This window comes from Hordeum vulgare, chromosome 6H (genome assembly GCF_904849725.1).
Source record: "Hordeum vulgare subsp. vulgare chromosome 6H, MorexV3_pseudomolecules_assembly, whole genome shotgun sequence".
In the NCBI taxonomy this organism is placed as follows: domain Eukaryota; kingdom Viridiplantae; phylum Streptophyta; class Magnoliopsida; order Poales; family Poaceae; genus Hordeum; species Hordeum vulgare.
Window position 1 is genome coordinate 188,379,468 of NC_058523.1, and position 71,278 is coordinate 188,450,745.

The 71,278-nt window shown below is 47.7% G+C and overlaps 2 protein-coding genes and 1 long non-coding RNA gene across 8 annotated transcripts; 1 reads left to right on the forward strand and 2 right to left on the reverse strand.

Annotated features, from left to right (window-relative positions):
- Nucleotides 1-4,755: 4,755 nt before the first annotated feature.
- Nucleotides 4,756-32,301, reverse strand: LOC123404260. Of its 5 annotated transcripts, XM_045098183.1 has the most exons (17): nucleotides 31,663-31,794; nucleotides 31,474-31,554; nucleotides 8,723-8,839; nucleotides 8,553-8,639; nucleotides 8,373-8,466; nucleotides 8,228-8,284; nucleotides 8,068-8,159; nucleotides 7,908-7,994; nucleotides 7,120-7,221; nucleotides 6,958-7,047; nucleotides 6,797-6,877; nucleotides 6,047-6,127; nucleotides 5,881-5,976; nucleotides 5,748-5,804; nucleotides 5,635-5,679; nucleotides 5,418-5,483; nucleotides 4,756-5,024 (listed from the first exon to the last, which is right to left on the reverse strand). In XM_045098183.1, exons 7-17 carry the CDS (start codon nucleotides 8,128-8,130, stop codon nucleotides 4,992-4,994), a joined length of 801 nt encoding a protein of 266 aa, XP_044954118.1. In that variant the 5' UTR covers nucleotides 8,131-8,159; nucleotides 8,228-8,284; nucleotides 8,373-8,466; nucleotides 8,553-8,639; nucleotides 8,723-8,839; nucleotides 31,474-31,554; nucleotides 31,663-31,794; the 3' UTR covers nucleotides 4,756-4,991. The 5 variants fall into 5 exon arrangements, 4 of the variants coding, with proteins under 4 accessions (XP_044954118.1, XP_044954116.1, XP_044954117.1 ...); XM_045098181.1 differs by having other exon boundaries at nucleotides 5,635-5,804; nucleotides 8,068-8,136; XM_045098182.1 differs by having other exon boundaries at nucleotides 5,635-5,804; nucleotides 6,958-7,020.
- LOC123404262 lies at nucleotides 17,867-21,823 on the forward strand. The gene is made up of 3 exons (XR_006611706.1): nucleotides 17,867-18,798; nucleotides 21,217-21,534; nucleotides 21,617-21,823. It is a non-coding gene; the product is annotated as an uncharacterized LOC123404262 (long non-coding RNA).
- Nucleotides 32,246-37,466, reverse strand: LOC123404259 (protein HASTY 1-like). Of its 2 annotated transcripts, XM_045098178.1 has the most exons (8): nucleotides 37,001-37,463; nucleotides 35,325-35,435; nucleotides 35,093-35,240; nucleotides 34,788-34,885; nucleotides 34,060-34,312; nucleotides 33,741-33,937; nucleotides 32,428-32,861; nucleotides 32,246-32,338 (listed from the first exon to the last, which is right to left on the reverse strand). In XM_045098178.1, exons 3-7 carry the CDS (start codon nucleotides 35,144-35,146, stop codon nucleotides 32,429-32,431), a joined length of 1,035 nt encoding a protein of 344 aa, XP_044954113.1. In that variant the 5' UTR covers nucleotides 35,147-35,240; nucleotides 35,325-35,435; nucleotides 37,001-37,463; the 3' UTR covers nucleotides 32,246-32,338; nucleotide 32,428. The 2 variants fall into 2 exon arrangements, with proteins under 2 accessions (XP_044954113.1, XP_044954114.1); XM_045098179.1 differs by lacking the exons at nucleotides 32,246-32,338; nucleotides 32,428-32,861; nucleotides 33,741-33,937; nucleotides 34,060-34,312 and having other exon boundaries at nucleotides 34,798-34,885; nucleotides 35,042-35,240; nucleotides 37,001-37,466.
- Between the last annotated feature and the right edge of the window lie 33,812 nt (nucleotides 37,467-71,278).

Below are 71,278 nucleotides of genomic sequence, written 5' to 3' on the forward strand. Positions count from 1 at the left end.
TATCATAGGTGTTATTCTAGTACGAACTCTAGGGTTGTTTGTGACACTTATAGGAATAGCTCAAAAGATTGGTCATAAAGAATAACTTTGAGGTGGTTCTACTACCTACACCAATTTCATGTTATTGTTCTCCGCTAGATATGAACTTTGGAGTGATTCTTTGTTGCATGTTCAGGCATGATCATATGATTCTATTATGTTAGCATTGTTCAGAGATTGCACTAGTGAAAGTATGAACTATAGTCCTTATTACCAAGCATTTGTACAATGTTTTGCTCGTTGTTTTACACTTGATACCTTGCTGTTTTTATATTTTAATATTACAAAAATCTATATCTACTATCCATACTACACTTGTATCACCATCTCTTCGCTGAACTAGTGCACTTATATAATTTGCCATTGTATTGGGTGTGTTGTGGGCACAAGAGATTTTTTATATTTGGTTGCAGTGTTGTTTGAGAGAGACCGTCTTCATCCTACATCTCCCACGGATTGGTAAACTTAGGTCATCCACTTAAGGAAAATTGTTACTATCCTACAAAACTCTACACTTGGAGGTCCAACATAGTCTACGAGAATAAAGTTGTGTAGTAGACATCATGAGCCTCTCCACGTACATCCCTCTTTTGATGGATGTCGTTCGTTAACCTCGTTGACCAAGTCACGCCAACAGCACCAAGGCAGTGGATGACAAAGAGGCCTCGCAAGGGGATGAGCCAGAGCCGGAGAAGAAATCATATTGGATGCCCACGCGGAGGGGAGTACAAGTGTTGACTGGTTCAACTGTGGGGCGAGGCTGTCGTACTTCTATACCTACTATTAAAGGACGGAACGTTTCTACCCGTCCGTCGTGGTCATTTTGCAAAAAAAAACTATTTTTTCATTAATTAACCCGCAGTCCGTCTTTAAGTAAGTTCGGACCCTTTTTTGTATGTGACACAAAACCCCCTAACATTTATGCTAAATAACCAGTAGTCCATATTGTAGTCACAACAGATCATTTTTTACAACTTCACATAAAACCTTCTCACATATGTGTTAATAACCATGGAGTCTATTCAGAATAAATATGTATTTTCAAATAACAATATATTTTAAACCGTAAATCTAATTTAAACATGTTATATATGAAATTTGATTAGAAAAATGTGTAGAATTTGAATATGTTGTTATTTTACATGTTAATTAATTGTAATAACCCCGAAGTCTATTTAGAATAATATCTATTTTTAAATAACAATATTTTTTAAACCATAAATCCAATTTAAACATGTTATATATCAAATTTGATTAGAAAAATATGTAGAGTTTGAATATGTTGTTATTTTATATTTTGAAAATACTATATAGGATACAATGTAAATCAATATTTATCTTCATTTCATACCGACAATCTATATTGTAACATGTAAACTTAAACGTCAATATTTGGGAAATGTTACAATCTAAGTTCTCTCTTTGTACATATTTCATGATCTAAGACCTTACGTGCATGCCTTTTCTTGGTAGAATCCACGCGCGTTTTTATCAATGGACTACACTTTTTTTGTAAATACATAAACAATTTTTATAAAATGTACATGCACTTATAAAATTGATAAACATCAAAATACATGGAGGTTTATTTTAAAAACATTCGAACTATTAATCTGATAATAATGAATGTTGATAGTTTATTTTTTTAGGGTAACAGTTGAATTAATAAGTACAATTTTAATTTATCTTTCATCTATTGCATCTATGGCTATATATATATAGGTTTTCTAGAACATACCTAATTTATAAATGCGGCCTCCTCAGTGTGGAACGACACCACGTCGATGATGCTTGAATGTGGTCGTAGGTGCACACCATCAAGATGACGAGTTAGAATCAAAATTGAATCAAAATGATAGTGTCTCAGTAAAAAAATCTTTACTACCCATTACAAAGCACGGGCATATTTGTTAGTAGAGAATAACGAAAGGTGTGGGTGACTGAAGGGATGGCATGACCACTCGTGGGAGTATGTTGGGGCGACGAGGCCTGCGTTCGAACACATCCGGCCATGGGAGCAAGAGCAGGTGGTCGCACGCGCGCCGGCGACGAGAGTAAGATGCAAGAAGACCATAGATTGAAGAACTACAACAGTTGTTGGATTGACATCCAACGGTCAATGCTGCTAGAATAGTTTGTTGACTTTTTTGTAAAAGTAATCGTTTATTGACTAAGTTGACAAAACCTTGTGTACCCATCTACTTAGGAAGCCCAGATGTCGGTCTCCAAATTTGTGTCAGGCTGCATACAACCAATTTGCTATTTTTAAATAATTTATAGTCCATTTGCAAAATCTTAAGGAATTTATTGCACACCATTTTCTTTTTTTAGTATACAGACCATTTTCTTCGCAGGACCAGGGTTCAAATTTGAAAGAAATTTCTTAAATTTCGCAAATTTGGTCGGATCCAACATATTTTTAATCAAGAAATTTCAGGCCATATTAAAATTATGTCAAAATAAATTTCAACGAGTTTAAAATCCACATGAAGTCAAAAAATTCTTTAAAAACAAAATTTAAAACTATTTTCCCATTTGTTGTGTTTTTTATATTTTACAACCTATTTGATATTACGTTTAAGATTACATCCCATTTTCTCGCGAGGCCGAATGCATCCGCCCTCATCTTAAGATTTGCAGCCTAGTACGGCGGAGAAAAGCAAGTTGGCCTGGGTTGGGTATTCTTATTTTTTTCGAAATGCACGTCTTTGCTCGGCTGGGTATTCTTACTATATTGTGATCGATTATACATGGTGGTTGGAAGAAAATAACAAGTTCATACCAAAAGATCTAGAAAATAGAAAGTTCATACCAAAAGATCCTTAATAACAATACCAACTTGCACACGACCAGATAGAACTAGTACCAAACTAACTTATAATCTTCTTAGTCATGCCCTCGTATTCGTCTCGTAGAAGATCTTGCAAACGAACCGCTCCTCCTCCTCCTGCTCGAGATACCTGAAGTGGTAGTGATGCATCACCCAATTGGTCCTCTGTTGGTCGAAGTTTTGTTTGTGTGCATCACCAGAACCTTCTTGTAGTCCTTCTGTCGGTCGTTGACCATCACCAGAAGAGTATTTCAGTCATGTGCAACTTCGCATGCAAACCGCCCTTCGTTAGTATTTTGTAACGCATCCGTGTGCCGCTTTTGAACGCACTGTTGTTGCGCCGGAAGAGATGCTTGTTTTGGCCACTCTGCGTGGCACATGCGGTATAGGACAAATACAATCCCTGGATAGCATACCTCATAAATTTGTAAAAAGAAATGAATATATTTGTGCGAGTAGACTGTCGATCGGTGTCACTCGGCTAGAAGTTTCTTGAGATGTGTTTAGCATATATCGTGCTCGCTATTAGTGGTGGGTATGAAAAAATCGATGAGAGGGTGAGATCTAGCGCTACCATCACTCACTTTGGCCTCAAGGTGCTCCATGAGCTCCTGATCCGTGGGATCAAACTTGATGCCAGCTGGCAGCCCCTCCCAGTCCTTCTTGGACTTGCAGCGGTTAATTGCAGTTAAATCCTACTCAATACAAGGCATCCCCAAAGCGGATTGTTGAACCTGTCTGCGTCCGTTTAGATTGTGCGGTCCAAACATGTTTTGTCATTCAGGCATGTATCAATTCGTTGACCGATGTGGACGCGCTTTTTTCCGCAAGTTGAAAGCAAACTAGGGGCTTTTTGCGAGTCCACGCAGCAGCCACGTAGGACTCCGCCACCCTCTGCCCACTCAAATCCCCTCCCGATCCCATTCTCTTTCACTCTGCCCCTGCTCCCCCTTGCTTTGCATCCGCGTCCTCCTCCTTTGATGTCAATGATGTACCTCTTCGGCCAGCACATAGGCATTGTCGAGCGTCCGCAACCACCACCAATACGCCCGCTTGCATTGCACTACGACACCGTCCATCCAGGATCCGTCTGCAACCATGTACCTTCTATCCCCCGTTGACAACGTCCATGCCGACCACCACGCTTGATAGGTGTTCGATCAAATGTCATTGAGCTTATTTTCAAACTTCGTATCATTTTTTAAGTACAAATGATGGTGGGATACTCAAGTTGTGCGATGCGTAGTTTGTTGATTGATTCATTGGTTTACTCAATGTTGCTTGTACACGTTGTCATAATGTACCATGAGATAGAGGACAGATCAGTTACGTGTACCATGAGATAGAGGACAGATCAGTTACGTGTACCATGAGATAGAGGACAGATCATTGAGGCTTAAGGTTTATAAAGAACTTGTTGACCATCCAGCTAATCTCGTTAAATTTGAACCATCTCACATTGAATTTGAACTATTATCTACTAAATTTATTTGCATGCTATCTATGGAAGATTTATTCTTTTTTCTATCCAAACTTTAATGAATTATATCATGTTTGATAAATTGTGTCCGGTTAATTGAAATGTTGTCATGTTTGTTTAATTTCATCCAGTTATTGAAACAATGTTTGAAATGTATGCTGGTAGAGTTAGATGGCCTCTCTCGTATCCATATCCACAGATTGTTCTCCCTCTCACTGTACGCAAACGGATGTCTCAGAGTTGGGCATGCCCTTCTAGTCATTCTAGTGAGTGATTTTATGGGGATATGGGTCAGGATAGGGCGCGTTCCGTTCCATTAAAAAAAACAATCACTCCTGCTGGTTAGCTGCATTGCCAAAGATACAAATGAAAAAGGAACAAATATATGAAAACATAACAAACAAAATTATTCGCCAAAGAAAAGAAGATGTGACTCAACTTGAAGGATGGCATCAAATGCAGGCCAAAAGCAAGAAAGAACAGAGGATATGTGGCGCGGCATACATGCACTCAATTCAAGATAATCCTAGTAAAACTTAAGTTGACCTTGTCAGCTGTACATGCATGTTAAGTTCGAGAAAGACAGATGAGCCCTATCTTAAGCCTGCCACTTAGGGGGCAGTCATGTCACCCCTCTTTTTCTCAATATCTGCTCACTGTATCTGTTGTAAAGACCTGCAGAAGTGACTATATGAATTAATGGAAAAAGAGAATCTTACCGAAGCTACAAACATCAATAACAGTATTGCATCAACAAGACCTATGAAATGTAGACCACAGATTTACTTGCCATTTTTTCCTAACAAAAAGATCAGGTACATTTGCAAGTCTAATGCATAAAATCGTATTTAGACATACATATTACAAAATTAGCACATTAACAGTACCAACATTCCAAGGTTATCGTAGAAATGTCTCACGAAGCAATAGTTGTAATCCTTGAACCAAAATATCTTGTCTTTCTTTTTTCAACATGTACAGGCCACCATCATATATTTGCAGTGTAGTAACAAAAAAGCAGCACCTAGCAATATGAACTGTGCAATTCATGACGGCTAGGATGCTAACCTGTTCCAGAGGTCGTCTAACAATATCATAGAAGAGGTGCTCATAATAGCTTGTCTCCATCCAGAACTGGACAAACATACAATCAATAAACAATGATTAGACTAAAATACAAATGTTTTTCAGTTATGCAAACTTTCCATCTTCCACCACTCATCCTACGCGGTTTGAGACAACTTAAAATGCTCGAAATGTTGTACAACAGTATAAAATTCTGTACCTCTTCGCAACTTTCAATCCACCTGTCACATACTTCATCAACAACCTAATAGAAGCAATCAATAAGCTGTCTAGTTCATTGATGTTGAACTGCAAAAAGGGGAAATAGTCTACCTCACTAAAAGCGGCCTGCTGAGAGCTACCCTTGCGCATCAAGATTGAACGATAATCCTGAGATTAGTTGCAATTCATACTTAGCATTAGTGCCAACTTGAAATACAGGAGAATAAGTCATTAAAGATCATACAATAATTCCTCTGATCACATAGTATTTGGGGAGGTGACGCCCAGTAAAAACTTCGTTGTTGAATTTATCTACACGTTCTGAAAAGATCTTATTCTCCTGCAGCAAGCAAACAATTAGTGCATGATAGATAAACATGGAATAACAAAATTGTCATTGTAGGAAGTACCCAATCAACAGAATTATTGGCAGTGTTGAAAAAGCCTTTTTCTTCAAGCTCCTTCACCAAAGCCCCGAGTTGACGTTTCAGCTGAAATATTTAATATGCATTCAGAAAAATGCCAAAGCAAAACAAATATTTACTACTGCGTATTATATGGGGAGCTGGTGATGATGGTGCGTGAAGACCTCTCCTCTTGCACCAGACATGTGGACCATCACAACAAAAACTGGAAGGTGCAGACTATGAACGCATGATTGAAGGTATATGATCTTCCATCATTTGTAAGATATATAACCATATACTCCCTCCGTTTCTTGATATAAGGTGTATAGTTTTTGAGAAAAAATCCAAAATATAAGGTATGTTGCGTAGCACCACTCGTTTGGATATTTGTTTTAGGGATTTGATTACATTTCCATATATCAGGCAAGCTCCTCTATTTTCTGATGGCAATTATTCCGATGTAATCTCACCCAACACTTGTGAAATTTTCCCTCCACGTGCGTTCATTAATTTCCGTGCGAAAAACAATACACCCAATATTTAGGAATGGAGGGAGCATGACGAACCAGATAGCAATTTAAAGCAAAGAACAAGATTTTCAATTGAGGGGGGGGGGGGGGGGGGGGGTCCCTAGAGAAGATGAACACTCATGATTTAAATGGTTTAACTTCCAAAATGACGCTGGGAAGATAGTAAATAAAGTTGTTTTAACAACACATCACCATAAATTGCATGAAATATTATTTTGCATACCGGCTCATTCTTTATGAGGGTTCTTAAACATTCAGAATATGTGATAACTTGATGCTGGATGTTCACAAGCTCATCTCTCCGCTATAAAGAGGAGCAACTTGTTAATGCAATATTAAAAATAAAGTAAAAAAGTCATGAGCTGTAAAATGAACAATTAGCACCTCCAAAGATAACTTTATGAGTTCATGGTGCAAATCTGAAAGCTGCATTCTCACCATCTCGTCCTGAACAAGATCCTTTACAAAGTCATCCTGTGAATCATAAGTACAATTTTAAAAATGTGTAGAACTGCATTGTGCTACATTTAGGGCGCGGACAATTACCTTCGAAGATCTAAACTCATCCATACAGCCATCTAGCACACCAGAAGCCAAATGTCCGTCGAACTTTTTATGCAAGTGTATTTGCTCGATTGCGAAATAATACTGAAAAAGAAACAAGTTCCATTAAAAAATCAAGAAGACCACCTCGGTCAAATTTCTATTTTTCATGGGTTTATGGTTTGCATGAAGCAACCACCAACGACCTAGGTGCAGGATTTGAATCAGTTTGACAGAAAAGAGCAAACTAGTCCTTATAAAGAATGGTTCTGTTGACAGAAGAAGTTGATTAATATGAAACCATCTTTTAACCAGATTCTAGATGGATTTCATAGGGTGTTGACATGCAATAGACTGTTATCTGCTAGAAATTTTTTGAAGGGACATTCCACCAAGGAAATGGAAACAACAGCTCCTCATGGGGTGTAACAGTCCTTGGAGGTACACCAGCCAGCACATCAGCTCATCTAAAGATAGTTATCTCTTGAGGAGTTTAGGCCATTTCCAGATGATGGTTGTCTCGAGGAGTTTAGGCCATTTTCAGATAGATTGTTATTATTAAACTTGGTAGTTACAAATTTAGCCAAGTTAATAAGGACATGACTACTTGTATTAAAGTCTCTCCTGGTAAGGCTGTATTATCCTCGATTTAAGCAAGCAAGAAACCAAACAAATCTGCAATTCTACATTCCAGTCTCTCTTTATCCCCCACCCTTGTGGTGCTGCTAAAAGCAAAAGGTACAATCGCACCTCGGGGTCGGGGCTTCCATGAATATGCCCAAGTCACATACCTTTTTCTCCTTAAGCTTAGACTCGAAATACACGTCTGCATAAGGCTGCAAATGTGATTCAAAATCACTTGTATCTGGTACTACTTGCTGAAAGGCAAAAAAAAAAAACTTGTAATCACATTAAAATTGAAGAGGTCAGAACATTAATGCAAGGACATACCTGGCACTGTTCTCTTTCATTCGCGTAGGTATATTGATCGACTATCCTCAAAAGTAGGTCCATGTGGCTCTAAATAAAAAATATTATTCAAGCTGCACAATGATAAGCAGTTCAGCAAATAACAGAAAAGGGATGAAGCTTTAAAAGTTCCAATTGTCACCTCACGTATCAGCGGATGAAAAACAGGTTCCCAGAGAAATAATATATCACGTGGAAACTGAAAAACAGCGAAGATGGTTTGACTAATCTTCATGCAGAATATTTCGAAGTTCTCACTAATTTTGTAAGCACAAAAAAACACTCACACAGACTGATGACAATATAGCAAAGGCAGGACACTCATCTTCTATCTCTGGATTCTTTGAGGCGATGAACAATTGCAGAAGTAGAATCAGAGGCCTAAAAATAATAAATATATTTAAGTTATGGACATATGGGGTTATGGTGCTTCAACTTGTAAAAAATACAAATATCCAGAATAATACCTTAATGAAAGGCTTGAGTTTGATTAGTTCGCTAACAAATTTTCCTTGATTTCTGTTGACTGTGATACCATTTGTTGAACGTTTTCTCTTCAGGGTCAGCAAAAGAAAACATGTTACAAAAAATAGATGTGCGCATACACAAGCGAAATTTGTATATAAAAAATGCTTACTTGCCACAGAGAAAAGATGGTCGACATATAAGGGTGGGCACAGCTGTTCATGCCATACTTAGATCTGAATTCTATCTTCAATTTCTCAAATAGCCATTCTCTTTTCAGAGAAACACACTGCACGCATATATAATCAAAACAATTGTGTTACTATCTTAATATCCCAGAAGAACATAGAAAGTGATGTCAATATGCTATTAAAAAAACTCAAGAAACAACATGATTTTTTCTACTATCGAGTTTCATAGAATGCATGACAAATTCCCCAAAGGGAAGTTTGAACAAGACAATCCAAATTGACGGAACCAGACACGACTTCGCTAGCAGCTGATGTAGTAGCAGAAGACCCAATGCTGGTGATAGAGTTGACAGAACAGCAATGATTGTGACGAGTACTGGCAGCTCCAGTTGCTCAAGGTGGCTACTCCACAAGCAGTGGCAAGAGCGAACCAGAGGACAGTCAACACCGGTATCGCAGACCTGCACACTGAAAGAAGACAACAAGCACATAGCGCCGTCCCAGCAACCCAGCGAAGGAAGAAGAAAATTGCAGTGGTGACACACAAGCTACAAAGTGCGGTGGGAAAAGGATTGATCTCCTTCAATCGGATGAGAAGCCGAAGAGAGAAATCAATCCAGAAAATCAAAACCATGCTCCATACCCTGTTACTAATAGGTATTACTGGGCCAATGTGCCAATATAGATAGAACAACGACAACGAAGGCTCAGACCAATAGGCCAAAGCCTTTCACGCCCAAACAAGTTAGGGTAGACTAGAGTTGAAACCCATAAGGCCAACTACGACGTGCGGACACATTTGGTCCGGGATGGCCCATTTCTGTCTGTTTGGGTCGAAACGGACAGATGTGGCAGCCCAACGCACGAGAGCATACCCAAATGATGTCCGTCTAGTGTCCGTTTTGACCCAAACCGCGCGCATATTTGGGCCGGATTTGCGTCGACAGACACGGGCCTTGGCTCATCGTCCGCCTCCGGGCGGCATGTCGGCCCCCCAACCACTTCCCACCAGCCCCATTTAATCCACACGGATGCACGGGCCCGCACGCCAGCCTCCCAGCCGCCCTCGGTCACGTCCTCTTTTGTATGGCGAAGCCGTGGACCGGCCCGTCCACTTTCGAGCCGTATCCACACTTCCTGCCCCCACCCGCCACGACCAGCTAACCCTAGCACCGCCCCAAGCTCGACCCTCCTTGCTCCCCGCCGGCCGCCGACATGGGGATGTGGAAGTGGACCCCTGGCAAAAAGGGGAAGCACGACCACGAGGCTGGGTCGTCCTCCGCTTTGTCAGGGAACGCCGTCATGGTGCACTCCACCTTGCCGCCCACCTTCTCCATCTCCCCTCCGGTGACCCCGCCACGCTTCAGGCCATACGTGAAGGTGGAGATATGTCGGCGCTACTGGAAGACCGGCACCCCGCTTCCGTGGTCCGGTGCCCACCTCCCCAATGGGTGCATCTAAGCCTGGATTAAGTGCCTACTCCTGCCGTCTCGGCGTTCCAGGACGAGCACGACATGCGCCGGCAAAAATTCTTTGCCAGTCATGCTCGTAGCCCGCCCCATGAGCCGTGTGCGCACATATCGAGCCCGCCCCGTGCAGTCGTGCGCAGGCGCGCGGCCTAACGTCGGCGCCCTCCCCATCTCCGTCCTCGCCATCACCACCACCTCCCACCATGACCGCCGAAGAGGAGCGGCTGGTGCAGGTGGTGATGGAGGACTCCGAGAGGGAGTACAACCGCATGCAGGAGCAGTGGGAGGGCATGGATGAGATGATAGCGATGTCGGCCGACGGTGAAGTCTGTGTCCCCAAGCTCGACGTGGAGGAGGTGGTGGAGGATGAGCCTCCCCTCACAGTCTGGAACCACGCCTTGGTGGGGCAGTGGTGATCGTGAACAACCACTGTGCCATGCAGCCCCTCATCAACGCTGGCAACGCCACCGGCCTCGTGGTTGCCGTGGTCACCACCCCCACCACAACTACTGCAGGCATGATCACCACCACCTCCTGCCCTGCAATGGCAGCCACAAGCACCGCCCGCCCCAACTGGACAGGCACCGGAGGGGCCGCCAACCCACCTCTGGCAGCCACCGCCCTACGTCAACCTCACCATGGACGACGAGGACGGCGGCGCCGAAAGACGGTCGCGGCATCGTCGGCGACATCATATACGGCCATGGCGGTGGCGGGTTGATCTACTTTTACATTTTTTTAGTTTCAAGTTTAATTTAAATGTGCGGTCGTGGCTTTTGTGGACTTTTTAAGTTTATTGTAATATATATCGTTGTAAATTGTTTTTGCAATGCCTTCTTTTCATAAAATAATAAGTCCAAGCCAGACAAATGTTTGAGATGCGGCGACCAGTTGGGCACACCAACGGGCAGACAACCAAAACCAGACACGGTCGTCCGCTTTGCCGACGCAAACCAGACACAATGACAATCCGTTACGGCAGCGCGTTGGAGTTGGCCTAAGATCTAGAAACCTAGTCATGGTTGTGGCACATGGATAGCCAACTTCCACGCACCTCTGTCCATGTCTAGTTCTTTGTTGATATTTTGGTCCTTTACGTCTCTCTTTACGAACCCCTCCCATGTCAAGTTTGGTCTACTCCAACCTCTATTGACATTATTAGCACACTTTATCCTTCCGCTATGCGCCAGCTCTTCTAGAGGCATGCCTTGTATATGCCCAAACCATCGCAGACGATGTTGGACCAGCTTCCCTTCAGTTCGTTCGTGTTACCCCAACTTCTCTTCATTTCATGTTACCCAACTCTATCACGTATATCATCATTTCGGACCCGCAATCCTTTCTAGTGTGGCCACATATCCATCTCAGCATGCTTATCTCAGCTACACCAAATTGTTGGACATGTCACCTTTTAGTTGGCCAACATTTTGCACCATACAATATCGCAGGTCAAATCACCGTCCTATAGAACCTGCATTTTAACTTTTGTAGCACTCTCTTCTCACAGAGGACGCCAGAAGCTTGGTGCCACTTCACCATCCGGCTTTGATTCAATGCCTCACATCTTCATCGATATGACCATCCCATATCCTTCTGGAGAATTGACCCCAAATATTGAAAGGTGTCCTTCTAAGGTACCACCTGCACATATAGGCTAACCTCCTCGTGCCTAGTTGTTATGACCGGTTTACGTTATAGCCGGCGTAGGCCCAGTTAGCCAATCTGGCCCAGTTATCTTAAATAGTATTAGGGGCTTAGCCCAATTAATTATAGCCTAGGGAACTTATATTAGTCATATAATCAGCACCTTTTGAGATTAAGCAAGATCATTATTCTGATCGGCTCCAACTAGGAGCCAGCGCCCCAAAACCCTAGCTCCCGATCTCTCGACCCGCTCCAGCCACGGCGCCCTAGCGCCGCCGACCACCACCTCCGCCTCACCAGCCCTCCCCTCATCCCTACCGTCTACGGGATCGGCTTAGTAGGCTACGCAATCCTACCAATTTGGTATCAGATTATCCCGGCTCAATCATGTCGACTCCATCGCCCACCCCCAGCCTTCCGCCAGCGACCGCCTCTCTGCCGCCGGCCTTCCTGTCGCTGGCCTCCTCGGCCGTCGCGCTGGTCCTCTCCGAGCCGCCTGCCGCGACCGTCGTGGCCACACCGAACACGGCCAGCCTCGTCCTCTACCCCGCGGAGATGACTTCTGCGCTCCTGGAGCTCGGCCACACAGTCAAGGGTATCCGCGCGCTGCTCGCAGTGCCGTACGCGCAACCGCACACGGCGGCATTCTTCCCCACCATCGCGCCGCCCCCGCTGCCCTCGGCCGCGCCGCACCAGAGTTCCGCCTCGCCATCCAGCGGGCCACCGCCCTTGCCGGGCGCCCCATCCAGGCGGTGCGGTTTCCGCAATCTCCATCTCCGCTGCCGGCTTGGCTGAGCGAGCCGATCTACACGGCCGGGCCGAGTCAGCCCTCGTTCCCACCACCAGCTGCGGTGCAGCCGGCCGGGGCCCTCTCGGTCTCCTCGGGGACTGGGGACCCCTACCGCAGCGTGGACGGGCCATTGTTCCATGGCGGGACACTGCAGCCCGCCCTTCCAGCCCCGTCAGCAACAGTGCTTCGCTACGCAGAGCAACCTCTGGTCGTTGGCTATGGCCAACAACCGCCGCGTTTCTCCAAGATGGAGTTCGCCACCTACGACAGCACCGGCGACCCCCTAAACTGGCTCAACCAGTGCGACCAGTTCTTCCGGGGGCAACGGACGCTCGCGTCCAACCGCACCTGGATCGCCTCGTACCATCTCTGGGGTGCGACACAGATGCGGTATTACTCCCTCGAGCAGGACGAGGGCGGGATGCCGCCATGGGACCGCTTCCGCGACCTGTGCCTTCTACGGTTCGGGCCGCCCGTCCGCGGCAGTCGGCTGGCAGAACTCGACCGACTGCCGTTCCGCTCCTCGGTGCAGGATTTCGCCGAGCGCTTCCAGGCGCTGGCCTGCCACGCATCAGGCGTCTCGGCCCTCCAACGGGCCAACTCTTCATCGGCGGACTCCCCGACCACATCCACGTGGACGTCGAGATGCGCGGACCACAGAACCTCCAGACGGCTATGTACTACGCCAGCGCGTTCGAGCAACGCTTCATCTCCATGCAGCAGGTGTTTCCGGCTCAGGCTCCTCGCCTTCCACCTCGGACAGCCACCGCCGCGCCCAGCCGACCGACCCAGCCAGCGACAGGGTCCTCCACCCCGGCCGCGACTCGTCCGTTTCGCGGGCTCACCCCAGCCAAGCAGCTCGAGCGTCGCCGCCAGGGACTCTGCTTCAACTGTGACGAACCCTACGTGTCGGGCCACATGTGCCCGCGTCTTTTCTACCTGGAGACAGCAGACTACGTCGAGGAGGATACCGCATCTCCAGAGCTGGCTGAGGAGATGGAACCGCCTGATGCAACCGCCCTCGTGGTCTCCCTACATGCCCTCGCCGGCATCCGGGCAAAACAGACGATGATGATGCCAGTAACAGTTAATGGGGAGCGCCTCTTAGCTCTCATCAACATGGGCTCTACACACAACTTCATGCCCGAGTCTACCATGCGGCGAATGGCCCTTCAACCAACCGGCGGAGAGCAGCTATGGGTTATCGTGGCCAACAGTGACCGCCTTCGCTGCCACGGGATTGCACGGCAGGTTCCCATTACCATTGGCGACGAGCACTTCGCCATTACTTGCGTGGGCATTGACTTGGGCTGCTTCGACTTCATCATCGGTGTGGATTTTCTGCAGACTCTTGGTCCCATCTTGTGGGACTTCGACGCCCTGACCATGACGTGTTGACGCCAAGGCCGCAAGGTGCAGTGGCAGGGTGCGGGCGACGCAACGGCGGCAACAGCTCCACCACAGTTGTCGACAGCCACCGCTGATTCAAAGCCGCCCCTGTTGGCCAATCTCCTGCAACAGCACAACGATCTCTTTGACGAGCCCCAGGGACTCCCGCCCGCCCGCGTCTACGACCATCGCATTCACCTTCTTCCAGGTACAGCCCCTATCGCCGTCCGGCCCTATCGCTACCCACGGCTGCAAAAGGATGAGCTGGAACGACGGTGCGCACTCATGCTCGCCTTGGGCATCATCCGGATCTCCACGTCGCCGTTCTCGGCCCCGGTGCTCCTCGTTCGCAAGCCCGGCGGCTCCTCGCGCTTTTGCATCGACTACCGTCCTCTCAACGATGTAACGTCTAAGGACAAGTTTCCCATACCGGTCGTGGAGGAGCTATTGGACGAGCTTCACGGGGCCCGCTTCTTCACTAAGCTCAACTTGCGCTCGGGTTATCATCAGGTTCGGATGCACCCGGACGACATCGCGAAGACGGCGTTTCGCACTCATCATGGCCACTTTGAGTTTTTGGTGATGCCTTTCGGCCTCTCCAATGCACAGGCGACATTCCAGGCCTTGATGAACGATGTCCTCAGGCCCTACTTGCGACGGTTTGTGCTCGTTTTCTTTGATGATATTCTCATCTATAGCTCCTCTTGGGCGAGCACCTGCAGCACGTCGCCATCATCTTCAACGAGCTTCAGGCGCATCAACTCCACCTTAAGCCCCCGAAGTGCTCATTTGGCACGACATCGGTCGCATATCTCGGCCACGTCATCTCAGCTGAGGGAGTCGCCATGGATGCCAACAAAATCGCGGCGGTGGCATCTTGGCCAACACCGCACCCGCCACGGGCCCTCCACGGCATCTTGGGTCTGGTCGGCTACTACCGAAGGTTTATCCGGGAGTTTGGCCATCTAGCTGCGTCGCTCACACGACTGCTCCGCCGCGACGCCTTCTCCTGGGACGAAGGCAGCTACTGCCTTCCGGTCATTGAAGGAGGCGCTTACTACTGCTCCGGTCCTCCAGATGCCAGACTTCGAGCAACAGTTCATGGTGGACTACGATGCGCCCGGCATCGGTTTCGGCGTTGTTCTTCACCAGGGCACGGGACCACTCGCTTTCTTCAGCCGGCCATTCGCTGCTCGTTACCATAAGCCCGCGGCTTACGAGCGGGAGCTTATCGGGTTGGGCAGTGCGACACTGGCGGCCTTATCTCTAGGGGCGACATTTCTTGATTCACACTGACCATTACAACCTGAATTTTTTGTTGGATCAGCGCTTGTCCACGATTCTGCAGCACCAATGGATCAGCAAGTTGTTCGTCTATGACTTCATCGAGTACTAGCCAAGACGCCTCGACATTGTGGTCGACGCCTTGTCACACCGTGACGTTGATGACGACGCCTCCGACACCAAGGGCACAGCCCTTTGTATTTGCTCCAGGCCCTCGTTCGTCTTCATCGACGACATTGGCCGTGCCACTGCCACGGCCGCTGATGCTCAGCTTCTTACGAAGCGGCTTGAGGAGGGCGACTTGCAGGCGCCGTGGCGCCTCGATGATGGGTTACTTCTCCACGGTTGGCGCATCTTTGTTCCCGATCACGACGATCTCCGTCACCAGGCGATTCTGTTGGCGCACTCAGCCGACCACGAAGGGGTGCAGAAAACACTCCATCGCCTTCGCGCCGACTTCTATCTTCCGGGGGACCGCGCGTTGGTGCGCGATTGGGTGCGTTCTTGTGTCACCTGCCAGCGCAACAAGACTGAGACCTTGCAGCCAGCCTGTCTTCTTCAGCCTCTTGAGGTGCCCTCCCAGGTCTGGGCTGACATATCCATGGATTTTATTGAGGGCCTTCCCTAGGTGGGCGGCAAGTCTATCATTCTCATGGTGGTGCACCGGTTCTCCAAGTACGCACACTTCATCGCGCCGGGCCATCCCTACACAGCCACTTCCGTCGCACGCGCCTTCTTCGACGGGATCGTCCGCCTACACAGGTTTCCCTCTTCGATCGTCAGTGATCGTGACCCGGTGTTCACTGGCCATGTGTGGAGGGACCTTTTCAAATTGGCAGGCGTCAAGTTGCACTTAAGCACGGCGTTTCATCCCCAAACTGACGGCCAATCAGAGGTTGTCAACAAGGTAATTGCTATGTACCCGCGCTGCATCACCGGTGATCGACACCGAGCCTGGGTGGAGTAGCTTTCGTGGGCGGAGTACTGCTACAACACTTCTTACCACTCCGCCCTACGAGCCACCCCCTTTGAGGTGGTTTATGGCCGACCTCCTCCGGCCATCCTGCCTCTCCAATCAGGGGCCGCGCGGACCGAGGCAGCAGGCGCACTTCTTCGCGACCGCGATGTCATCCTTGCTGAGGTGCGGCAGCGTCTTCTTCAGGCCCAGCAGCTATCCAAGAAATACTACGACGCTCGTCATCGCGAGGCGGAGTTCGCCGTCGGGGATTGGGTGTGGTTGCGGCTTCTTCACCGTACTACGCAGTCACTTGACCCCCGCGCCAAGCGCAAGCTGGGACCTCGCTATGCGGGGCCCTTTTAGGTATTGGAACGCATTGGCGGCGTTGCCTGCCGCCTACAGCTTCCTCCTAGTGCACGTCTCCATGATGTCTTCCATGTCGACTTGTTGAAGCCTTTGCGTGGGGAGCCACCGACGGCTACACCGGCTCTTCCGCCCACCTCCGGCGGCCGTTTCCTTCCTGCTCCAGACAAGGTATTGAAGGCCCAGCAAAGCCGTGGTGTCTGGCGCTTGCTGGTCTAGTGGCACGGGCTTCCAGAGGAGGATGCTACATGGGAGAACCTGGAGGAGTTCCATCAGCATTATCCAGATTTCCAGCTCGAGGACGAGCTGTTTGCGCAGGCGGGGAGAGATGTTATGATCGGTTTACATTATAGCCGACGTAGGCCCAGTTAGCCAATCTGGCCCAGTTATCTTAAATAGTATTAGGGGCTTAGCCCAGTTTATTATAGCCTAAGGAACTTATATCTAGTCATGCAATCAGCACCTTTTGAGATTAGGCAAGATCATTATTCTAATCGGCTCCAACTAGGAGCCGACGCCTCAAAACCCTAGCTCCCGATCTCCCGACCCGCTCCAACCACGGCGCCCCAGCACCGCCGACCACCACCTCCGCCTCGCCAGCCCTCCCCCCATCCCTACCGTCTACGAGATCGGCCTGGTAGGCTACGCAATCCTACCACTAGTAGTACTGAAATTGCACCTCATGTGCTTAGTTTTAGTTCTACTATAAGCCTAAAACCTTCTGATTCCAAAGTTTGTCTCCACAACTACTTTCTATTAATCACCATCCGACTATCGTCGATTAGCACCACATCATCCGCAAAGAGCATAAACCATGGGATGTCTCCTTGTACTCCCTCCGTTATTATTTACTTCGCATATTAGCTTTGTCTCAAGTCAAACTTTCTAAATTTTGACGAAGTTTATACAAAAAAAATATCAACATCCACAATACCATTAGAATCATCATTCAATATATTTTCATACTATAGATATTTATATTATGAAAATTTAGAAAAAAAAATATAAACTCGGACAATCTTTATGAAGTTTGACTTAGGTCAAAGCTAATATCCAGAGTCATCAATCACCAAAGAAAAAGATAAGGGCTCAAGGCTGACCCTTGATGGAGTCCTATTTTAATTCAAAAGTCATCGGTGTCGCCATCACTTGTCACAACATCATTGTACAAGTCCTTGATGAGGGTAATGTTCTTTGTTAGGACTTTTTGTTTCTCCAAGGCCCACCACATGACATTCCACGATATCTTATTGTACCAAGTCAATGAACACCATATGCAGGTCCGTTTGTTCAATGTCGTACCAAGAAAATAGCTTCCATGGCCGACCTCCCAGGCATGAAACCAAACTGATTTTCAAGCATGCATGTCATTCTTCTTAATCCGTGCTCAATGACTCTCATGTAGCTTCATTGATGGTTCATCAACTTAATTTTACGGTAATTAGTACAATTTTGAACATCCCCCTTGACCCTTGTTCTTTAAGATTGATACTAATACTCCACATCCATTCTCCGGGCGTCTTGTTTGACCGAAAAATAAGGTTGAAAAGCTTAGTTAGCCATACCATAGGAATGTCTCCAAGGCATCTCCACACCTCAATGGAGATACAATCAAGACGGTCAAGGCCCATAGCATTGCCTCCTTTCATCCTTTTTAAAGCATCTTTAACCTCATACTCTTCGTCACAAAGAACCAAGCCCACGCCTAGGGGCGTGCAACCCGTGCGACCGCACAAGCCTCCAATTTGGGGGCTCCTGTTTTTCCCAAGCACACTTCAGCCATATGCCTAGACCGCTAGAAGTGTTGGACCTGCTCTACAGAGCTGGGTTTGTGCGGCTACATCTAGGCTTGTGCGGTCATTCACTCAATCACGCAAACTGCGCATGGACAACAATTTGAACCAGTGCCGCATCACCTCTTCATCAGTTTGCCAATCACCAGATGTTCATCTTCGTCCAGGCACTATGGGCTATCGCGATCGCCAATCGATCCCCCACCCTGCCAGAGTCGTCGTTCCATCGGTTCGTCGAAGCCCGGTTCCTGTTGACCTTGCAGATCACATAGACCACCGCCACAAGATCACAGGGGCACCGCCACAAGATACCGGTGCTACTTCTTGTTCGCTGATGTCGGTGGTCTTCCGGAAAGTCAAATCAATGGTAATGTCAACCCACATCATTAATTCTGTATCAAACCTTCGCAAATCTGCCAATTTCCTTTGCACATCCTGCCCATCTAATTCAGATGTGTTATTACCATATCAATTTTTCACAAGTCCATCGATTTTAGTCTCTTTCCATATTCTCCGATAGAAACTACAGTTCGTCGATTTCTTTTGCACATTGTGCCCATCTTATTTGAATGTTACCGGACGTACTAGTTGATTTAACTCTACACTAGTTAGCCCATAACACTAGTTGATTTTCTTCCACGCAATTGAAAGGAATGTAGTGGTTTCTTATAGAAGATGAAAGACTACTGCATACGTTAAGCCTTTAGCTAAGCGACATCTTTACAAAACATATTTCCTTTGACTTGCTCTATATGTACGGACATGCAAAGGCCGGGACTATCTTTCATCCAGCACTCCCAACCCTAGCCGCCTCCCCCTCCCCCTCCCTTCCTCGCCGCCGCCTGAGGCAACCGCCGGGCAAGCCCGGGGCGCCAAGGATGGTGGCGGCGGGGCCTAGGCTGCCCTGCCTCTGTGTGGGGAGCCCCGGATCTGGAGCGGCGGCTTCATTGGCGAGGCACGACAGGCTAGCAACCGTGCGGGCGGTGGATCTGGCGTCTCGGCCGCGCGGGCGGCGGGATCCGGTGGTCGTTGGCGTCCGGTGGCGGCTTTTACGGTGGCCGGTGCGCGCGATCTGGCGCCTCCCCTCCTCCCATGTTCGGCGTACGGGCCAGCCTGGTCGGGCCGCGCTTCGTTGGGTCACCGGTTTTGCACAGGAGGCGCTGCTAGTGGCGGGGATCTAGTTCGGGCGAAATCCCTGGTCGGCCATGGCCGGCCACGTCGACGGCGACGCCTGAGGGCGCCGTTCCCCTCCTTGGAGGCGTCGGTATGGACGGATCCCCTCACTTACCCTTCCCCTAGGTCTCCCGGGCAAAAGCCTTAACTTTGTTGAGCGGCGGCGACGCTCACGGCGCCGTTCCCTTCTTGAAGGTGCCACTTTGGGAACCTTGGGGCTGGGTGGCGCTTGTGGGTGGTGGGCGACGGCGGTGGTGCGGCCCTATCCTAGCATGGATCTCCATCCGTTGCTTGGAGATGGACTCGAGTAGGTGGAGGTCGTCGTTTGGCATCATGGTGACGTCGATGGCGGAGGCACCTGCCAAAGCTGGTACCTCCATCTGATCTGAAGATGGACTAGCGGAAGATGGCGGCGACGACACTTGTGAGTGCGTCGGACCGGTTTGTGCCCCGGACCCAGTATGTGGCTCGGTCAGGGTCTCCGGCTTTAGATGTTAGGCTTAGGTGAGAGGTCTGGGTATTTGGTCCAGCTTGCACCCCTTCATCATATGGATAGGAGTAGCGGCAGATTTGCCAAGATGGCGGATTCAAACATATTGTTGTACTGCTTTGTAAGGTCCTCGAGAATAATCAATAATATGGCCGCATGCATCTCCCTGATGCAGAGGCCGGGGTCATCCTGCTTTTCTAAAAAAAAAATATTGTTAAGCAACAAAGAGGACATGCATTTTTCTAGTGAGGTAGGCCTCATTGTAGAGTTTGGACAGGGCCCCTACTTTTGCCGGCTCAACCCTACACAGAACTCTTCCTCGCACAGAACTTGGTTTATCAAAATGTCACTCGGCTCGATGGCAGATTTCCCATTCTCTCCACTGAACAATTCGTCGAAGTACTCGCCATGCACAGGTGGTACACCAAAAGACAGAAATGAAAAGCCAAAAGGATGAATGAAATAAGGAAGGGCAACACTTTGTTTCAACCAACCGATGGAAGGCCTTCCCACCGCGCCCTCGTCTGCACCCACATACAAGCCTGTCCACTCTGCTTCTTCCCCCGCGTACACGCCCGCTTGCTTCCGTTGTACATCTCTCTTTTGTCCCCCCGCATGCATCACGCTCCACGCGCTGCTCCGCACTTTGTTGCTACTCTGCTGCCTTGATGTGCCAGTGCCTGCAGCCACATCATAGCTGCCACCGCTACTGCCCATCAACGATGTGCCCCCTGCGTACAAGCATGTCATCATCGCTGCCTTTTCCCAGCCCTGTCGCCAATCTCTCTTCTCCACCCCCAAATGAAGCCACAAGATGCACTGCCATGGATATGCATCATCGGGAGGGTAGAGCTCGTGTTGTGTCATCGAGCATGAGGAAAGATGGAATAACATGAGGAACATGGACGATGGAGAATGGGTCCAGGGGTGGCCAGATCCAGTGGGAATGAGGGTCCGGCAGGGCTGTTGCTAAAAATGAAGTTTAGGATATTGCAATTTTTCGATGCTGCAAATGTTTTCTTGACATGCTGCATGCACATGTGTGTTTGGCTACAAATACACAAGTGGCACCTTGTGATGACTCGTGTAGTGTCTGCTGCAATGGTGCGTTATGTACTGCAGGATAGGAGCGCGTCGTTGCCAGGCCAGCAGCCGCTGCTATAAAGGCTGGTCAGAGCTGCCGGACACCCCACCATTGCTGCAACCGGGGACACCGCCACTACTACAAGCCGGGACCCCCGCCGCTGCTGCAAATCAGGACGCGATGCTACAAGGCAGGACACCACCACTACTGCAAGCCAGGGGCCCCGCCGCTGCAAAGACTGGCTGGCGCCTCCGGTGCTGCAAGTCATGATGGGACGCTGCAAGGCGGATGCTACTGTTGCAAAGCCGGACCGCCGTGCTGAGCCACAGCGCTTCTTCGGCGGCTGACGACCGCAGGTCATCCTGTTTTACTTGCATGTGTATGATTGGAGCATGTTTGAATGTTGCAACGATTTTGAAATAGTTTTTGACGGTGCAGGCTGGGAGGGAAGGGGGAGATGTCACAATGCCCAACAGTGCTGTATACACACGGCGAAGACGCCAACATGGAGGTGACTTGAAATTATAGAGCTGATTGAAGTTGCTTGATTAAAGCAGGAACTTTGCATTGTAGACTTGGAAATATGGAGAGGTGGATGGAGCTTATTGGAGTTCCTAGAGCTGATTGAAGTTTTGGAAGCTGGCCCATTCGTAATTGCTGAGAACGCAACATAGGAACAAACTAACCAAATAATGGCTAATCAGATGGACCGCGTCCCAAGCTGAACTAATAGGATGACAGTCAACTAATAATACAACACTGATAATTTCAACTACCAAACAATTCCTAGGCATATTGAAGTCTAGTGCACATATCCGATATATTAAATATTGCGCTACTGTTATGATTGTTGCTGTCTTAGATTCACATAGTCCATACAATTAGTTGGTGATACTATAGAACCTACCGATCTAAAAGGCAATTTTGACCTACCACCAAACCGCTACTTATCCAAAAACCGCAGAAGCCTCAGTGTGTTTTTAAGACGATAAGGGACCCGGACCCCGAAGCCCAGCCTCGGGCAATTTTGACCTACCACCAAACTGCTACTTATCCAGAAACCATAGAAGCCTCACCGTGGTTTTAAGATGATGATAAGCCCTGTTTGTTTGGAGCTTTTCCAGCTTTCCCACTTTGGCTCCTAAATAGGAGCTTTTGGCTTCTGCTTTTTGGCTTATGAATCAATATTGTTATATGATGATATATATGTTAGGAAAGCAACTTACCTATATTGAAGGTCCAAGGGGCATATATATATTACACATGACTTGAGGTGCAAGGAAAGTAAACATAGACTAATAAGGACTCCTAGACTAATACTAATAGACTAATAAGGACTCCTAGACTAATACTAATACTTCCTAACACCCTCCCCTCAAATGCAAAGCGTATGCAATAGCATTGCATTTGAAGAAGTGTAATACTAAAAAAAATGATAATCCAAATCCGCGTCTTGAGAGTGTCGTCGTAGCATGAAGAGTCTTCAAAACTTGTCGAGTCGCCGAAGGAGAGAACGAAGAGATGGCACTTCAGAGGTAGACACCGCATCACTTGAAGATACAAGATAAGTATCAAAAGAAGATGGCACATCAAGAGAATAAAACATTGTGCAGAAAATCATAGTCCACGACAACCGTCGGCGAAAGAAGCTCGACGGATAAGGCACGATGGACGTAGATCGACAATGCAAAAAGAAGTCCAGACAATCCTATAGAAAACAACAAGGGCAAGTAGGCCACAAAAGTTGCATAGAAAGGATCAGGACCGGAGAAAGGCCAACGGACTAAGATATGGTGGACTCGCATGGCGTGATAACACAAAACATCGACGGATTTTATGGACGCAGCGGAAAAATATAGAAAGCTAGAAGCATAGACTAAACACAAGACTAGATGCAATAGCAGCGTAAAAAAAATCAGAGACCACAACAGAGTAGCAGCAGGCCAAGCGATGGTAAACGGCCATGGGGAGCACGAGATGCAGCACACAAGCTAGCAAAGAGGAGTGGCAAAGCAGTATCATGCAAGCGGAAGTAGACAGAGGAGCACGCAGATGGACATGCAGGAGAAGAGTAGCATGGGGGATCACGTCATGTACGTGGCTTGTAGAACAGCAACCTAGTAGCAACAGTGGGAAAGCCAGCTGCAGGCGCGTGTGCAGCAGCTGAGCAAAGCAGGCTAGCAGGAACGCAGCAACAGGGCCCTCCTCAACGAGGCCGAGCGCGAGTACGGCTTCAGGCACCAGGGCGCCATCGCCATCCTCTACCGCGTCGACCGCTTCGTCCACGTCGAGCGCCTCATCAACCGCGACCTCGGCGTGCAGGGCCAGCAGCTCCGCGTCGACCGCCTTCGTCCACGTCGAGCGCCTCATCGACCGCGACCTCGGCATGCAGGGCCACCAGCTCGTTGACCTGGACTACGGCGCCACCACCCGATCCGATCTGGAGGAGAAGCAGAGCCGATCCGAAGTGGAGCAACGAAGATCCGACGGCCGGAGTGGAGGACGGCGGCGGACTGGCGAGGGCGGCGGCAGCGGCAGACTAGCGAGGGCGGCGCGACGACGGCCGTGAACGGCAGTGACGACCAGGGAGGAGATCGGCGCAACGGCGGCTGGGACTGCAGCGAGTATATCGGCGCGACGGCGGCTGGAACAGCAGGATGGCTGAGGTAGCAGCGAAGCCTGCAGGGAGCGTCGGCGTGAGAGGACCGAGCGAGAGGAGCTGGGCGGATCGACCCAGAACAGATCGATCGAGAGGAAGAAAAAAAAGTTGGATCGTAAGGACGAGTTGCAGCGTCCGGAGACCTAAACCTAGGCTCTAATACCATGTTAGGAAAGCAACTTATCTATATTGAAGGCACAAGGGGCATATATATATATTACACATGACTTGAGGTGCAAGGAAAGTAAACATAGACTAATAAGGACTCCTAGACTAATACTAATAGACTAATAAGGACCCCTAGACTAATACTAATACTTCCTAACAATATAAGCCAAAAGCCCCTAAATAGGAGCTTTTTTTTCCTTTTTAGCCAAAGTGGAAAGCTGCAGAAGTTGAAGCATAAGCCCAAACAAGCAGGGCCCCACCCAGAAGACCAGACTCCTAAGTGCCCCAGTCAGGGTTAGTTCCATAGCGCTACCAGGGGAACCACATCACACAAAGATACGAAGAGGTTTCCTTGAGAGGCCGCTAGGCTCCCGCTAGGGTTCCCCCCGCCTCCACCCCGCTGCCGCCGTCCGCCCTAGCCCTCCGCTGTTAGTCGTTTCAGCCTGAGCATTGATAGTGCTGGATGACACTGGGAGAGTTGGGGCAATTTTCGTTGGTTTATTTCTCACACAATGCTAGGGGATACATATTTATAGGCTGCTAGCCAGCCAAGCATATGCTAAGATGCTAGTCTAAGATGCTGCTATCTAAGATGCTATCCTAACGGCAAGTCCTTCGTGGTCAAGGATGCTATCCTAACAGCCACAAGGACACAAGGACCATGTGCTTCAGCCCCACAAAGGACCATGTGCTGCAGCCCCACAAAGACCTTAGTACAGAGACTTATCCATCATTATCCCCCTAAGTCTTGTGCGTCGTCTTGTGGGAGAGTTCAATCATCTCAATCCTGGAGCAGAGTTCGAGGAATTTGATCCTCCCAAGAGGCTTGGTGAGCAGGTTTGTGAGCTGGTCCGTGGTATTGATGTAGCTTGCGTCGATGCTCCCTTCATCCAAACAGCTTCGGATGAAGTGGTACCTCAGTCGGATGTGCTTGCTCTTTTCGTGGAAAACCGGGTTCTTTGCCAGGGCCAGGGCGAACTTGCTCTCCACCATGAGTTGCACCGTTCTGGTGTCTCGAACGAGGAGATCACCAAGCAGTCGAGCGAGCCAGAGCACCTGAGTGCAGGCGGTAGAGGCCGCTATGTACTCGGCCTCGCAGCTGGACAGGGCCACCACCTACTGCTTGACCGACTGCCAGCTCACGAGACACTTGCCGAGGAAGAAGAGGATCCCGCTCGTGCTCTTGCTGGTGTCGATGTCGCCGACGTGGTTGTTGTCGTTGTACCTGACGAAGTGTGCCGCCCCCGGACACCTAGGGTAGTGGAGGCCGTGGTCAAGGGTCCCCGCCACGTAGCGGATGATCCTCTTCACTGCCTGTTGGTGCTCCGTCGTCGGTCGCTCCATGAACCGACTAACGTAGCCGACCGAGAATGCCAAGTCCGACCGTGTGTGGGCGAGGTAGCGAAGGCTCCCCACAAGGCGCCGGTACTGCGTAGCGTCCACTTCCTCCGCTGTGCTGTCGCGGCTCAGTTTCAGCCTCTCCATCGGAGTGAGAGCTGGGTGGCAGTCGGTGAGCCCAGCTAGCTCAAGGATGCGCTTGGCGTAGGCGGACTGTCGAAGCGCGATCCCTGAGTGCGATCCCGGAGTGATCCTGGTGCACCTCGATCCCTAGATAGAAGGAGAGGAGCCCCAGATCACTCGTCTGGAAGGTGGCCTTCATTTCTTCCTTGAACGCCGCCACCTCTGCATCCTTGAGGTCGGTGATCACCACGTCGTCAACATAGACGCCCACCAGCAGGGCATTTCTTCCACATCCCCGTCGGTAGATGGCCGCCTCATGCGGGCTTTGCTCGAAGCCCATCTTCTTTAGCATGGAATCCAGCTTGGCGTTCCACACCCTAGGTGCCTGTCGTAGGCCATAGAGGGCCTTATGCAGGCAGAGTACCTTGCCCTCCTGGCTGGGGATCGCAAATCCCAACGGCTGATGCACGTAGATTTCCTCCTTCAAGTCGCTGTTGAGGAACGCCGACTTGACATCCATGTGGTGGACACGCCAGCCCTCCTAGGCAGCTAGCGCAAGGAAAAGTCGCACGGACTCCATCCGTGCCACGGGAGCGAAAGCGTCGTCGAAGTTCCTGCGGCAAGAAGCCTCGGGCCACCAAGCGAGCCTTGTGCTTGACGATGGCGCCGGCTTCATCCCTCTTCAGCTTGAACACCCACTTAAGGGTGATCGCGCGATGACCACGAGGGAGGTCAGCGAGCTCCCAGGTGCGGTTCTGCTCGACCGCATCCATCTCCAACTGCATCGCGGCGCGCCATGCCGCGTCTCTCTCGACCTCTGCGAAGGACCGAGGTTCGCCGTCCTCACACGCGAGTTGTAGCTGCGCCTCCAGGTCGCGTGACACCAGTCCCGGCACCGGTTGGTTGCCGAGTAGATTTTCTATCGTACGATACCGCAGCGGTTCGCCGTCATGATACGCGTGGATGCGCTCCTCGTCGTGAGTGAGCGGGGAAGCGAACTCCACCGGGTTGTGCTCAGCGTGAGCTGGTGCTAATGAAGACGAGCCCGGAGGGGTGACTCCCGGTGCTAGAGTACGTGGCGTCGCCGGTTGTGGTGCCATCGGTGTAGCAAACCCCGGGGTCGATGGAGTTTTGGGAACTGAGGTAGACGTGCTCGGCGAAGAGGAGTTGCTTACTCCCCCTGCTTCCTTGAAGTGGACGTACTCGACAATGAAATTGTCATACGTCGGAGTCGAGCCTGTTACAGTATATGTGGATTGCACTAGCCCTTTCCATCAGTTCGGACTTTTGGTTGCGTTGGCTAGTGCATGAAGCTTAACATGGTATCAGAGCTAAGGTCTTGAGTTCAAGTCCTGGCTTTCGCAATTTATTAAAAATTGCTGGTAGCCCCCCTTTGTGTCCATGTAGAGGCCTCTTGAGTCATACGTGAGTTTCGCGCGCCGTCGCTCTCTTCCGGTTGCACGTGTTGACTTGTCTTCCCCGTCACACGTGAGAGGGGGTGTTACAGTATATGTGGATTGCACTAGCACTTTCCATTAGTTCGGACTTTTGGTTGCGTTGGCTAGTGCATGAAGCTTAACAGAGCCGTCGTCCACCGCCTTGTCCCATGCCCACCCTCGCCCTTCGTTGAACACGATGATCGCAGGCTTCTGCCCATGCCAGGCCTCGTACGGCGTCCTGCTATCGAGTGCCTTAGTAGGCGAGCGGTTGAGGATGTAGACGGCCTTCAGCACCGCCTCTCCCCAGAAAACAGCCGGCATTCCTCTTTGCTTGAGGAGAGCCCGAGCCATCCCCACAACCGCCTGGTTGCGCCGCTCGACGACGTCGTACTGCTGCGGGTTGTATGGCACGGAGTAGTGGCGCTAGATGCCCTCATCAGTGCAGTACGACGCGAATTCAGCAGCCGTGAATTCGCCGCTGTTGTCAGTGCGCAGCACGCGCAGTTTGCAGTCGCTCTCCGCCTCCACAGCAGCGTCCGCCGCCTCTCCCTTGCTGCCGAGGACCATCGCCCACATGTAGCGAGAGAGGTCGTCGACGAGCAGCAGGAAGTAGCGTCGACCTCCTGGTGTGGCTGGCGTCACCGGGCCGCATAGGTCCCCGTGCATGAGCTCAAGCCTCTCCTTCGCCCGGAAACTCGCCTGCTGGGGAAAGGGGAGTCGCCTCTGCTTCGTCAACACGTAGATGTCGCAGAACTGCTCCACATGGCCGAGGCACGACAGGCCTCGCACCATCTCCTTGGCACTTATGCGCTTCAGGGCCTCGAAATGAAGGTGCCCAAAGCGCTCATGCCATTGCCACGCCTCGTCGTCCCGACGAGCAGCGAGACATACGGGTTGTGCCACCTGCACGTCAAGGACGTAGGGTCAATTTTCACCTCTGGGTACCTTGGCGAGAAGGCGACGCTGGCGATCCCAGATGCGTAGGACCCCATGCTCGATCAGCACGCGTGAGCCGTTCTCATCCAGCTGTCCCAAGCTGATGATGGAGTTCCTTAGCGCGGGGATGTAGTAGACATCGGTGAGCCGCTGGTGCTCTCCCGTCTTGGCGATGAAGATGACGGAGCCGACACCCTTAATTTCCACGGCAGAGGCAACCCCAAACTTGACAGAGCCTCGCGCGTCGGAGTCGAGCTCGGCGAAGAATTCCCTTCGACCGGTCATGTGGTGGGTGGCGCCGGTATCGGGGCACCACCCCGCAATCTTGTCCTTCCAGGAGCCATCGCCGAGAAGAGTGTGCGCTTTTGGCTCGTCGAGGTGAAGGAGAGCCTTTGCGGCTGGTGTCACTGAAGGTAGCTCGATGCTTGCATGCGCCATGAACAGAGCCGTCCCCTCCTCCGCCTGTGCGACGTGAGCCTGGCCGTGTCGTGGTTGTCGACAGTCATTGGCCCAATAGCCAAGGCGGCCACAGTTGTGGCAACTGTTGTCTTGTGTCGGCTTGGGCTTGCCAGCGGCGCCGTCCTTGGCGCCTCCACGGGCGTCACCTTCGGCACGTCCTTGTGCCCTGCCCAGGGCGCCTTGCACTGCTTGTCGCGCCTGCGGCCGCCCGCCGTGGAAGAGGGCTCCCCCTTCTTCCTGTCATCGAGATCAGCATCCCACTGCTCCCGAGATAGGAGCAGCTTCCCGCCGATGGTGATGGGCCCCGAGAGAGACTGTGACTCGTCGGTGTCGACGACCTTGAGGCGACCTATCGCCTCCTCGATCGTCACCGTGGAGAGGTCCAGCAAAGACTAGATCGAGCGAGCCATCTGCTTGTACTTCTCGGGGATGCACCGAAAAAGCTTCTCGGCAGCTCTCTCCTCGGTGTAGGTGGCATCGCCGAACTACACCATCTTCTGCAACAGAGTGTTGAGACGGAGAGCAAAGTCATCAACGTCCTCACCTGGCTTGAAGGGCAGGCTCTCCCACTCCTTACGAAGTGCCTACGGTCTGGACTTGCGAGCACGGTCGCTGTTGATGCGTGCCGCGACGATGGCATCCCAAGCCTCCTTGGCAGTCCTCTTGTTGGAAAGCGAGAACTGGATCTCGGGCGGGACTGCGGCGATGAGGGCGTCCAAGGCCCGTCGATCCTCATGGTGGTCAACGTTGCCGTCCTGGACTGCCTCCCACAGGTGCCGCACCTGGAGCCTGATCTTCATGATCGCGGCCCACTCGACGTAGTTGGTTTTGGTGAGGGTAGGCCACCCAATACCGGGACCAACATCCCTGACCACAGTCCGAACCCCGTAGAGGCCGCAATCCTGGTCGTCGCAGCCGCCGTCGCCGTGCGGACCTCCTCCTGGAGCGCTATCGCGATGTGCGCGGGCATGCTCGGCTGCCCACTGCGTCGTCCGCTCTCGCACCACATTGGCGCGGTCTGCGTCGGCGCCGTTGTCCGCAGGCGCGAAGTTGTTGGAGCTGTCGCGGAGTGCCTTGGGACGTGTTCGGCATCCCTCCGCTCCGTAACTCCGCCTCGGAGCGGAGAGGCATGCAGCCCTAATTTAGGGAGTGATTAGAACCCCGCTCCGCGCGCTCCGCTCCTTGGAGCGTTGCCGAACATGGCCTTGGCATCCGTCGTAGCCTCACGTGCTGCCTCCGCTGCTGCTGCTTCTACCTCTGCTTCTACCTCCGCTCTGGCTGCTGCCAGACTCGACGCCCTTGCTGCCGCAGCAGCGGCTGCTGCAACCACTCGCTCACGCTCCTCTCCAACGGCGCGCTCGACCTCCTGCCAACGCCGTGTGCTGAGAGCGGCCTGCCGACATGGCTCGTCGCTGGGGCTGTTGCATGGAGAAGAAGTTGCTTCTGACGAGCTGCTGCTCGACAGTCCGGAGGGAGGGAGGTAATCAGGGGCAGTCGGAGCAACTGCTGCTACCGGCTTGGGCTGCTCAGCTCCCGGGGAGAGAGGTGAGCAGGAAATGCTCATGCTACAAGAAACACTGGCCCTCATACCACTTGTTAGTCGTTTCAGCCTGAGCATTGATAGTGGTGGATGACACTGGGAGAGTTGGGGCAATTTTCATTGGTTTATTTCTCACACAATGCCATGCCAACCTGAGGGGTTGGGGATACACATTTATAGGCTGCTAGCCAGCCAAGCATATGCTAAGATGCTAGTCTAAGATGTTGGTCTAAGATGCTGCTAAGATGCTATCCTAACTGCCAGTCATTGGTGGTCAAGGATGCTATCCTAACAGCCACAAGGACACAAGGACCATGTGTTGCAGCCCCACAAAGGACCATGTGTTGTAGCCCCACAAAGACTTTAGTATAGAGACTTATCCATCATCCACCGCCGGCCACCCTCGCCCGGATCCCCCCCTCCTTCCCCCCTTCCCCCTCCTTCCTCTCCAGTTCTCGCCCTAGCCCCGCCTGCCCATCGGCCCCCTCCTGCCTCCTCCCCCACCCGCCGCCGCCGATGGGCGCCCCCGGCCCTAGCCCGGGTGGTGTCGACGGCGACGGGTTCTCCTTTCCCCGCGCGCACGTTCCCCCTTCCCGGGGCAGGGGCGGCAGAGGTGCAGCTCGGCCTGGCTGCAGTCCGGCGACCCGGCGGCGGGTGAGGTGGCGGCGCTGCATCTTGGCGGCAGAGCGGCGTGGTGGTGCGGGCCGGCCCAGATCTGGGCCTGCATGCCCCATCTGGGTCCTAGCGGGCCGGCACCCGGCACGGCTGCGTTGTCTTCTGCGTGGTGGTGAGGAGGAGCAGCTTGGACGAGGGGCGGCGTCGCCGACAGCGTGCATGTTGCAGCGCGATGGCGGGAGCTTTACGGACGGAGGTCCCGGTCAGGCCTGTGGGCCCACGGGCCTGGTATGCTTATTGCGTCAGGTCGACTACCGTCGTTGACGGTGGGGGTTGTGCCCTCCCGCATGCCGACGGTGCTGCTGTTCCTAGTCCCGGCTCCTTTTCGTCGTTGTGCAGGTCTCTTCTTACGGTGTCGTGGTGAGACGGCGCGGGGGCTTCAAGACCGTGTTGGTGCAGGGTGAAGGTCGGTTTGGTGGCAGGCTCCGGAGTGCCCGAGGTGCGGGTTGGGATCGGGGGAAACCCCTGTCGGCCCGGACGACACCGACGTTGTGACGCCTTTGGGTGTCGCCGAACCTTCCTGGAGGGCGTCGGGGGATACCCTTCCTCACGCCTCGTCGCGTACCGGGGAAAACCCTTGGCAGCAGCGTCGTCATCATCGCAATCCTTCTTGGAGGTGTTGATGGGTACCGGCGCTTTGGAGTCCTCGAGCTTGGTGGGAGATCCTTGATGGGCGCAGCGATCGCGAGTCTTTTGCGTTTTTGTCAATCTGTCGGTGTCGGCATTTGTTTCTTTTGTATTTTTTTCATTTCTTTTGGACGTGACTGTGTTGTTTCCGCCCCAGCACCTACCGATGCATGTTTCGGCTGGTTGCTTTGTAATACAAAAGCGGGGGGAAACCCTTTTCTCGTCAAAGCGCTACCAAGGCACCTTACAGCCAGGGGATGCTTTAAAAACCGCCTCACTATCATGACAATCATAAACTGACAATGCATTTCTAGAGCAGAAAACCAATTACCTCCTCATAGTCATTGATTGAATCCACTTGTTGTAACATGTCCATGTAGTCAGGAAGGTATCTTCTAAATTCATCTTCGAACTGGTTATAACATAAAAGAACATGTAGAAACAAAGAAATGAGTGTCAAATAAAAAAAATGAACATTTGAGATGCTCAAACTCGTTTAAGAAATAGAAAAGGAACATACTTCCCCAGAACCCTCGAAAAGTTCCTTAGGAGCAGAACATGCCATTACTTGAAGATCTTCTTTTTTCTTCCTCAACCAGGCTGTAAAGTTCTTTTCTGCACAGGCATCGGATTTACCTTCTCCTGCAGAACCCTATCACAAACACATAAAAAAAACAAGTAGCATGAAGTTATATATCAATATTCAACAGTGTGGTAGACTCCCGGTAAGTTTCACAATTTTAAGATAAGGAGATGGCTATAGAATATGGTGCGTACAACTTTCCGTTGCCAAACGGTCAAAAATACCCTACCAATTTCATTTTATTTTTTAAGTACACAGAATCCCCACTTGTAAATGGTGAAAGAAGAACAAAAAATACTGATCACTTGCCTTTTCAAAATTATTGTACCATTCTTCACAAAGTGCTTCAAGGTCCTTGCTAGCACTAGCCCTCATACTTGATCCCAATTTATGCCTTAGGTGCTGAATTGCACATGCAGGCTGATTGTCCAAACGTCGAATTAGAGAAGGAAGCAGATCTTTCACAATTGAATGCCTGACTCTCATGTCACTGATTGCAAGCCAAGTGAGAGAACGACAAAATGGAATGGCATTCATTGTTGTTTCATCATCCACAAAGTATCCAAAGAGACTCATTCTTATCCTCTTAAAGCAATCGTGAAGTAAAAGGAATCTGGAAGAAACAATAAGTAACTTTTATCTAATATTAGATGAATAGGCATAGCATTTGCAAAAAAATACAAGCTGATTACAGTTAAATACCTCAAGAGAGGAGACGGGACAGACTCCACATTTTGTTCCGTAACTGATAACACTCTAAGAAGATCCGACACTTCCGAGTAAATGCAAGCAGTAGCTTCTGCTTCAATGCATTTATTTGTCTATCCGGTCCAACAAGATTACCATAAAAGTATGGTTTTCCAGTCCCTCCATGGTATAAGAGATCAAACCAAGCAAAGTGAAGCCTATACTCACACTCAGTTAGTATAGGCCCTAAGAAATCGACCATCCATAGCTTCCAAAATTTGCAGGGGCAATTTTTAACCAAAGGAACAACTACCAGACGAATAACCTTCCCCAAATGCCTAAGTTCCATCGACCTTAAACCATTCACGAAAGCATCCGTAGCAGATAGACTATTCAATAACTCTGAAAATACCCCCTCTACGGATGTACATAGGCCTACGACGTTGTACCTGCAGCATGATACAATTCACTATTTTTAATATACAAAAGGCAGCAAATAATGACAGATTGCCATAATCAGTAGTACTTCGATTCACAAGTCACAAGTATTCCAATATCAATCAGTTTAACAGAAATACAAAATATAAACAGTATATCTAGTAGTCTTGCATCCTTACTTATGGAGATACAAACGGAGCAAATAACGGCGTGATAACCATATAATCAGTACTACTTTCATTCATAAGTGTTCCAATATCAATTAATATAACAGAATTAGATATATAAACAGAATATGATGTATATATAATGGTTTCCATCCAAGGCAAAAATGCTGTACATTAGCGTATATTAATGATCCAAATTGAATAGAACTAAGCAACTTTTTGTGCCAGCTCATCATCAGCTCTTGATTCTTTTTCCTATTTCAAATACTGGTTTCATTACAAAAATAGATAAGTACCAGCCCTTTGTTCCTATAATATTGTAGGCCATCGAATTTGACTTCAGCATATGCATGTTCTCTCATGACAAACATGGCGCCGCTATTGGCATTGTTAAGGCAGCATCATAAGCCAGCAGTTCCAGAAAAAATATTTTCTGTTACAAGACGGAGTTCATTCTATTTAATAATAACTTGAAATTTGGACCACGTCAGAGTTATGGCATTTGCATTTCATGTTTTAAAAAGACTGCTACAGAAGTTTATAGGAGAGTTCCTGGAATTTGTACAGTTAATTATGCGTACTTCAATCAAATACCCTAGAAAAACTAGATACAGCCTGTCAAGTATCTGAAGTCCTAACAATAACACCCACATGGAAGTTCATTTCATCACCAGGTCAAAAGAGCTATATATCACAAAGAGTGCAAATATACGATGGACTTACACTCTATGTCGAGTTCCCTCCAATAATGCCCCTGTCTTATTCCTATGGAGATATTCCACATTGTCAATGTCATACAACCCATCTGTACTTTCAAGTATAGTAGCAAGCTCCACACCGCTCAAACATTTAGCTCTTTCAAGTTCTTCAGGTAAACAATTAGCATCCTCGTTCCAAAGCGCATGTATACACTGAAGCAGCTGAAAACATTAAATAAAAAGTTCAAAATAATCAATTATAAACACATTGCTAAATGCAACTTAGAATACATTGTGTATTTTATTGCCATGGTTTGAGACAAAAGGTTTAGGTGCACATTTACCTGTAAGAGCAATGGAAGGATTAGTTTTAAAAGGACTACCGTGGAAAGATCACGAGCACCAGACCCTTCTGTTTTGCTCATCTTAAGCTGTTCTTCACCGAATTTCACCACATGATAAGCCATTTTCAAAAACTGGCCATCAGAAAAAAGCTGGCTCACACTAGACACATAATTATCTTTCCATTCCACCATGGTCCATATTTTGTTCAGAGGATCAAGTAAACAGGGAATTATTCTTGCATATTCCACAATTCTGTAAAGAGAATTGAAAGGTAAGTAATTGCATAATGGCAATAGTAGACGGTACTTTTCCACCCTTACATAATATAATATTGTACTTGTCATAATTTCAAAGGCACAACTTAGACCACAACTTCAGTAACGAAATGAATTTTTTTAAAGCATGGGCTTGTTTGGTTGAGCATTATAGATGACAGAATTTACCACACACTTCGTGCCAATTTTGCCTGAGATGAGATGCACAAAATCTTTGCCGCATTATAGCATTACTAATAAAATCTCGTCACACTTTTTCACTTTATGACAGCCCAAAGGAATTTTTCCTAAGCATGATCCCAAACCAAACACTTGCCTAACTTGGTCAAACTCCTAAGTTGAAGTGTTGCAAACTGTGGATGGGAACCACATAGCTCTTATTCATCTTAGCCTTTCTAAAAGATGGCTTATTTGTGAATAAGAGAGTAAACCAAAGGAAAAAAAGATCATACCCCAAAAGAGATGGTATACTGAATGCCTCACATAACAGATTGTGCTCTGCCAGGAGAAGACTGTCCTTCCTTTGATGCCATCTTGTTTCATCATTATCCTGTACTTTCAAGAACAGGAAAAAATGATAACGGGAGTGCACACCAAATACATGAACAACTTGGTAAAACAATATCATTTATTTAAATGGTTTGACCAAACGCGGGAAACTAGAAAATAACATATAATGCAAAGAACAATGCCGTGATTGACATACTGGTGTTGCTGTTAGGGGGTCCTTTACTCAATTTACTGCTGCCACTTGAACTGGTGTTGCTGCAGTGAAAATAACGCTTTTTATGTTCTTTGGGTTTTCCTGCATTGGCCGCTGTTTCAACAGGATATCGAACCAGCTGTAGCTTTAAGTTAAGAAGATCAGCACTGTTGAGTTCACCACTTCTGTAATCCACCAGATGCTAAAAATAAAAAGCAAATAATTTATTTAGGTAAATCAGTGCAACTGATCAAAACAATTAAGGGTCTCAAGGAAAACCAAGAACCTGGAGCATCTTGGAGCCATGTAGTTGGACCTCAAACGGGAACTCCTTGGTGACCAGCTGAAGTGAAACTCTAACCAGCGATTCCATGTACAATTCACCTTCTGTTTTTATCTGTTGCACAGTGAAGTGATAAAAGAATGTGTAATACACAATTTGATCTTCCAACTATATTTCTTGGGAGGGATTTTAGTGACTACTCCCTCCGTACCCAAATATAAGTCTTTTAGAGATTCCACTAGGAAACTACATACGGATGTATATAGTCATACTTTAAAGTGTAGATTCACTTATTTTGCTCCCTATGTAGTCCCTAGTGAAATATCTAAAAGGACTTAGATTTAGGAACCGAGGGAGTAGGAATCAACATATGTTATAATGACTAGCAAAACGGCCCGTGCGTTGCAACGGGAGAAAAGAAATCCTATTCTCTAATGGCAATGACCATATTTTACTGCATCATCGAGATACACTATCACTTTCATGTTCATGAAATCATGAACAACTTTTGAAAATCATGGACATATTTGAAATCGTGAACTCAATTCACGAACATTTTCTTAACCACAACAAAATATTTTTTGGCTGAGCAAACTGCATTAATGGACCATGTGTGAGCTAGATTGATGAATGATATGTCTCGCTTTGACCTAGCGTAGCGGTGTTTTTCATAACCAGTAAAAACCATGACATCAGAATAAACATAGTTGTGTATGGAGGCAAAATAAACATTTAGTCATCTTCATATAACTTACAAAAACTAACCTATAGAAAGTTGTGTCAATTTTTTGGGGCACAACGTTGTACAAAACATGGAAACTTTTTTCTTACGCAACGCGTGAGGGACTTAATAATATTATAAAACGACATCTACAAATCTCCTAACATAATCTCTACGTAAGAGACAGTTTGTTTTGTTTGTTATTTACGTATCCGTTTTAATTTTTGTGAACATTTTAAAGAATTTGATGGACATTTTATTTCAAATTACCAAATATTTTTTGAATACACGATCACTTTTTCAAAATCGTGAACATTTGTATTTCACTAACATTTTCTCAAAATCGTGATTTTTCTATAATATGCGAACAGTCTCTGAAATAGTTAATATTTTATCATATCACGATATATATTTTAAAAACTCGCAACTTTTTAAATTATTATTTTTTGCAAATCCCGAATTAATTTAAAGAAGGAAAAACATATACAGAAATTATATATAGGAAAAAGCAAAAAAAACAGGGGTGTCACATTCCTCCATGCACAAAGAAAGGGGGAATCGAACCACGGTCTCATGCAGGGAAGACCGGGGATCTAGCCACTGGGCTGCTTGCGCGCCATGTAGGTGTGTCAGAATGTAAGAATGGAGTCTGGCAAAGTTTAAAAAAACGATTCGTTTTCTTCACTTAAATCCGGACTGCGTGTTGATTTTGAAAAACTACAGGGGGTTTCTGTAAAATGCCACGACGAAGAAGCAATATCTGCTTTATTATTAGATTATAGAAGAAGAAGAACAAAGATGAAGGGATTAGTGGCGATCTATTGATGCGCGCAGCACACTTCAAATTTTGACCTAAAACCTTGTTCATGGGCTTGTTTGAAATCCAACTGTACTTGTACTCCAAACCCTAGATATAGAAAACTTAAAATCCCGAGCATGACAAGAATAGGGCACGAACCAATCCCGAGTTGGCAGGGCCCGAATCGTCGTCTACATCCGCCATGGCAGGCAGAGGCAGCCAGGCAAGCGTACACCAGAACCGTCCACTACCGCGGATGCGGCCGGAGGAGTCGCGGGAGATTCACCCGGAGTGGGTGTCTGGGTCGCTCGTCCTGCTGTGCTGGTCGGGCCTGCAGAGGTTTCCGGCAAGCAGAGCGGAGCGGAGGGTCTTGTTGAGTCTCAAAATTTTCTTTTCTTTCGAAGGAAGGTTGAGTCTCAAATTGGCTTGAGGACGGAGACTGGCTTGAAGCCGCGATGGGGGTGCGAACGCGGGGGGTTCCCGGTGGATTAAGGCAGCGGGATTATCTTCCTTTGCCAACACTCAACTAAGAGACGGATTGCACTTGTAAGGGCGTGTTCTGTGTTCTGATCTCCTTCAGCTTCAAACTCCTCAAATTTGTAGACAAAAGTTGTGCCGAACGTTTTAGCTCCTAGAAGCTGGAATCGAGAAGCTGAACCCGTCTTCCGTGTAAAAACTCGAGAAGCTGAACCCGTCTTCCGTGTAAAAACGCGGTTTTGGAACGGAGATTTTTTAAATAGAATGAACGACCGTAACTCAATTCAAAGGAAATTATGCGGAAGCTAAGCCTAGCCGGCCCAGCTCCACAAAAACGAGGAACGAGAAGTTGCCTATATGTACAACGAAAATGCCCTCGTTAAAGAAAACGTTTCAACGAGCCGCCCCATCCATCGATCGGTCGGTCGGATCCCCTCAAGCAGTTCCCCTCCCCATCCATCGCTGGGTCTCTCGCTCCCTCGACCTAAATTGTAGCCGTTGCCGCCCCCGCCCCCACCTTCACGGTTGGATCCGGTCCCTTCGTCGGCCGGAGCTCCCTTCCCCCACCAGATTCGTCGTATACAGGGTCATCCCCGTCGATTCCTTCCAGACGACCGCCCCGACAGTCAAGATGGCTCTGATATCAGCTTTGTGGGGACCCCAACTTATGAGTCGAGATCGTTGAATGAACGTGTACAATGATCCCAGAGATCAATGCTCATTGAACATATAGATACTGAATAATAAGAGTCTTACATCCATGAATAACGTCTCATACATATAATGACCGTTATGATCAAGTCTTACATAGATAGGGCCATGAAGGACAATCACATCAACTCAACTACTAGCGGAAATCTTGGTAGAAAGGTGAACCCTTGCCGTCAGCCTTAACCAACACGCATTCTAACTGGGACACGTGCTAGTTCGTGCGTCCGTCTCCGATGACGAATTCTTGTCCATATTCTGATTTCTTCATGTCTGGTCAATAAAATAACCAGTGGCAAGCCAATGAGTATTTTAAATGTACTCGCAAACAGCTCATTGATGTGGATTATGTAATTGAGTATGATATGAAGTATAATGCAACCTTTGCGGAAAGCAGGGTTTTATTTAAGCAGAAACATGATCAAGAGTCTGGATGGTCATGCATCGTAAACATGAGGTAACCATAAGAGCAGGTTGCAAATATGATCATAAATATACCGAGGGATGAACACTTCATGCTCACCCTTCGCGTCAAGTCACCCAACTTGATCCAAGTATTCTATTCATGAAACACCTTTAAACACACGCACACCTGGTTTATGCGGAAACGACTAGACGTAGTTTAAGCAGCACCATCCAACTGTCCTTGACCGTGGACATGGCTATTCGAATAGTTTTACTCTCTAGAGAGGTTGCACGCTGTACCCACGAGATCCGGGAAACTCCCGTGTCAACCACGACTCACGGTATATAACTGTTGGGGATCATAGTAATTTCAAAAAAAATCCTACGCCATGCAAGGATCTATCTATGAAGAAACCAGCAACGAGAGAGGTTTTAGAGCATCTTCATACCTTTGAAGATCGCTAAGCGGAAGTGTTGCTAGAATACGATTGATGGAGTCGTACTCGCAGCGATTCAGATCGCGGTAGATTCCGATCCATGCACCAAACGATGGTGCCTCCGCGTTCAAGACACGTACAGCACGGTGACGTCTCCTCCTTCTTGATCCAGCAAGGAGAGAGGAGAAGTTGAGGGAGATCTCCGGTAGCACGACGACATGGTGACGGTGGAGATATGTGGTTCTCCGGCAGGGCTTCGCCAAGCGCTGCGGAGGAGGAAGAAGAAAGAGGTAGGGTTGCACCGTGGGAGAGAGATGAATTATTGTGTCTCAGAAATCCCAAAACCTCAAGTATACATAGGGGGAAGGAGAGGGAGGGATGTCTTGCCCCCTCCTCCAAGGTGGAGGAGTTCGCCGAGCTAGGGAGGAGTCCACCTCCCACAAGGGAGGTGGATCCCTTCCTTTTAAAACTCCTTTTGCCTTATCTCCTTATCCCTAGTCGCATGGGCCTTTAGGGAAGGCCTTGGCCAGCCCAATAAGGGTTGGTACACCTCCTCTAACAGCCCATGAACTCCTTTGGTCATCACACCCCTCCCGGGGGTTCTCCGCCACCCTCCTGGCACTTCCAGTACACTACCGATGAACGTGAAACTTTTCCGGTGACCAAAACAGGACTTCCTATATATCAATCTTTACCTCTGGACCATTCCGGAGGTTCTCGTGACGTCCGGGATCTCATCCGGGACTCCAAACAACCTTCGATAACCACATATTATTCCCTTTACAACTCTAGCGTCATTGAACCTTAAGTGTGTAGACCCTACGGGTTCCAGAGACATACAGACATGACCGAGACATCTCTCCGGCCAATAACCAACAGCGGGATCTGGATATCCATGTTGGTTCCCACATGTTCCACGATGATCTCATCGGATGAACCGCGATGTCAAGGATTCAATCAATCCCGTATGCAATTCCCTTTGTCTACCGGTATGATACTTGCCCAAGATTCGATCGTCGGTATCCCCATACCTTGTTCAATCTCGTTACCGGCAAGTCTCTTTACTCGTTCTGTAACACATAATCCTGTGGCTAACTCCTTAGTCACACTGAGCTCAATATGATGATGAATTATCGAGTGGGCCCAGAGATACCTCTCCATCACACGGAGTGACAAATCCCAGTCTCGATTCGTGCAACCCAACAGACACTTTCGGAGATGCCCGTAGTGGACCTTTATAATCACTCAGTTATGTTGTGACGTTTGGTACACCCAAAGCACTCCTACGGTTTGGGAGTTACGCGACGGCGCTCATGTCTCGGAGCCGCCGCGGGATAAACTACATCGACAACCAGCAATGGGGACCTGAAGCGAATTCAATTGAATCTGGCTACAGGGCCCCCTTCGGCAAGATCAATGTCTTCATCGGCATGATCGGATCATCCGTCCCTGAGCCGGACATCTCCACCGACACCGTCGAGCCGGCCAGGTACGTCCGCCCAGTCATAACACAAAGCTTAACTCGCCCGATCTTTGTGGGGTTCACGCAGGGATCGGAGGAGCCAGAGCACCTGGCGACTCAGGAGACTACCCCGATCAACTCGGACGATGAGTCATCCATGGGCGACTCAGATTCCATCCGGTCTCTTCATGGGGATGGTCTCGGAGGCTTGTCGCTGGCCATGGATCCGGAAGTCCTTGACCGAACCCGCCGCCAGATCACCATCTACATGGCCGGTGCGACTCAACCGACACAAAACCCTACTGGAGGTGCTGGGACTGGCGAGACGTCCAGAAGTCCAGCCGCAGTCCTGGTGGATTTAGCGGCAGAGATCATGAGACTAATGGCGACTCCCCTCACGCCGGAGAACCAAGAGGAGATAAACGCAGAGTTAGCAAAGCTCAGAGAGGCGGTGGCTAAGGCCCACCAGGATGCTGAGATGGAGTCCGCCAGGATTGAGACTCGACAAGCCCAAATTACGGCCGAAAGGATGCGTTTAAACACTGACAATTGGCGGCTCGAAAGACAGCAGCGCGCGTCCGACGCCGTCCATCAGCGGAGACACCAGGGTCGCCTGCCCCATGACCTCAATCTGACCCGTCTGTTCGACACTCCACGAACCCCCGGGATGGGAGCCGCCCCGGCAGGAGGACCGGGCCGCCCACCTAACCCGCCAGATCATCCGATCGAGGGTCAAATTCCTTGTTTTCGGACGCCTCAAGGCCACTTCTCCAACCCGGTGGATAACGTGCTTGCCGCAACTCGCCACCTGGAGTCTCTTCCGATTCACGGCAACACCCCAGCTGAGATAGAAGCAAGGAATGCCATCGAGATGTTGAAGACAACGGTGGTTCAAAACGCCCAGTTCTCGCGTAGCCTCGAGAGGTTGCACTCCACCCCTCAGGCAAGTTATACCAGGAGCAGGCCAGAGGATCAGCCTGCCGTAAACAGTGGGCCGCGACACTTCCCGCAGGACAACCCGCCCGAGCGGAACCCGCCGGGCAGAGATTTCCCAAACATCCAAGACGCCCCGGCCCCCTCGTAGGGAGCGGAGGGCGAGTTGGGGTACCGTGCTTGTCCCCAGCCCTTCGGAACGAAAGGATGCCCAAGGATTTTAAGGGACCAAGGAAAGTGCCTAATTATACACCAGATCTCGAACCAACGTCATGGATCGAGGGTTATGAGATTGCCATGGACATGCTCGACGTAAACGAGGCGGTTTGCACCAGATACTTCACCATGATGCTCGAGGGGTCGGCACGCACTTGGCTGAAAAACTTACCTCCTAATTCCATCCAGTCCTGGGCCGAGCTAAAAGAGCGTTTCATCAAAAACTTCCGGGGAACCTGCAAACGTCCGATGACGATTGTCGACCTACAACACTGTGTACAATGCCCGGATGAGTCGGCACACCATTGGTCATGGCGAGTTGCAGAAATTATTCATTCGTCAGATGGTATCACGGCAGCACAAGCAGTGCTTATCCTCGAGCACAATTGTCACTACGAACCCTTGGTCCAGAAGTTGGGGCAACTCAAACGGAAGGTCCAAGACATGGGCGAACTGATGGACACCCTTACTAGGTATGCCGAGGCCGATCATACTAAGGATCCCGGCGAGGATGGTAAGGTTAACTCGCCTAAAAAGGGCGAGTCGTCCAAAAATCATACCCGTTTCCAGGGGCGCAACCGTCACAATCAGGGGACCAATGGCAAGTGTAGACCGCAGGAGGAGCCCTCGGACTTGGTTGCCAACACCAATGCTAATGACGGCAAGAAGAAGAATCGAGGTTTCAGTGGGAAAAGGCCGCATAACTATGAAGAGTTACTCAAGGGCCCCTGCCCGCACCATGCCACGGCTGACGGCCCGGCGAGTCATTCTTGGGAGAACTGTTTCGTGATGCGAGAGTTTCGGGCAGAGGCGATCAAGAAGAGTCAAAACAAAGATCCAGACCGGCGCCAGGACCAACTCGCCGCGCCCAACCAAAGACAGAACCCCTTCGGCGGCTTTCCCGAACAGGGGGCTCAGGGAGGCCCGCAGCCAGGCGGCGGCCAGTACCCGGTGCACCACCAGCGGCGGTACAACCCGCCGGGAGCTTTCTAGCAACCGCCCCCACAGGGGGCTCCGCATGACCAGGATGATAATGGGGGCTTCCTCAACAACCCCAAACAGCTAAGTAATGGGTAGTACCACGTTTTCACTACTAATGCTTGCAGGCGGGATAAGAAGGTAAATCACCGGGCGTACAGCGTTTCTAATCCGGCGATCCCCAGATATCTCCATTGGTCTGGGCAGAGCATAACATGGAGCAGGGAGGATCACCCGCCAAGAATAGATAATCCGGGCGATCTGGCGTTGGTCGTGGCCCCCCAAGTGGGGGGTTACACCCTGTCAAAGGTATTAATGGATGGTGGCAGCAGCATCAGTATCCAATACTTCGACACCTTCCAGAGGATGAATCTATTGGAGAAAGACTTGATGCCTTCAACCACGGTTTTCCACGGAATTGTCCCCGGCAAGTCGGCTTATCCCATAGGCCGGGTCAGGCTCACAGTGGCATTTGGAACTGCGCAGAATTACAGGTCGGAGTCTCTAACATTTGAGGTGGCCAAACTGAAAAGCCCCTACCATGCGCTGTTCGGGCAACCGGCTTACGCCCGTTTCATGGCCCGCCCATGCTATGTCTACCTCAAGCTCAAAATGCCTGGTCCTAAAGGACCCATCACAGTTGAGGGAGATAGAAGGATCGCAAAGGAATGTGAAGAAGGGGACGCGGCGTATGCGGAAGTCGCATGTGCGGCGGAAGAGCTCAAACACCGTCGGGCCAATGTTGACCCGGTGGATATGTCGCCACTCAAGAAGCCAACCACAGATTCTGAGTCGCCCCTCAAATTCAAGCCGACGGATGACACTAAGACAATCGATTTCGTGCCTGGCGATTCATCCAAGCAGTTCACCATTGGGACGGGTCTGGACCCCAAATAGGAAAGCGCGCTCATCGAATTCATCCATGAGAATCGGGACATCTTCGCATGGAAACCTTCTGACATGCCTGGTGTACCGAGAGAATTCGCTGAGCACCATCTTAATGTTGACCCAAAATGCAAACTTGTCCAACAGTACCTTCGCAGATTTAATGAGGAACGACGAAAGGCGATTGGAGAAGAAGTCGCCCGTCTTTTAGCCGCCGGGTTCATCGTGGAAGTTTTCCACCCCAAATGGCTGGCTAACCCGGTGTTGGTACTCAAGAAGAATGGCACTTTCCGTATGTGTATTGACTATACAGATCTCAACAGAGCTTGTCCCAAAGATCCCTTCGCTCTTCCCCGCATCGATCAAATCATTAACTCGGTGGCGGGATGCGAACTATTGTGTTTTCTCGACGCCTATTCAGGTTATCACCAGATCAAGATGGCCATGGAGGATCAGGAGAAGACGACCTTCATAACCCCCTTCGGGGCCTTTTGCTATGTGTCCATGCCTTTCGGACTCAAGAGCGCGGGGGCGACTTATCAACGCTGCATCCAGAATTGTCTTTGTAACCAGATTGGTCGCAACGTCCATGCTTATGTCGACGATATTGTGATCAAGACCCGCCAGGGGGAGACACTATTGGAAGACCTTAAGGAGACTTTTGATAATTTACGGGTATATCAGATGAAGCTAAATCCTACCAAGTGCGTTTTTGGTGTACCTGCAGGAAAATTGCTGGGTTTCTTGGTATCGGAGCGCGGCATCGAGGCTAACCTGGACAAGATTGAAGCGGTTACCTCTCTCGGAAAACCGGCGAATGTTAATCAAGTTCAACGGCTGGCGGGCCGCATTGCGGCTTTAAGTCGTTTTGTGAGTCGCCTAGGGGAAAAGGCGATTCCTCTTTATCAATTGTTGAGGAAGTCCGATCGATTCAGATGGACAGATGAGGCAGACGAGGCGCTCGAGGCCCTAAAACGCCAATTGGTTAACCCGCCGGTCCTGGCGGCCCCGACTGAAAAGGAGCCTATGCTTCTGTATATCGCGGCAAATTCCAAGGCAGTAAGTGTGGTTGTGGTCGTTGAGAGAAAGGAAGAAGGGAAGGAATACCCAGTGCAACGCCCAATATATTTTATCAGCGAGGTGTTAACTCTTTCCAAACAGCGATACCCACATTGGCAAAAACTGGTCTATGGGGTGTTTATGGCGAGTCGAAAGCTTAAGCATTATTTCCAGGAGCACCCGATCACCGTGGTCAGTTCTGCTCCCCTTGGTGACGTGATCCAGAATCGGGAGGCAACAGGGCGAATCGCCAAATGGGCGATAGAGCTTGGGTCTCATCACATACAATATACTCCCCGCACAGCTATCAAGTCCGAGGCGTTAGTTGATTTCGTTTACGACTGGACAGAGCTACAGGCTCCGGAAGATCGGCCTGAACTTACCTACTAGACTATTTACTTTGATGGATCCAGGAAGTTGGAAGGCTCGGGGGCTGGTGTGGTGTTAGTATCCCCTCAAGGAGATAAGTTCTGTTACGTTCTCCGACTCATGTTTCCCTGCACTAATAATGCGGCGGAATATGAAGCTTTGCTTCACGGCTTGCGACTCGCAAAAGAGATGAACCTAACGCGAGTCAGGTGCTTTGGTGATTCCGATTTGGTGGCGCAGCAAGTTTCGGGTACCTGGGACTCTCGGGATCCCATGATGGCAGCTTACAGACGAGCTGTGTCTGATGTGGCGGGTCATTTTCATGGCTATCAGGTGGACCATATTGACCGGCGCCTCAATGAGGTAGCTGATGCCCTCTCGTGACTCGGCTCTCAGAGAAAACCGGTTCCCCCTAATGTTTTTCTGGATGTCTTGCATAAACCGTCCGTGGTTTTACCCTCAGAGGAGGAGTTGGCGATACCGGATCCCGAGTCTCAGCTCGTAGCGGCTCTCCATGTCACTCCGGATTGGGTTCTCCCTTATCTGGCTTACCTCACTCGCGGCGAGTTACCCACCGACGAAGTTTTGGCTCGCCAGATTGTTCGGCGCAGCAAATCCATGGTCATTATTAATGGCGAGTTATATAAGCGGAGCGCTTCTGGGGTTTTTCAGCGATGTGTTTCCCCCGAGGAAGGATGCGCGATCCTAAATGACATTCATTCCAGAGACTGTGGACACCACACCAGGTCACGTTCTTTGGTATCGAAGGCTTTTCGTCATGGTTTCTTTTGGCTGACGGCTCATGCAGATGCAAAAGACATAGTGCGTCGGTGCGAGGGGTGCCAACGTTATGGGAGGCAGGCTCATGTGCCGGCTCAAGAATTGAGAATGATTCCCATTACTTGGCCTTTTGCAGTCTGGGGGCTGGACATGGTCGGTCCCTTTAAAATGTCCTCCAACAAGAAGACCCATCTATTGGTGGCGGTTGATAAATTCACCAAGTGGGTTGAGGCGGAACCTGTTGGAGCTTGCGATGCAGAAACAACGGTCAAATTTCTAAAGAAGCTCATTTTCCGGTTTGGATATCCGCACAGTATTATCACGGACAATGGTACTAACTTGTCCCAAGGGGCGATGCAGGATTTTTGTCGTCGAGAACATATCCGACTTGATATTTCTGCAGTTGCTCACCCGCAATCCAATGGGCAAGCAGAGCGGGCGAATCAGGAGGTCTTGTGAGGGATCAAACCTCGACTCATGGTTCCCCTGGAAAGGACTCCAGGGTGTTGGGTTGAAGAGTTACCTTCGGTACTGTGGAGTATTCGGACCACCCCGAACCGATCCACGGGATTCACCCCCTTCTTTTTGGTCTATGGAGCAGAGGCTGTTCTCCCTACTGACATAAGGCATGACTCTCTTAGAGTCGCCGCATATGTGGAGCAGGATAATGAGCTGGCGCGTCAGGATTCTTTGGATGCCTTGGAGGAGGCGCGTGACCTGGCTGCGGCCCGTTCGGCTATCTATCAGCAAGATTTGCGGCGTTATCATAGTCTCCGGGTTAAGAGTCGGACCTTTCAGGAAGGCGACTTAGTGCTTCGTTTAATACAAGATCGAGCAGGCATGCACAAGTTGTCACCCCCTTGGGAAGGGCCGTTCGTCGTTAGCAAGAACCTCCGCAATGGCTCTTATTATTTGATGGATCTTCGGCCTAATCGACCGACCACAGAGGCTGAGTCAACTCGCCCCTGGAATATTGCCCATTTGCGGCCTTACTACACTTGAGCTCTTAAGCTCCACGTTTTGTAAGTTTTCAGTTTCATTATGAAGTAATAAAATACTCCCCGACTTGGGGGCTTCTTCATTAAAAGAGCAAATTGTGTCATACTGTTGCGACCGTATGAGCCGACAGAATATGCATTTAGGGTGGGTGCATGAGCTTTCTGACTCGCCTCCCCCTGTCGCGACCTTATGAGCCGATGAAACCTGCATTTAGGGTGGGTGCATGAGCTTTCTGACTCGCCTCCCCCTGTCGCGACCTTATGAGCCGACGAAACCTGCATTTAGGGTGGGTGCACGAGCTTTCTGACTCGCCTCCCCCTGTCGCGACCTTATGAGCCGACGAAACCTGCATTTAGGGTGGGTGCACGAGCTTTCTGACTCGCCTCCCCCTGTCGCGACCTTATGAGCCGACGAAACCTGCATTTAGGGTGGGTGCACGAGCTTTCTGACTCGCCTCCCCCTGTCGCGACCTTATGAGCCGACGAAACCTGCATTTAGGGTGGGTGCATGAGCTTTCTGACTCGCCTCCCCCTGTCGCGACCTTATGAGCCGACGAAACCTGCATTTAGGGTGGGTGCATGAGCTTTCTGACTCGCCTCCCCCTGCCGCGACCTTATGAGCCGACGAAACCTACATTTAGGGTGGGTGCACGAGCTTTCTGACTCGCCTCCCCTGTCGCGACCTTATGAGTCGACGAAACCTGCATTTAGGGTGGGTGCACAAGCTTTCTGACTCGCCTCCCCCTGTCGCGACCGTATGAGCCGACGAAATCTGCATTTAGGGTGGGTGCACGAGCTTTCTGACTCGCCTCCCCCTGTCGCGACCTTATGAGCCGATGAAATTACTGTTATTATGGCATAGCCCTGAAGGTTTTAAGCCTTTTTCTTTCTAAATACTTGTTGAAAATATCTATAGTTTGTTTGTTTTCACATATGCTGTTTTCAAAGCTTAAGACAGGAGGGTGATAAGAATTGTTTCATCCATGGCGAATTAAGCATTATAGAAGACTCTTATAAAGGCGGGTCAAATATTTCAAATCGCCTTAAGGGCGATATAAAGGTTCTCGCAGAAGGTATCATCAAAAACAGTACTGACTTACGGAAAAAGGACCTATTACATGGCTCTCAGGCCAAATTTAATAAAGTTTACTTCGCTGGCGCCTCGGGATCATCCTGACGTGAGCTCTGGCCGACTTCGATTTGCATGTCGCCCAATACCCAATTGCACCTGGCCAAAGCAGCAAAGTCGTCTTCGTCAGTCAGAATTGATGCCAAGTCTGCTTCCAAGTCGAAAGGATTCTTGGGTCGCCGAGGAGTTAGGCTGGTCGTCACGAAGGTTGGCGGGCTGACTTTCTTGTTTCTGCTATCATAAGTCGCCTGGTATTTTGTTAAATCAAGGCTTGCGGCAAGTTGAGTAGCAGCCAGCCGAGAGTCCTTGACGACTCGCTGATAATCCTCTTCAACAAATTCTGATCCATCGTCCTTGAGCTGAGGAAAGCCTGCGGCTACTTCTTCTAAGTTAATCTCCGGAGCATACGCCAAACAGCAACTCAGGGCAGTCAGAACACCTTTTCGGGCGGCTGACCGAGTTAACTCGCCGATCTGGGGGGGAAGTGTAGACAAGCAGCCAAGCACTTTCTTGATGGAAGTGATAGGTTCTTTGGCACCCATCACAACTTTGACAGTCAAGATGCTGCCTGTGTACAGTTGCTCTGTCAGCGTGTAAATCGCCTTCAGCATCAACACACAGTCTTCTTGAAGGTTGGCGGCTCTCGGACCTGAATTATGATGGTTAGCGACTTAACATCAGTGTTATGTTAAAAAAAGAAGAAAGGAGGAGATCGAAGGTTTAAGTAAGGCTTACCAAAGACGGCTTGTGTCATGTTGGAGATATGACGCTTTAAGCCGAATAATTCCTGTTGAACAGTCGCCAGCCTAGCTTCAGCTTTCTCTGCTCTCTTCAAGGCGGCATTTTGGTCAGCCTGAGCTTTTTTCAACTCGGCCTTGAGTTTTACCAGTTCGGCCAAAGCCAATTGACATTTTTCCTCCGACTGAGCTCGGGCGTCTTGTTGTCCAGCTAAATTTTTCCTTAAGTCGCCCAGAGCTGATTCGGTCTGAGCAAGATTTTCCTATTGAAAATTTAAAATAAGGGCAAGTCTCAGAACTACTGCAAAGCAATATCCCTGACACTTGGGGGCTAATGTATAATTTTTTCAGAAAAAATTATACAAAAATCAAGATCCGGCTCATCTTTTTACTGATGACCCGGCCCTTGGGGGTTACTGGTCGCAAAAGTTTTTTCTAAATTTTTAAGACCCGGCTCATCTTTTTACTGATGACCCGGCCCTTGGGGGTTAATGGGAATAATAAATTATAACAAAACTTACAAACCTACCTCATGTTTTTTGTTTAACATCTGCAGCAGGTTTTTCTCCATCTCATAGCTTGCTTCCAGGCGACTTGCAAAGCCAGAGCAGAGTTCCTTAAACTCCAAATTGGCATATTCGGAAAGTTTTCCCTTGGAAAGCCCAGACTCGGGAATGCCTTGGGAAGAGGATGCCACATGTTTGGATAAAACTGTCGCCGCCAGCTTAGAAAAGCCAGAATCGGTAATAACCACATCATCTGGGTCTTCTGTTGTTGTCAATGGGCTCGGCGGCTTAGGGGCATCCATTGTTTCCTTTGGCGACTCAGGAAGATCCACTTGAGTCGCGGGCTCAGTTTGATCCGGATTGTCATGAGTCGGAGTTGATTCTCTCATGGGTTCTGGAGCCGCGTCAGGAGTTGATCCGCTGGTTTTCCTCTTCTTGGCTTGTGCCCTGAAAAAAGGGAATAAGCACGTTAAGGAATTGAAAAGCTCGTTATTCTCAAAAGTCACGGCAAGGTTATCAAAAGACTTACCCCAGAACTCGAATCATCGGTGGAAGTGTCGACATCACTGAGTCGCCGGAGGTGGGAGGAGAGTTCTGCAAAAGAGTTATACGTCAATAATACAGGCGGGTTACGAGCGTGATCCAAAGAGAAATGGAGAATGGCTACTCATAAAGAGTACCTCGCTTGGTTTTCTTTTATTTATTGCCGGTAAGCCAGATACCAGGTCGCCAGAGTGACTTCGTGTTTTCCGGTTTGAGGCGTGCTGTGCTTTCTTCAGTAGGAAATTTGGGTCCAGATAAGCATTTGGATGTGAGAGGGGAACTTTCCCACAAATTCGCCTGGCCGGCTTAGGTGAAGAAGGAGATGAATCGGAGGAAACAGAAATTACCTCAACAGAGTCCTCCTGGATTTCGTTATCCTCATTCTATTTCAAGGAAAGGGAGAGATATAAATATAAAGGTTAAACAGTGACGGGTGGCGAGTGAAAAGAGGACGAATTTTTACCTCTGAAGGTGCATCGCCGACTTGAGATTCGTCGACTTCAGATGGCTCAGCCGCAGCAGATTTGCCTTTACCCTTGGCTTTCTTCGAGGGCGGCTGGACATTTTTCATGGCTTGCTTTTTGGGCCTCCTGGACCAGAACTTATCGCCTTTCTGAAATGGCGTATATTACGAAACCACAATACAAATGAAGCATAAAGAATAAATACCAAAGGCGGGTCAGGTTTGTTTACCTTGGGCGTCGGGTTAATTTTGCAGAAAGGCTTAAGGCCGATTTGGCCGCACTTTCTCGCAGGCTCGCCAGTCAGGTTTTTGATGATGGTAACAATGTCCTTTTCCGTTAAAGCTGTGCGAAAATAGCATTGAGGATGATCCAGGGTGCCATCAAACTCACACATCAGACCATCCCAGCGGCTCAGAGGGAGGATACGCCATTCAACCCAGCAGCGGATTAGGTCGACCCCGGTAAGACCATTGTTCGTCAAAGATCTTAGTTCAGATAGTATTGGGATGAATTCCGATTCCTCCTCCTCGGTAAGCTTGTCTGGGAGCTTGAAGTTGGTCGGAAGGCGAGTTGGCCTGTAACCCAGAAGCTTGTTCTCGCTAGCAGGAGACGTCTCTTGACAGTAAAACCAAGACTCGCCCCAGCCTTTGGGATGGCTAGGCATGATGAGTGAGGGGAATGGGCTATCCCTGCGGCACTGGACATTGACGCCACCGAGTTCCAAGCTGGGGCCGTTGTGGAATTCCGTTTGGCGATTCAGATGAAAAAAATGCCAGAATAAGGGGACAGAAGGCTCGATCCGCAGATAAGCTTCACAGAGAACTTGGAATTGGCTCAAATTGCTTATGGAATTGGGTCCCGGGTCCTGGAGTCGGACGTTCATGAAAGTCAAGGCGTCCCTAATAAATTTTGATCCGGGCGGCTTAAAACCTCGTTCCAGGTGTTCAACAAAAACTACTATTTCCCCTTCTTTGGGGTTAGGGAGATCTTCTCCTAACCCGGTGCGCCAGCCAATAACATCTTGAGGATCCAAACAGCCCGTTTTCACATAATTGGCTAATACGGCGTCATCAACCTTGGTAGGAAGCCAGTCACTCTTGAAGACGGCACCCATGCTACAAATAAGTAAAGTATGATATTACATGTCTTGGACATCTACTACGTGGGATGGAATCGGTTCATTTAACCCGCCGAGTACTTTGATTAAAGAAAGATTTAACCCACCAGATCAAAGGGCCGAGTTGGGTTACTATGGCGACTTACGGAAGTATGGTTATTCCCAAGGGCTACGTTCTGAAAATGGTAAAGGCGTTTCATTTGAAGTGCCAGGAGGTGAAGACTACAAACAACTTTTTGCGAACAGTAAATAAGGAATGGATCTACTAGACAGACGCGAAAACCTACAGAAAATGACTGGGCACGAACAATTTATTATCAAATAATGCCCTTCGTTTGGTGGAGACATTATTTTCAAAGATTCACGAGTACAGCGGATAAGTAAAGGTATTCGGGACACTGGCTATTCTATCAACACTCGTGCTAATCGATTCAGAGCGGATAGTGTCTATGTGCAAAGAGCTTCAAGAGTACAGCAATGGCGGAAGTTCAAGCGGAGAATAAATCTACTCCTAAAAATGAATGGAAGCCTAACCTGATGCTGTCGGGTGAGAAGAGCCGATGATGACGGGGTTTGCTGGAGAAGCGCGAGCGTCCTGTCAAGCGAAGAAGCTTCCGGCGGCAGCGAGGTTCGTGGTGAATGGCGAGGTGACCGACGACGATGCAGTCGAAGAAGACGGTGGCAGATGTGTTGGTTCCGGCGCGAGGATGGGCGACGGCGGAAGCCCATGGGCGGCACCGGAGCTCCTCGTGTGAAGGTCGAAGGCACGGTCGGCGACGGATTCCTCGGGGCGATGCGGTTTTCTCACTGCGCCGGTGGGGAGGAAGGTGACAGGACTAGTAGGTGGGAAGCGACAGTTCTGTTCCCCCCGGCCTATTTATCGAGGCAGGTGCTGGAATCGAGGCACCATGAGCAGGAACCGCCAGGGGATAAAAGATTCGCTATAAATGTGCGCCAAAAATTTCGGGATAACAATGCGCTAAAGATCCGTTGGAGTTGTGGTGATCTCCCCGAGGAAAAAAAGGAGTAAGAAAGGGCCAGTTAGTAATGATCTGGCGACTTAAGGGATTTTCAGTGTCCAACAGGCAATGGCGGTTGTGCAATTTTTTGACAGATGAAGGAAAAATAGGGAATGAATCGCCTTCAATGGAGCAGAGGTATTGGCGTGAAGAAGACAGGTTCAAGTCAATTTGGGGCCTAATGTTGGGGATGTGACCTGTGGATGACCCGCCCTAGTTGGGCCGGGTTATCCATTGGGCGATTCATCTAAACGTTTAGTTGGGCCTCGCTTTGGCCGAATCAAAGTTGTATGACGAGTATGGCTCTCGGCGGATCTCCCAGCTTTGGAAGATGACGATTCAAAGACCACATTGGTCACGAGTTGTAGAAAGGAAGAAATCCTTGTAAACCCTAGGGAATCGACCTATATATAAAGGCGAGGTCCCGGGAGACGGGAGAGGTTAGAAATCATCGAGTGCTAGGTTTAGGCGAGTTATGCCTCCCTTGTAATCAAGTCCATATCAATACACACAAAGCAGGACGTAGGCTATTACCTCCTCTCCAGGGGCCGAACCTGGGTAAATCGCCGTGTCTCTCCCGCTTAACCCCTTTGAGTCGCCACCAAGGTGCGATGGCTCCAGTACTAAGTCCTTTCACGAGGACATCTGCCGTGAAAAAACCACGACATACGGTATCCGGGAGTTGCACAATCTCATGGTCTAAGGAAATGATACTTGACATTAGAAAAGGTTTGGCAGACGAACAACACGATCAAGTGCTATGCTTAGGATTGGGTCTTGTCCATCACATCATTCCCCAATGATGTGATCCCGTTATCAATGACATCCAATGTCCATGATCAGGAAACCATGACCATCTATTGATCAACGACCTAGCCAACTAGAGGCTCACTAGGGACACATTGTGATGTATATATTCACACATGTATTATGGTTTCCGGTTAATACAATTATAGCATGAATAATAGACAATTATCATGAACTAGGAAATATAATAATAAGCACTTTATTATTGCCTCTAGGGCATATTTCCAACAGTCTCCCACTTGCACTAGAGTCAATAATCTAGTTACATTGTGATGAATCGAACACCCATAGAGTTGTGGTGTTAATCATGTTTTGCCCATGGAAGAGGTTTAGTCAACGGGTCTGCGACATTCAGATCCGTGTGTACTTTACAAATATATATATATCCATCCTGGATGTATCCACGAATGGAGTTGAAGCGGTGTTTGGTGTGCTTGGTCTTCTTGTGAAACCTGGGCTTCTTTGAAATGGCAATAGCTCTAGTGTTGTCACAGAATAGAGTCATCGGGCCCGACGCACTTGAAATCACTCCTAGGTCGGTGATGAACTCCTTCATCCACACTCCTTCCTGTGCTGCTTCCGAAGCGGCGATGTACTCCGCTTCACATGTAGATGCCGCCACGACGCTTTGGTTGCAACTGCACCAGCTAACTGCCCCATTATTCAAAATATACACTATCCGGTTTGTGACTTGGAGTCATTCGGATCTGTGTTGAAGCTAGCATCGACGTAACCCTTTATGACGAACTCTTCGGCACCTCCATATACGAGAAACATATCTTTAGTCCTTTTCAGGTACTTTAGGATATTTTTGATCGCTGTCTAGTGATCCACTCCTGGACCACTCTGGTACCTCCCTACAAAACTTATGGCAAGGTTCACATCAGGTCTGTTACACAACATGACATATATAATAGAGCCTATGGCTGAACCATAGGGGATGGTACTCATCTTCTCTATATCTTCTGTTGTGGTCGGTCGTTGAGTCGCACTCAACCTCACACCTTGAAATACAGGCAAGAACCCCTTCTTTGTGTTCTCCATATTGAACTTCTTCAATATCTTGTCAAGGTATGTGCTTTGTGAAAGACCTATGAGGTGTCTCGATCTATCTCTATAGATCTTGATGCCTAATATGTAAGCAACTTCTCCAAGGTCCTTCATTGAAAAACTCTTATTCAAATAGGCATGTATGCTTTCTAACAGTTATATATCATTTCCCATCAACAATATGTCATCCAGATATAATATGAGAAATGCTACAGAGCTCCCACTCACTTTCTTGTAAATACATGCTTCTCCATAAGTCTGTATAAACCCAAATGCTTTGTTCACCACATCAAAGCGAATGTTCCAACTTCGAGATGCTTGCACCAGCCCATAGATGGAGCGCTGGAGCTTGCATACCTTGTTAGCATTGCTAGGATCGACAAAACCTTCCGGTTGTATCATATACAATTCTTCTTTAAGAAAGCCGTTTAGGAATGTTGTTTTGACGTCCGTTTGCCATATTTCATAATCATAAAATGTGGCAATTGCTAACATGATTCGGACCGACTTCAACATCGCTACGGGTGAGAAGGTCTCATCGTAGTCAATCCCTTGAACTTGTCGATAACCTTTAGCGACAAGTCGAGCCTTATAGATGGTCACATTACCATCTGCGTCAGTCTTCTTCTTGAAGATCCATTTATTTTCTATGGCTCGCCGATCATCGGGCAAGTCCACCAAAGTCCATACTTTGTTCTCATACATGGATCCTATGTCGGATTTCATGGCATCAAGCCATTTGTTGGAATCCGGGCCCGCCATCGCTTCTTCATAGTTCAAAGGTTCACTGTTGTCCAACAACATGATTTCCATGACAGGGTTGATGTACGACTTTGGTGCGGTACGTAACCTTGTCGACCTTTGACGTTCAATAGCAACTTGATCCGAAGTGTTATGATCATCGTCATTAACTTCATTTCTAGCCGGTGCAGGCGCCTCAGAAACATTTTCTTGCGTTGCCCTACTCTCCGGTTTGAGAGGAGGTACAATTACCTCATCAAGTTCTACCCCCCCCCCCCCACTTACTTCTTTCGAGAGAAACTCTTCCTCTAGAAAGGAACCGCTTCTAGCAACAAAGATCTTGCCTTCGAATCTAAGATAGAAGGTCTACCCAATAGTTTCCTTAGGGTATCCTATGAAGACATATTTTTCCGCTTTGGGTTCGAGCTTCTCTGTTTGAAGTTTCTTCACATAAGCATCGCAGCCACAAACTTTCAGAAACGACAGCTTAGGTTTCTTGCCAAACCATAATTCATACGGTGTCGTCTCAACAGATTTAGACGATGCCCTATTTAAAGTGAATGTGACAGTTTCCAATGCATATCCCCAAAATGATAGTGGTAAATCGGTAAGTGACATCATGGATCGAACCATATCAAATAGAGTGCGATTACGACGTTCAGACACACCATTACGTTGCGGTGTGCGAGGCGGCGTGAGTTGTGAAACAATTCCACATTTCCTTAGGTGTGTGCCAAACTCGTGACTCAAATATTCTCCTCCACGATCAGATCATAGAAACTTTATTTTCTTGTCACGTTGATTCTCCACCTCATTCTGAAATTCCTTGAACTTTTCAAAGGTTTCATACTTGTGCTTCATTAAGTAGACACGTCCATATCTACTCAAATCATCAGTGAGGGTGAGAACATAACGATAGCCGCCGCGAGCTTCAACGCTCATTGGACAATATACATCGGTATGTATTATTTCCAATAAGTTGGTTGCTCGCTCCATTATTCCGGAGAACGATGTCTTGGTCATCTTGCCCATGAGGCACGACTGGCATGTGTCAAATGATTCAAAATCAAGGGACTCCAAAAGTCCATCAGTATGGAGTTTCTTCATGCGCTTCACGCCGATATTACCAAGGCGGCAGTGCCACAAGTATGTGGGACTATCATTATCAACCTTACATCTTTTGGTACTCACACTATGAATATGTGTATCATCACGATTGAGATTCATCAGGAATAAACCATTTACCAGCGGGGGCATGACCATAAAACATACCACTCATATAAATAGAACAACCATTATTCTCATATTTAAATGAGTAGCCATCTTGCATCAAGCGAGATCCCGATACAATGTCCATGCTTAAAGCTGGTACTAAATAACAATTATTAAGGTTTATAACTAATCCCGAAGGTAGATGTAGAGTTAGCATGCCAACGGCGATCACATCGACCTTGGAACCATTACGGACGCGCATTGTCACCTCGTCCTTAGCCAGCCTACGCTTGTTCCGCAGTTCCTGCTTAGAGTTGCAAATGTGAGCAACAACACCGGTATCAAATACCCAAGAGCTACTACGAGCGCTGGTAAGGTACACATCAATAACAAGTATATCACATATACCTTTGACGTTGCCGGCCTTCTTGTCCGCTAAGTACTTGGGGCAATTCCGCTTCCAGTGACCGGTTCCCTTGCAGCAGTAGCACTCAGTCTCGGGCTTAGGTCCTTTCTTTGGCTTCTTCCCGGCAACTGGCTTACCGGGCATGGCAACTGCTTTGCCGTCTTTCTTGAAGATTTTCTTGCCTTTGCCCTTCTTGAAACTGGTGGTCTTATTGACCATCAACACTTGATGCTCTTTCTTGATTTCTACCTCCGCAGATTTCAACATTGAATACAACTCGGGAATAGTCTTTTCCATCCCTTGCATGTTGTAATTCATCACAAAACCTTTATAGCTAGGTGTAAGCGACTGGAGGATTCTGTCAATGACCGCATCATCCGGGAGTTCAACTCCCAACTGAGTCAAACGGTTGTGCAACCCAAACATTCTAAGTATGTGCTCACTGGCAGAACTATTCTCCTCCATCTTACAACTAAAGAACTTGTCGGAGACATCATATCTCTTGACCCGGGCATGAGCTTGAAAAACAAGTTTCAGCTCCTCGAACATCTCATATGCTCTGTGTTGCTCAAAACGCCTTTGGAGCCCCGGTTCTAAACTATAAAGCATGCTACATGATACGCCTCCATCGTATCTACTTTTCCAAACTCTTTTGCCCTTGTTTTGGACTCTAATTTGCATGATTTGAATGGAACTAACCCGGACTAACGTTGTTTTCACCAGAATTGCCATGGTGTTGTTTTTGCGCAAAAATAAAAGTTCTCGGAATGACCTGAAAATTTACGGAGAATTTTTGTGTAATTTATGAAAAATACTGGCGCAAGAATCAACGGAGGAAGTGGAGCGTGGAGCCCACAAGCCCACCAGGCGCGGGCCCCCCTGGTCGCGCCTGGCAGGCTTGTAGGGCCCACAAAACTCCACCGCCTCCAATCTCAGGTCTATTTAGTCCCTTTCGTCCGGAAAAAAAATCAAGGAGAAGAGTTCATCGTGTTTTACGATACGGAAGCGCCGCCACCTCCTGTTCTTCCTGTGGAGGGCAGATCTGGAGTCCGTTGTGGGCTCCGGAGAGGGGAGATCGTCGCCATCGTCATCACCAACCTTCCTTCATCGCCAATTCCATGATGCTCTTCACCGTTCGTGAGTAATATCATCGTAGGCTTGCTGGACGGTGATGGGTTGGATGAGATCTATCATGTAATCGAGTTAGTCTTGACGGGGATTGATCCCTAGTATCCACTATGTTCTGAGATTGATGTTGCTACTACTTTGCCATGCTTAATGCTTGTCACTAGGGCCCGGGTGCCATGATTTCAGATCTGAACCTATTATGTTGTCGCCAATATATGTGTGTTCTTGATCCTATCTTGCAAATTGTAGTGACCTACTATGTGTTATGACCCGGCAACCCCGGAGTGACAATAGCCGGAACCACTCCCGGAGATGACCATATTATGAGGAGTTCATGTATTCACCAAGTGTTAATGCGTTGGTCCGGTTCTTTATTAAAAGGAGAACCTTAATATCCCGTAGTTTCGATTAGGACCCCGCTGCCACGGGAGGGATGGACAATAGATGTCATGCAAGTTCTTTTCCCTAAGCATGTATGACTACATACGGAATACATGCCTACATTACATTGACGAACTGGAGCTAGTTACATATCTCTCCGTGTTATAGCTGTTACATGATGAATAGCATCCGGCATAATCATCCATCATCGATCCAATGCCTACGAGTTTTTCCTACTGGTCTTTGCTACGTTACTTTGCTGTTACTGCTGCTACTGTTACTCTATTGCTACTGCTATTACTTTGCTTCTACTGCCGTCACTTTGCTGCTACTGGTTACTGTTGCTACTGCTGCTATCATACTACCTTGCTACTGATACTTTGTTGCAGATACTAAATCTTTCAGGTGTGGTTGAATTGACAACTCAACTGCCAATACTTGAGAATATTCTTTGGCTTCCCCTTGAGTCGAATCAATAAATTTGGGTTGAATACTCTACTCTCAAAAACTGTTGCGATCCCCTATACTTGTGGGTTATCAAGACCATTTTCTGGCGCCGTTACGGGGGAAGCCAAAGTCAAGAATAGTCTCCCGTCAACGTGCTATTTTCTGGCGCCGTTGCCGGGGAGGCACAGCTATATTCTGTGAGTCACTTGGGATTTACGTCTGCTGGTCACTATGAGGAATCTGAAAGATCCAAGAACTAAAGTCTTGCCCTTAACTACGAGGACAGGTAAGGAACTGCCATCTAGCTCTGCACTTGATTCACCTTCAATTATGAGTAAGTTTGCGACACCACCTCGTGCTAGAAATATTGATATGTCACATGTGCTTGATGATGCTACTTTTGCTGCCCATGATGCTTATGATGATGCTATGCTTGATACTGCTTTGCCACTAGGTGCATTCCTTGATGCACAAATTGCTAGAGTTGCTGCTAGATGTGATGATACTTCTAAAACTGCTTATACTATTGAAGTAGAACCTGCTATTTTGCCTGTTAGAACTAGCTCTCCTAGATATGAATTGCCTGATATGCCTGAGTGTTATGTTATGGAGGGAGAGATAGACGAGGATTTTCTTGCTTGTAAGGATAGCTATGATGTTGAGAAACTACTGCTCAAGTGGAAAAAAAATCTTTGAACGCTAGGATGAAATACGACCCAAAGTTTGCTACTTCGCCTATCTTTGTGACCGATAAGGATTATGAATTCCCTATCGACCCTGAGTTAATCACTCTGGTCGAATCTGATCCTTTTCACGGTTATGAGCCTGAAACGGTTATAGCCCATCTTACCAAACTGCACGATATAGCCACCCTATTCACTAGTGAGGAAAAGATCCGCCATTACTATATCCTCAAGCTGTTTCCTTTCTTGCTAAAGGATGATGCTAAGACTTGGTTCACTTCTCTTGCTCGTGGTTGTGTGTGTAGCCCCCAGGATATGATATACTACTTCTTTGAGAAATATTTCCCTGCCCATAAGAAGCAAGCTGCCTTGCAGGAAATATACAACTTTGTGCAAGTTGAACAAGAGAGTCTCCCACAAGCTTGGGGGGGCTCATCCAGCTACTGAATGCTTTGCCCGATCACCCTCTTGAAAAGAATGAAATACTTGATATCTTCTATAATGGACTAACCGATACTTCTAGAGACCACCTAGATAGTTGTGTTGGTTGTGTTTTTAGGGAACGAACCATAGAACAAGCTGAGATCCTATTGAATAACATCTTGTGCAATGAGAATGCTTGGACTATTCCCGAACCACCTCCTAAGCCAACTCCGAAGAAAAGAGGTATTCTATTCCTCAGTCCTGAAGATATGAAAGAAGCTAAGAAATCTATGAAAGAGAAAGGCATTAAATCTGAAGATGTCAAAAATCTACCACCTATCGAAGAGATCCATGGTCTTGATAACCCGATACAGGTAGTAGAAGTAAATTCTCTGCGTAGATTCAATGAGAGTGATATTCCTTTTGATAAACCTGCTAGCTTATGCCTGGATGAATTTGATAACTTTGTTGCCAAACAACAGAGTTTCAATGATTATGTTAGCAGACAATTGGAACAGAATGCTCGTATGCTTAGTCATTTAAGTGCTTGTGTGGACAGAAATATCAGTGATCTTAAGCTCTTGAGTAAACATGCCTCTATGGTTACTGATGTCCGTTATGCTACTGCACAAAATACCTTCCGGTGGCGCCAGAAATGGACACGTTGACGGCACCAGGAATCCTTCTGCGTTGGTATTCCCTCGAAGCGGAGAGGATGATGTAGCACAACGGAGGTAAGTATTTCCCTCAGTTTGAGAACCAAGGTATCAATCCGGCGGAGGAGTATCTCAAGATCTTGCACAAACACAAAAACTTGCACCCGACGCTATGAAGGGGTTGTCAATCCCTTATAGATTGTTTCCCAAGTGAGAACTGAAAGCAACAAAGTAACAAAGCAAAGTAAAAGCGGAGTTGTAAACGATGGATGTAAATAGACCCCGGGGCCGTAGTGTTTACTAGTGGCTTCTCTCATGAAAGCAAGTAGACGATGGGTGAACAAATTACTGTCGAGCAATTGATAGAACTATGTAGAGTCGTGATGATATCTAGGCAATGATTATTTCTATAGGCATCACGTCCAAAACAAGTAGACCGATACTTTCTGCATCTACTACTATTACTCCACACGTCGACCGCTATCCATCATGCATCTAGTGTATTAAGTCTATAAGAACAGAGTAACGCCTTAAGCAAGATGACATGATGTAGAGGGATAATCTCAAACCAATGATAAAACCCCCATCTTTTTACCCTTGATGGCAACTGCTTGATGTGTGCCTTGCTGCCCCTACTGTCACTAGGAAAGGTCACCACATGGCAGAACCCAAAACCAAGCACTTCTCCCATTGCAAGAATCATAGATCTAGTTGGCCAAACAAAACCCAAGACTCGGAGAGACTTACAAGGATATCAAATCATGCATATAAGAAATCAGCAAAGACTCAAATATATATCATAGATAATCTGATCACAAGTCCACAATTCATCGGATCTCGACAAACACACCGCCAAAGAAGATTACATCGGATAGATCTCCATGAAGATCATGGAGAACTTTGTATTAAAGATCCAAGAGAGAGAAGAAGCCATCTAGCTACTAACTACAGACCCGTAGGTCTGAAGTGAACTACTCACAAGTCATTGGAGGGGCAATGACGATGATGAAGAAGCCCTCCAACTCCAAAGTCCCCTCCGGCAGGGCGCTGGAAAGGGTCTCCAGATGAGATCTCGCGGAAACGGAAGCTTGCGGCGGCGGAAAAGTATTTTCGAGGCTCCCCTGATTTTTTGCAAAATATTTGGGAATTTATAGGACAAAGATCTAGGTCAGGGGGCGGCCAGGGAGGCGACAAGCCTGCCCACCGCCGCCTCCCCCTGGTGGCGGAGTGGGGGCTTGTGGGCTCCCTCGAGCCCACCTAGCTTGGCCCAAAAGCCCCCTCGACTTCTTTCGTTCGGGAAAAAATCACTTCGGGGTTTTTCTTCCGTTTGGACTTCGTTCCAAATCAGATCTGAAAAGAGTCAAAAACACGGAAAAAACAGGAACTGGCACTTGGCACTGAATTAATAAGTTAGTCCCAAAAAGATATAAAAAGGTACATAAAACATACAAAGAAGGCAAGATGACAGCGTGAAAACATCAAAAATTATAGATACGTTTGAGATGTATCAGTTACCACTCAAGTAGAACAAGTACTTAAGGCTCAGAATGACTTGCTCAATGAGTTGAATGACAATTCTGTTAAAGTTGTCACTAGAGGTGGTAGAATGACCCAAGAACCTTTGTATTGTGAGGGTCATCCCAAGAGAATTGAACAAGATTCTCAAGGAGTTAGCACTGCTGCACCTAGTCATCCTAGGAAGAAGAAGAGAGATGATAGGAACTTGCACGCTAGCAACCCTGTTGCTGCTACACCTGAGAGTCCAAACGATGTCTCTGCTTCTGATGCTGAAACACAATCTGATGATGAACATGAGCCTAATGATAATATCAATAGTGATGTTCATGAAGATGCTCAACCTAGCAATGATAAGGATGTGGAGATTGAACCTGTTGATCTTGGTAACCCATAGCCTAAGGCTAGGAGATATGATAAGAATGACTTCACTGCTAGGAAGCATGGTAAAGAAAGGGAACCATGGGTTCAGAAACCCATGCCCTTTCCTCCCAAACCATCCAAGAAAAAGGATGATGAGGATTTTGAGCGATTTGTTGAAATGATTAGACCTGTCTTTCTGCAAATGCGTTTGACAGATATGCTCAAAATGTCTCCGTATGCTAAGTACATGAAGGATATTGTGACTAATAAGAGGAGGATACCTGAGGTTGAGATTTCCAGCATGCTCGCTAACTATACCTTCAAGGGTGGAACTCCTAAGAAACTAGGTGATCCCGGAGTGCCCACTATACCTTGCTCCATTAAAGGCAACTACGTTAGAACTGCTTTATGCGACCTTGGAGCCGGTGTTAGTGTTATGCCTCTCTCTCTTTATCGTAGACTTGAACTGGATAAGTTGACACCCACTGAAATCTCTCTGCAAATGGCCGACAAATCAACTGCTTTCCCTATCGGCATTTGCGAGGATGTGCCTGTTGTGGTTGCCAAGGTTACTACCTTAACATACTTTGTTATCTTGGATATTCCCGAGGACGATGCCATGGCGGTCATCCTCGGAAGACCCTTTTTAAACACTGCAGGGGCTGTTAGAGATTGCAACAAAGGCAATATCACTTTCCATGTCAACGGTAATGAGCACACGGTGCACTTTCCGAAGAAACAATATCGGGTACATTGCATCAATGCTATCGAAAAAACTTCATCGATTCTTATTGGGAGCTTTGAATGCCCTATACCTCCTGTTAAGATGAAGTATGATTTTCTTGTTGGGGAGATACACATCCCCATTGAGGTAACCTAGTGGCTATTCGAAAATTCTCCGTTTCCTTTTGCGATTCGAAAAGGTTTGTCAAGGAGACTTGATCAACCACATTGACGGATTTCTTTCGATGACCATGAAATGGATGAATCGAGGAGTCACAAACCTCTGTTCCAAGCTTTCACCTTCGGTTGCTTAGAATAAAAATGATAGATTTAGTTTAGTTTTCCATGTTTTCTGTTTTTGCGTCCCGTAGAAAAGTACCCCAAAAATAAAAGTTCTCCAAACGTCCTGAAAATCAAGTATGCTTTTTTCTGGAATTTTTGAAAAAATGAGACGGAGAGCTAGTCATGGGGCTGCACCAGTGGGCCACAAGCTCTGGAGGCGCGGGCACCCCCTGGCCGCGCCACCCAGGCTTGTGGGGCCCACGTGCACCCCCTCCACTCATTCTAGCTCCCATCCGCTTCTCTTACAAAAAATCGTTTTGCAGCTCAAACCCGTGTTCTTGCTCTTCTTGCTGGGATTTTCGATCTCCTTGTGCAAAGCACCATTCACCGAAATGTTTTGGGGAAATTACTCCTTGGTAAGTGACTCCTCCATTGGTCCAATTAGTTTTTGCTCTAGTGCCTTATACTTCGCGTATTTTTGCTGCCTTGGTGACCCTGTTCTTGAGCTTTGCATGCTAATTTTAGCTGGTCCCAAGTAGTTTTGATGTGTAATATGGCTTCTAAGCACTTGTGGGAGTTGTTGCTACGAGTTTAGTTGAGCCTTGTTCACTTTTCCTTTGAGTCACTAAAAATTCCAGAAATTTTCAGAGATAGAAAAGGGAAAAGATGAGGAGGTTCTTAAGAGTCTCTTCAAGCCGTGACCCCAAGGATGATGGAAGTGAGAAGAAGAAACCCAAGTATCCGGTCCCTCGAGTTGCAGAAGTTCGAGCGTGCGAGTGGCCAAGCGATGTGTTCTTATGCTCCGCCGGACTTTATGAGGACTTTTATTACTTGGTGGAGAATGCAGGCCTTACCGCCTTCGTTGAAGATAAGTGTCCGCAATACCTCCTCCTCACTAATATTTTCGTGCAAAGCTTTAACTTATGTCCAAGGAAGAATCCTCCTATGGTTGAGTTCAAGTTATATGATATCCCCCAGCGCATTTCACTTCAGGATTTTTACAATGTTTGCAAATTACCTTATATTGGGGATATTCATGAACCTTGTCCACGGGACTTGGAGGCTTTCATAGATACTATTGTTGTAGGAGAGGAGAGAGGAGTATCTTGCGCTAGATCTGCTAGCATACATTTTCCCGTGCTCCGGTACTTCTCATTATTTGTGGGAAAATGTTTGATTGGGCGTGGGAAAGCTGGGTCCCTTAGCTCCCCAGATCTTGCGGTCTTGCGCGAAGCCCATTATAATGATAAAACTTATAGCTTGGGCGCTATGGTAGCTCAACGGTTGAACACGAACCGTTCTAAAGGCGTTGTCTATGGAGGTATCTATGCTAATCGTCTTGCTAGACATTTTGAGATACCTATTAGACTGGACGAGGAAGAAGAGATTCTTCTCCCTGAGAGATATCTAGATTATGATAGCATGGTTCGCCATGACTTTCTTGATAAAGATATAAATAGAAGGATGATTTATAACCTGATATTTAGTCACGGTACTCGTGAGACTATTACTTTGCCTACTCCTTCTTTGTTCAATCTTCATGCAGTCAGGTACATCATTATTCCATCGGACATCTACGCATATTGGAGCATAGCCCAATCACAGGTGTGCATGCCCGAGCCACCCGTCGAGTACGAGACGCCAGTTTATCAGTGGGAGCTAGAGGAGCTCACACAGCAGTGGCATCCCGAGTCCACTCTGGAGTACCCCGGAGATGGTTATTTTCCTCCTTGGGAGTAGACCAACTTAGGCCAAAAGCGTAAGCTTGGGGAGTACGTGTTTCTCACCGACTTTATACTCTTGCTTACACTTTCACTTTGTTAGTCGGTGTTCACACTTTGCCACTGTATCATCCATGCTAGTTTATTTCTTTTTCTCGTTTTCTTTTCGTGTGTTTGTCTAGTTTGAGAAAACCCAAAAAGATTTTCCATTCTTCTTTTGCTTGTTGGGAGCTTTCCCGTGTAACTAGTTTTCTTTTTCTTTGGGTCAAGGTAGAAGACCATGGTTACAATGTTTAATGGCTCTCGCATGCATATTTGTTTGTCTGCTAAAGAGCCATATTACTTTGTCTTCTCCTTTGTGTTTGCCTGCAGATTCCAGCGTAGTCCAATGCAGGAGCACTCTTATTATTGTTCACATCATTCGGTCGTGCAAGTGAAAGGCAATAATCACGATATATGATGAAGTGACGGAGCCTGGAAAAGCTGGTATGAACTTGATCTATTTTTTTTTTGTAAATATGACTAGCTCATCGTTCCTGATTCAGCTTTGTTGTGAGAGAAACATGTTTGCAATGACAACTTAGAGATCATAGTTTCTGATGCCATGCTTAATTAGCTAGGAGCTTATAATGGTTTGTCTTGGATGCCAACATGAATTTTGAGATGACTATGATGTAGTATGATAGGATGGTATTCTCCTTTGAATGATTCAAGTGGCTTGACTTGGCGCATGTCCATGCATGTAGTTGAAACAAAATCAACATAGCCTCTATGATATTCATGTTCATGGTGATTTATGTCCTACTCATGCTTGCACTCAATGTTGGTTAATCTCAATGCATTTTGATGACTGTTGTCGCTCTCTAGTTGGTCGCTTCCCAGTCTTTTGCTAGCCTTCACTTGTACTAAGCGGGAATACTGCTTGTGCATCCACTTCCATAAACCCAAAGTTGTTCCATATGAGTCCACCATACCTACCTATATGCGGTATCTACCTGCCGTTCCAAGTAAATTTGCATGTGCCACTCTCTAAATCTTCAAGAAATAATCTGTTTTGCGTGCCCGAACCGTTAATGTGGTGACAGGGGGCTATCAGTATCTTCCATGCTAGGCGTGTTATCCTCGATATGTGTTTATTCACTATCATTCGCGAGAAAGGGGCCGGTAATTGAATGCCCAGTTCCATGCTCAAATCGAAAAGATAATTGCAAACAAAAACTCCCCCTGGATTGATGTTGGTATGGACGGCACCCGAGTATTCGGCTAGTCGTGGAGTGTGATTGATTGGTGGTGGGGGAGTCAAAACTTTACTTTTCTGTTTGGGAACCGCCTATAGCATGTGTAGCGTGGAAGATGGTGAGAACTCTTGGTCATTGCGTTGACAATGAAAGCATGCCACCCAAAATTATTATCTCTGTTTTCAAAGATTGAGCTCTGGCACCTCTGCAAATCAATGCTTCCCTATGCGAAGGGCATGTCTATTTATGTTCCCGTTGAGTCATCCTCTTCCTATAAAAGCACCAATTAGAGAGCACCTCTGTCATTTTTATGCTTTGCTTTTGACTAATATTGAGTATGACTGTGACTGGATCTTCTTTGCCATGAATTACAATGTTTAGTCAGCCCTTGGTCTTTGAAGGTGCTCTGCATTTATGTTTTGCGGTCCGAGAAAGAGCTAGCGAGATATCATCTGTTCACACTGCTTCATGATTGTTTTGACTGAAGTGTTGACGTTTGAGACTTATTATTATTTGCTCGCTAGTTGATTATGCCATTGATATGAGTTTACCGTGAGACCTAGATGTCATTTGCTTATGTGGTTTGCTTGTGATCTTGCTGAAATTCTGGTTATGAGTTAGACATAGTTGCAACAACAAGATCAAACAGAGTTCGTAAAAGTTTTTCTTTTGTCTCTTTCGGTTTGTCAACTGAATTGCTTGAGGACAAGCAAGGTTTTAAGCTTGGGTGAGTTGATACGCCTCCATCGTCATCTACTTTTCCAAACTCTTTTGCCCTTGTTTTGGACTCTAATTTGCATGATTTGAATGGTACTAACCCGGACTAACGCTGTTTTCAGCATAATTGCCATGGTGTTGTTTTTGCGCACAAATAAAAGTTCTCGGAATGACCTGAAAATTTACGGAGAATTTTTGTGGAATTTATGAAAAATACTGGCGCAAGAATCAACACAGGAAGTGGAGCATGGAGCCCACAAGCCCACCAGGCGCGGCCCCCCTGGCCGCGCCTGGCAGGCTTGTGGCCCCCACAAAACTCCACCGCCTCCAATCTCACGTCTATTTAGTCCCTTTCGTCCGGAAAAAAATCAAGGAGAAGAGTTCATCGCGTTTTACGATACGGAGGCGCCGCCACCTCCTGTTCTTCCTCTGGAGGGCAGATCTAGAGTCCGTTCTGGGCTCTGGAGAGGGGAGATCGTCGCCATCGTCATCACCAACCTTCCTTCATCGCCAATTCCATGATGCTCTTCACCGTTCCTGAGTAATCTCATCGTAGGCTTGCTAGAAGGTGATGGGTTGGATGAGATCTATCATGTAATCGAGTTAGTCTTGACGGGGATTGATCCCTAGTATCCACTATGTTCTGAGATTGATGTTGCTACCACTTTGCCATGCTTAATGCTTGTCACTAGGGCCCGGGTGCCATGATTTCAGATCTGAGATTGATGTTGCTACTACCTACTGTTACTCTATTGCTACTGCTGTTACTTTGCTGCTACTGGTTACTGTTGCTACTGCTGCTATCATACTACCTTGCTACTGATACTTTGCTGCAGATACTAAATCTTTCAGGTGTGGTTGAATTGGCAACTCAACTGCTAATACTTGAGAATATTCTTTGGCTTCCCCTTGAGTCGAATCAATAAATTTGGGTTGAATACTCTACCCTCAAAAACTATTGCGACCCCCTATACTTGTGGGTTATCACTGCACTGAACGAGAGAGTAGTCATCACTCCACGACTGCCACGCATTCCTAGCGTCCTAGTCTGCCACGGGAACGGGAGGATCACCAAGCGGTGCAGTAAGTACATATGCCTTCTTGGGAGTACTGAGGATGAGCTTTAAGTTACGAGCCAAATCCGCATAGTTTCTCCCATCGTCTTTCAACTTGGTTTTCTCTAGAACGCATTGAAGTCGAACGATACATTTGCGTTGGCCATTGGATCTAGAATATTTGTAAAGACACTATTAGACTAAGTTCATGATAATTAAGTTCATCTAATCAAATTACTAATGAACTCCCACTTAGATTGACATCCCTCTAGTCATCCAAGTGACACATGATCCACGTCGACTAGTCCATGTCCGATCATCACGTGAGACAGACTAGTCATCGATGGTGAGCATCTCTATGTTGATCGTATCAACCATACGACTCATGTTCGACCTTTCGGTCTCCCGTATTCGAGGCCATGTATGTACATGCTAGGCTCGTTGAGTCAACCTAAGTGTTCTGCATGTGTAAACTGGCTTACACCCGTTGTATGCGAACGTTAGAATCTATCACACCCAATCAACACGTGGCGCTTCGAAACAACGAACCTTCACAATGGTGCACACTTAGGGGAATACATATCTTGAAATTTTAATGAGGGGTCATCTTATTTTTTCTACCGTCGTTCTAAGCAATAATATGTAAAACATGATAAACATCACATGCAATCATATAGTGACATGATATGGCCAATATCATCTTGCTCCTTTGATCACCATCTTTGGGGCACCATGATCATCATCGTCATCGGCATGACACCATGATCTCCATCATTTTGTCTTCATGGAGTCGTCACGCCAACTATTACTTCTACTACTATAGCTAACCGTTAGCGATAAAGTAAAGTAATCAACATGGCGTTGCATCTCATACAATAAATTAAGACAACTCATATGGCTCCTGCCGGTTGTCATACTCATCGACATGCAAGTCGTGGATCCTATTACAAGAACATGATCAATCTCATCCATCACATATGTAACATCATATCCTTTTGGCCATATCACATCACATAGCATACCCTGCAAAAATAAGTTAGACATCCTCTAATTGTTGTTGCAAGTTTTACGTGGCTGGTTAGGGTTTCTAGCAAGAACGTTTCTTACCTACGTGACAGCCACAACGTTGATATGCCAATGCTATTTACCCTTCATAAGGACCCTCTTCATCGAATCCGATCCGACTAAAGTGGGAGAGACAAACACCCGCTAGCCACCTTATGCAATAAGTGCATGTCGGTCGGTGGAACCAGTCTCACGTAAGAGTACGTGTAAAGTCGGTCCGGTCCGCTTCATCCCGCGATGCCGCCGAATCAAGATAAGACTAGTAACGGAAAGCAAATTGACAAATCAATGCCCACAACTTTTGTGTTCTACTCGTGCATAGAATGTACGCATAGAACCTCGTTCTGATACCACTGTTGGGGATCGTAGTAATTTCAAACAATTTCCTACGCCATGCAAGGATCTATCTATGGAGAAACCAATAATGAGAGAGGTTGTAGAGCATCTTCATACCTTTGAAGATCGGTAAGCGGAAGCGTTGCTAGAACGCTTTTGATGGAGTCGTACTCGCAGCGATTCAGATCGGGGTAGATTCCGATCTATGCACCAAACAATGGTGCCTCCGCGTATAACACACGTACAACCCGGTGACGTCTCCTCCTTCTTGATCCAGCAAGGAGAGAGAAGAAGTTGAGGGAGAGCTCTGGTAGCACGACAACGTGGTGACTGTGGAGGTTTGTGGTTCTCCTACACGGCTTCGCCAAGTGCTGCGGAGGAGGGGGAAAAAAGAGGTAGGGCTGCGCCGTGGGAGAGAAATGAATTATTGTGTCTCAAAAATCCCAAAACCTCAAGTATATATAGGGGGAGGAAGGAGAAGGAGGGCTGCCTTGGCCCCTCCTCCAAGGTGGAGGAGTTCGGCCGAGCTAGGGAGGAGTCCACCTCCCACAAGGTAGGTGGATCCCTTCCTTTTAAAACTCCTTTTGTCGTATCTCCTTATCCCTAGCCGCAAGGGCCTTTAGGGAAGGCCTTGGCCAGCCCAATAAGGGTTGGTCCACCACCTCTAATAGCCCATGAACTCCTTTGTTCGTCACACCCCTTCCGGGGGTCCTCCGTACGTCCGGGATCTCAACCGGGACTCCTAACAACCTTCGGTAACCACATATTATTCCCTTTACAACTCTAACATCATCGAGCCTTAAGTGTGTAGACCCTACGGGTTTGGGAGACATGCAGACATGACCGAGACATCTCTTCGGCCAATAACCAACAACGGGATCTAGATATCCATGTTGGTTCCCACATGTTCCACGATGATCTCATCAGATGAACCATGATGTCAAGGATTCAATCAATCACGTATGCAATTCCCTTTGTCTACCGATATGATACTTGCCCGAGATTCAGTCGTCGGTATCCCCATACCTTGTTCAATCTCGTTACCGGCAAGTCTCTTTACTCATTCCGTAACACATCATCTCATGTCTAACTCCTTAGTTACACCGAGCTCAATATGATGATGAATTACCGAGTGGGCCCAGAGATACCTCTCCGTTACACGGAGTGACAAATCCCAGTCTCGATTCATGCAACCCAAGAGACACTTTCAGAGATACCCGTAGTGCACCTTTATAATCACCCAGTTACGTTGTGACGTTTGGTACACCCAAAGCACTCATACGGTATCCGAGAGTTGCACAATCTCATGGTCTAAGGAAATTATACTTGACATTAGAAAAGCTTTAGCAGACGAACAACACGATCTAGTGCTATGCTAAGGATTGGGTCTTGTCCATCGCATCATTCCCCAATGATGTGATCCCGTTATCAATGACATCTAATGTCCATGATCAGGAAACCATTACCATCTATTGATCAACGAGCTAGCCAACTAGAGGCTCACTAGGGACACATTGTGATCTATATATTCACATATGTATTACTGTTTCCGGTTAATACAATTATAGCATGAATAATAGACAATTATCATGAACTAGTAAATATAATAATAACCACTTTATTATTGTCTCTAGGGCATATTTCCAACAATGACATACCCGAGGTAAGTACCCAATTAATGCCTTTCCCCTGATGACACTAGATAAAGAGTCAACTCGATTGATACCCAACTCACATGATGTACGTCTTTCGAGCACCAACTCTAGATCGTATCATCCATGCAAGGAACAACAGTGTGCCCGGAACACGGAAAAATTGTATAGTCGCCCTACCTAGCACGAACTCATCACGAGAGTGACCATATCACTCGTGCCACTAGTAATGCGGGCTCTTTAAAGTATACATTTCTTTATTTTTTATTTGTATGTAGTTTCTTAATAAAATATTTTAAAAAAACTTATATTTTAAAAATGGAGAGAGTAGATACTTGTACGGCCTGATTGAACAAAGCATCGTTCTAATACAGGGTGAAGCTTGTTATTAGCCGCCATATGGAACAGATCCAAGAATTGACAAGTTGTGATGATCGGCTTCGACTCTTCTAATACTACTCCTTCCCTTTCTAAACACTCCCTTTGTTATAATTCTTTGTCTTAAATTTGTCTAAAAATGAATGTAAAATACTAAAACGTGACTAGGTACATCTATATTTAGACAAATCAAAGACAAGAATTTTAGGAAGGAGGGAGTATAATTTTTTTTAGAG

Coding starts and splice junctions, on each gene's coding strand:
- LOC123404260 (XM_045098181.1), bottom strand. CDS start 8,130: ATGGACCTACTTTTGAGGATAGTCGATCAATATACCTACGCGAATGAA. Junction 7,222..7,907: donor CTAAGCTTAAGGAGAAAAAG/GTATGTGACTTG, acceptor TTTCTTTTTCAG/TATTATTTCGCAATCGAGCA. Junction 6,128..6,796: donor CCCTCATAAAGAATGAGCCG/GTATGCAAAATA, acceptor TAAATATTTCAG/CTGAAACGTCAACTCGGGGC.
- LOC123404259 (XM_045098178.1), bottom strand. CDS start 35,146: ATGCAGGAAAACCCAAAGAACATAAAAAGCGTTATTTTCACTGCAGCA. Junction 34,313..34,787: donor AGTATACCATCTCTTTTGGG/GTATGATCTTTT, acceptor TTCTCTTTACAG/AATTGTGGAATATGCAAGAA. Junction 33,938..34,059: donor TCCTTCCATTGCTCTTACAG/GTAAATGTGCAC, acceptor TAATGTTTTCAG/CTGCTTCAGTGTATACATGC.